This window comes from Nicotiana tabacum, chromosome 13 (assembly GCF_000715075.1).
Source record: "Nicotiana tabacum cultivar K326 chromosome 13, ASM71507v2, whole genome shotgun sequence".
NCBI classification, from domain to species: Eukaryota; Viridiplantae; Streptophyta; class Magnoliopsida; order Solanales; family Solanaceae; genus Nicotiana; species Nicotiana tabacum.
In genome coordinates, this window is record NC_134092.1 from 132,164,786 (window position 1) to 132,236,874 (window position 72,089).

Here is a 72,089-nt window from a genome sequence, read left to right on the forward strand (position 1 = left end):
AGAAATATTCAACAACCCCTTTATGTCCCAAGATGCGAGTGCAGAAAAAAATGTATGATGTATGATTGTTGGGAAGAAGTTGGACGCCGGCGTGTATGAACAAGGTTTATAGGCAACCCGACGAGCCTACATGCAATTTTGAGGTACGGATTGATGAAACCTGTCAGCAGGAATACTACAAAGGTCGGTTATATTTTCTTCATAATTTGTGTGCAAGGTACCGGGAAAGAGAGCGTCAATCCAAGCAAGAAGTTGAGAAGTTGAAGGCGAAACTCAAGAAGGTGATAGAAGAAAAAAAAAAGCTGGAAGACCAGCTCAAGTGGTTGGAGCAGAGAATACTAGGCGGTCATGACTAAATAATGGCATGCACGTGTTGAGCGCCGTAGTGTATCTTTATGTTTTCCTTGTCAAGCATTTTCATTAGTTGTACTGTTTGTGTTGTGTTAGGTTTGCTATGTTTGTGTTTGTGTTGTACTGTTAAAATAAAATTGTTGTTCAAATGCAGTTAAAATAAAATTGTTGTTAAAACAGAATTGTTGCCATTATTTACATAATGTAGTATTTACACAAAATACAAACAAAAGTAAATCAATGAGTCCCGCATCCTGTGTGCTTCAATGCTGCCACTGGCCTGAGTCACATCCATTGTCGCCCGTGTACACTATCAGGATCATCATCATCAAGTCGCCTCTTTATGTGAGGATGCGCAGCAGTATCGACAGTACAGCTGGCAGGATCGGTAGAAGGGGCCGTCTGGCTGTCAGCAACCTACAAAATAATTACTAAGCTTAGCATGTGAAAATGTATATTAATATTGTACGTGTTAAGACAAAAACATTTTCTCACCATGGTCTCTCGTTGGCCTCCTGAGTATACGCATCTGTGGTGTCATCATCGCATACAGTGGCCTCCGTGATGGGCTGCGACGAAGCTTTAATAAGAAAATTGAAAATTAATTTATGGCAAAACATTAAAGAAAAGAAAACCAATTGAAATTTTACAGTAATACAAATATACCTGCGCCTGTGGTAGATCCGCATCAACCGCCGGGGAAGAGGCATAACTCAACTTGCGCCCGCCATCCACGTCTCGAGTCGGCCGATCCTCAACTGTGGTCGATGGGCCTGAAAAAGAACTGGTCTACATCTCCGTCAAATGTACCCGTGATCAACAATGTATCTGACGCGGTGACTTGCGATGCTGGTAGGGACAACAGAAGGCTGTACAACGGCATGCTGCTGGAAGGCTCATCTAACTGAGGGAAATAACCCGGCTGATCATCTCCAAGATCCTCATCATGTGCCTCCACATGTGGGTCGACAGGTGCCTCAACGCCCCCTTGCTGGGGACCACCTCCTCGCCGTCCACCGCGACCCTGTAGGGCAACCCTGCCTCGTGGGACAGCCCTGCCTCGTGGGGCAGTCCTAGCTCGTGCCCTACTCCTGCCTCGTGGGACAGGCCTACCCTGATGGTACTCCTCTGGAGCCGCATACTCAGCCTCGTGATCCAACCTCGTGCCATCTCTGGCTCGCTGCAGGGTCTGGAGAGCCAACTCTTCCACCTGCTGGCCATACTCAACGACTGCAGCATTGTCGCCATGCTGCTGCATCTCCTGTCCCAACCGGTAGAACATGTGATGTCCAATAGCTTGCGCAACATTTATAATATTGATTAAATAACGCTATATCACAATTATAAGATATTAATAAGCCACAAAAAGATACCAGTGTCTCGTGCTTCCCGGCGTATGGTCTGTACCGATTGCCAAGTACATGAATGGGGTTCCCAATCATCAGCCGAGTGTGACAGCGGTACCATGACATATACAACTCAATAATCGCCTCGTGGATCTGTGAAGGTGGTGGCGGAATCAAGTCCTCTCGCTGGTCCCAAATATGGACCTGCGCCTCTAGCCATCTTACAAATTTATCGTCCACCCTGGTACGATCATCCCGCTGATAATGCATAGGCACCCATGCAGGCTCCCCCGGTATCCCCTGGGGATGGTGAAACTGGCGAAGTACACGCTTTGTGGCATGATGCTCCCCCACATCAAAGTACATCATCGGGACAGAAGTGCTCCAAAGCAGTCGGTTGACTGAGCAATAATCGGGCAGATGAGCTAGCAACTCGTCGTTGTATGGCCATGCTCGCCCAGCACATACTCTTGTACATGTATGCTAGAACAGCAGCACTCCAGCTGTACTGGGGTAACTCATCTAGCTGCTGCAGATGATGCAGAAAACGCATACTCACTAGATTTCCCGAAGTGTTCGGGAACAAGACACCCCCAAAAAGAAGGAACAACGCCAATCTCGTGTACCAGTCAATATGGATATCCTCTGTCTCGCCGGTAATATCGGGGTGCAATATCTCCATATGCTCTCTGATAGCAATCACAGAAATGCGACTGTCCCCTCTAAGTGTAGCCTCACCCTTTGGTCTGAAACCAGTATACTGCCCCAGCAAATCCAAATACTGGGGATGCGTCATAGCTCTCATATACTGGGACAGTGCAATGACCAGTCCATCTACACGTAACCCATACAAAACCTGAACATCCTGAATCGTGATGGTAGCCTCTCTAGTGGGTAGGTGAAAAGTGTGCGTCTCCGGTCACCATCGCTCTATCAACGCCGTGATGAGAGACCAGTCGAGCTGCAGCTGCCCAATCTCAAAAATCCTAAGGAAGCTCGTAACACGTAGGCGATGGACTACGCGGGCATGGAAAACTCTCCCCCTTAAAAAGTCCCACAAGTAGTCCGGTCTCCTGGCGCGGAGAGTCTGATCTAATAGATGTCCCTCCCATACATAGGAGGACCTATGCTCGCCCTGTAACACTAATACCTGATCCGCAGTTGGTCCAAGATGCATAGGCGGCAAGTCCATGTCGTCTACTGTAATTCAAATAACATTAATTGTGTGTTTGTGTTATAATAAATTAAATAATTAATTTTATAATTGGATAGAGTAATTATCTATGGGTTCCAGGCTCGATATTTGAGGCCCATAGCACCAAGCTATCCTTAATTATTATGTATGTAAATTTCAATAAGTTTAAAATTTTGTTAGTTTAATAAATAAAATAATTAATTTTATAATTGGACAGAGTAATTATCTATGGGTTTCATGCTCGATATTTGAGGCCCATTAGCACCAAGCTATCCTTAATTATTATGTGTGTGAATTTCAAGATTTTTAGAATTTTGTTAGTTTTATATATAAAATAATTAATTTTATAATTGGACAGAATAATTATTTATGGGTTCCAGGCTCGATATTTGAGGCCCATTAGCACCAAGCTATCCTTAATTATTATGTGTCAATTTCTAAATTTTTTAGAATTTTGTGTGTTATAATAAATTAAATAATTAATTTTATAATTGGATAGAGTAATTATTTATGGGTTCCACGCTCGATATTTGAGGCCCAGTAGCACCAAGATATCCTTAATTATTATGTGTGTCAATTTCAATAAGTTTAAAATTTTGTTAGTTTAATGAATTAAATAATTAATTTTATAATTAGACAGAGTAATTATCTATGGGTTCCAGGTTCAATATTTGAGGCCCAATAGCACCAAGCTATCCTTAATTATTATGTGTGTCAGTTTCAATAAGTTTAAAATTTTGTTAGTTTAATAAATTAAATAATTAATTATTTAATTGGACAGTGTAATTATCTATGGGTCCAAGCTCGATATTTGAGTTAATTTGATAACATATATTAATTTGTTAGTTTTGTAAGTTTATTTTATAAATTAAATAATTAATTTTGTAAAGTGTAATTGGATAGAGTTTGTAGTTAGTACATACTTAAACTACAGAGACTCTACGCTAAAAGGCTCTATATTTTACTACGCTAAAAGACTCTATATTTTATTACGCTATAAGGCTCTATATTTTACTATGCTAAAAGGCCACTATTCTTTAAGCAAATACATAATCTAAACTAAATAAAAACAATAAACATATGAACATAACATTCACAAAATTACATATAAAAAAGTAAAAGATATTTGTGAACAATTTCATTAACAATAAAAATTATTTATCAAGTTTTAACTATTTTTTGTCCCAAGGCTAATAATTCAATCCGGAAAAAAATAACATACAAATTTAATCGCAAACATAACACAAATCAACGTGGTAACACATTCAACATAAACTAAATCGAAATACCTCGATTTATATTTTTTGAAATATTGGAAATTTGAAATTTTGACCCCGAAAGAAGGAATCCAAAGCTTGGGTTGTATGCGGGACCTACGCTCTTCACTTTTTGTGTGACGGGTGGGGCCCAAGAATTGTTTTTTTAATTGCGGGGAGGGGGTTTTTTAATCGCAGGGGGGGGACCAGCAGTGGTGGGGTGCGTTTTTTTAAAAAATGGAACGAGACAGATCGTGGGGAAGAAGAAGGAGGGGTTATATTTTATTATAGGGAAACGCAGTATAATACTGCATTTTACTTTAACGACTAACTTTCCGTTAAAGTAAAACACAGTATTATACTGCATTTTATGTAGAAATGTAACTTTTTTAACTATATAAACGTATTTTAAGTACAAAAATACGTCATTTCAGTTTCGGTCTCCTCCTCAAAATACCTTGTTCCCATTTGAACTGCAAAAATAGTCCAAAAGCAAAAGTGTAAACCACTTATATCGTTCTAGTCTATGTGAATATCTATTTCTAAACCACTAATATCTATTTCCTTTTTGGTCTGTTCCAAAAAGAATTACCCATTTCTAAATTTAGAATCAATTTAGCTTAAGCTTACAATTTTATCCTTAATGAGAAGTTTTTATAACCACACAAATACTCTGGCCCCTTTTGACTTGTTTAGAACCACAAATTTCAAAAGTATTCTTTTTTTCTTAAACTTTGTGTTTAGTCAAACAAGTTCACATAAATTAGAACGGAGGGAGTAGAAATATAGATGTTACTCTCTCCGTTCCACTTTATGTGAACATATTTTCTTTTTGGTCCGTTCCAAAAAGAATGACCCCTTTTTAAATTTAGAAATAATTTAGCTTAAACTTCCAATTATAACCTTAATGAGAAGCTTTTATAACCACACAAATACTTTGGACCCCTCTTTGAGTTATTTAGGACCACAAATTCCAAAAATCTTTATTTTCTTTAAACTTCATGTTCAGTCAAATAGGTTCACATAAATTGGAACAGAGGGAGTATTACTTTATCAAGGTCCAATTTAGCAAGTAACAACAGACATTAAGATTGCATATTCCTAATTTGAAATGATCATATTAGATGAATTAGAGCACACAGTCTTGAAAGGAAAGGGCTTCTAAGTAACATTTGGTATAATAAATTTGGTATTAACACTCAATATTTTGCAAGAAATTTGAAAGCTCGTGAGCCTTTAACTCTACCACAAAGCCGTAGTTGTAAATATTAATCAAAGAACATTTACTTGTGTTAAATATACTATCCTCGATAATTTTCACCTTTTCCTTAAAAACCCATAAAAGAACGGAGAGATCATAAGGGAAAACGAACCTCAACTTCATCTCGTACTCAGCTTTTTCCACAGTCTCACGCTGTGCTGCGTCATTTGTTTCGACCTCCCTACCATAACAAGAGAGATATTTGTATTTAAAAGTTAAAACAGAGATTTTCCCCTAATATAACAATCAGAGTAAAGCAAAAATCTCCCCAAATGTAACAATCAGAGAGCCAAAGAAGTTTAGGTACATGTCCTTATTAAAGACTCCGATTAATTACCAGTGTGAACAGAGCAAATAAGAATTAAACTATTCATCTTCTCAAACGAAACATGATATATCAACCAGTTTTATCAAATGCGAAAAGCGTAAAAGAGCTCTAATAATAAGGTCTGTTGGGCTTACACGCAAATAAAGCGGGGGCTTTATAATGAAGAAAGGCACAAATGGAGAAAAGAACACAAATATGTATGTGTAGTCCAAGATTAATAATTATACGCATGAATAACAAATATATGGATAAAGAAATTGAAAAAAAGAATTACGATAATATCAATTATTTGGTGTAGCCTCTTCAGGGTTACGCTCATTAGCAAGGAAAAGTATACCTTACAGCCTTGATAACGATACTGAAGCGCCCTCTAAGCAAGGCGAAGTGCTCGACATGTTTTGCACTGCACTTCGGGGCTTAAGCTAGCTTTAAGCGTGCCTTTGCTGATATCAACTGAAAAGGATGAGCAACTAATTAAAGATACAAAATAGTTTATTTCATAGAACACATTGAGAGCCAATATCGTAAAAAGAAGCATCATAAATGAACAAGTCGAAAATACAAATTTGAATTTAGCATAGAAAGCTAGCATTCAAGACTTGAAATTTCTGATTTCTGCTCTTTTCATGGTATATAAAGTACGATTAATTTTTTACTTCTGTGATTGATGTTCCAAATGAAACAGATTTTTCCTTTTCAGGAACCTTTTATGAAGAAATAAAAACAATATTTAAGATGTTGTTTTACTCCCTCTATAATAAACTGAACCTCCACATTTAACTTGGTACAGATATGAAAATGGCCCAGTAAAAGTGTATTGCTAAAGTTAGAGCATGATCATTACTACAAACAATGTTTAAAGTTATGTAGCGCGTAAGAAACTTCTGTTTTTTTTAAGATGAAAATTATTTTGCAAGTGAAAAGTGAACATCAGTTTCTGATGGAGAGAATACAAGACTAGTTGAGCTCTACATCGATGAATAGTTCCAAGGCTGTTTTCATCCATCCATTTTGGCACAGCTTTCTTGCTTGGCGAACATTCATCTGCAATTGGTTTTTACCTGTCAGCAAACACGAAGATGTGATTTCATTTCACAAGACTACTATTCTGGTCTAAGAGAGGAGTCACGTCACCTTTACTAATAAGACCAGTATATAGTATAGATATATGTAGATTTAAAAAGAATGGATTATTGCATACCCAAGTAAGTTCTCTTGCGCATCTCTTTCTCAGGCCAAGAGTCCAGTTGTTCTACTACAAACAAAGGAAACATATGCTCTTCATAAGCAATGCCACCGGCTTTAGAGCAAAGGGCTTCCATACTTGCAACTTACTTTCATTAGAATGTGACCTTTGTTTCTAATGTTATTAGAGTATGCGACAGCGACAACAACTGGATTCATCGGTCATGGAGTCATTGTTATTTTCCCTCATTTGTGGCAAGGCCTCAACCTCAGCTTCTTCTTTATACAACAAACGAAGTCCATACTCCTTCGTTTCTCCAGAAAAAGATAGCCTAATAATCCCATAGTCATTTTTGTTTTTCCATTTGCTTTAGATGTATCCCATAAGCCATCAACCAAGAAAAAATTAATGTCATCTTCTGCCTCCCACCATTCTGAATTGTCGGATGATTCTATATCACATTCTGAATGGTTGGAAAATGCAAGTTTCTGGGTCATGCACGACATATCGTCATCACATACGGGAATCAATTGAGCTGTGGTGTCAATTAAGCTGCCACAGTAACATACAGCAAATCCCAAGAATTTATCAGGTATATACCAATTTTCAGGCAAATTGACTGATACACTACTATCCCTTCCCTTATGGTGGAACCAACTTGGGATCTTCCCCTGAGGATGAGGATGCCAAATGGTAAACACATTTTCGGACAAGGAATCTGAAGCAGAGATGTCATGCCTCAAGGAAGATATATTCTGAAACAGAGCATGTGCAAACAAATTATATATAGAATCATTGTGTGCACTAAGTTTCACCCTCTGCAGTTTCTTTCTTTTTGTTACTAAATTATGGATACTTTTCATAGCCACATGACAATCTACACGCAATTCATTTAATTCAGGGGGAAGTTCTGGTAGCTGTGTAAGCCTCTCGCAATATGATAAGCCCAAGTATCGAAGAGCACCAAGTTGGGCTATGCTTCCAGGCAAATGCTCAAAATTATTTCCACGAAGCTCCAATTTTTTCAAAGAGGATAAGGATCCAATATCTTCCGGAAGTCCTCCATCTATTAGATTGCAACAAGTGAGATCCAGATGTTCCAATGACCGTAATCCTTCAGCCACCGGAGGGAACTCAAAGTGTACTCCATCTTTGAAGCCTCCAAACATCAAGATTTTAAGTTTGTTCAAGCGTACGATGGATGACGGAGGTCGTGAAATTAGAGTATCAGTGGCACGAAGCTTCTCCAAGTAGTCTAAATCCCCTATCTCTTCTGGCAAGCTTTCCAGTTTTGAGCACTTCGACACATTTAGAGAAACCAAACTTTTCAACTTATAGATGCTGCTTGGAAGAGCTACAAGGCTTCTCATACCGCTCAAATCTAGCTTGGTAATATGTGTTTGGTACTGAGTAATAGATGATGGTCGTTCCCTTATCTCCGACTTCATTCTCCCGTGAATTTCTGGAAATTTCTCTAACATATAGCAAAATTCGAAATCCAGATATTTAAGAGATTCCACGTTAACACATGGAAACCTCTTAAGGCTTTCACAATGTCTCAAATTTAACCGAATGAGTTTTCTACAACATCCCAGGGAATGGTGAACCTCTTCAAGATTACTACATCGCTCCAGATTCAAATACTTCAAATTTGGCATCCCTGTGAAATCTGGTGTTCGCATCAGGTTAATCATATTACTCAAATCTAGCTCGGTGATATGATTTTGATACTGAAAAATAGAGGATGGTAGTTCCCTTATCCTAGAGCTTTGTATGTTAATATGTATCTCCGGCTTCATTCTCCCATGTATTTCTGGAAATTTCTCTAACCTATAGCAATGTTCTAAATCCAGATATTCAAGAGATTCCACGTTAACACATGGAAACCTCTTAAGGCTTTCACAACAACTCAAATCTAACTGAATGAGTTTGCTGCAACATCCCAGGGAATGATGAACCTTTTCAAGATTACCACAACCATACAGATCCAAATACTCCAAATTTGGCATCCCCGTGAAATCTGGTGTTTGCATCAGGCTTCTACACTTCCTGAGATCTATCCTCCGTAGAGATGGCAAATGCTGTTCAGAACACAGATAGAATGAGAACCTATTTTTGTTTTGTTTTTTCATTTGTATGTGTGGGCATCAAATGACCTTTGTTGCTACCGTACTTCCTAAAAACTACTCCATTTATTAATCCCTAGAAAATAGTTGTACAGAATGAACTCTTTTTGTTTTACTAATAAGAATTCCTTCCATCACACTATATACAATCGAGGATGAAATTCAAATGAATCTAATCTTACTATGAGAAATAATTGAATAATACGTGACAAAAGCAATAATATTTGTTCATTATCACTAAATTAAAGGACAAAGATAGTTAGAGAGAAATAGATGGCAATAAAATAGAACTCAACTATTGTACCTTTGTTTTCATCCATAAATAACGCAGTGAACTGTCCGAGAGTGCAAGGTAAACAAGCATTTTGGGTTCAAATGTAGATGGCAATGACTTCCAAGGATAGCCTTCCCACACAAAATAACGCAAGTTGTTGGGCAAATACTCAATGGCATAACGGGGCGACGACCTCTCATCAAATATATTTTCACTAATGTTAAGTATCCTAAGCCTTTTCATATTTTTCATGACTTTTTTGCTAAAGCGTAATCTACCAGAATTGAAATTAGTAAGAAAGATTGCTTCCATTGCGGTCCCCTGGTAAGAAGAAGATCATTAGTCTACAAAGTACAATTTCCAATGTCGTATAAAATCCACTCACTCCTAGTAATGCCAAAGTTTCGAGATACAATATTGAATAGATATTTTTTAAGAAATATTGATGTTACTTCAGAAAAATACTTTGTGTAACTAATTCTATAGTTCTATTTTCTAATATTAGAGTTTTTTTAGAAGTTCATTAGAGTCAAGTTTATAAGCTTTTCATGTTGGAATAGAAAGAAACTGCAATTGAAACAATAGTAATAAATTGTAGTAGTAACTTTTTAAATTTTAAAAAGAAAATAAGCAATGGTAAAGTGAATCTCTAATTGAGTTATTATGTAATAACTTGTCATAAAATTTTCAAGTTAATCCGAAGAATGAAACTGGATTAAACAGATTAAGTGGCTACTAGACTAATTCATCACTAAAAAATATAAGAAAAACGAATTAGGCAACATAAATTAAAGAGGCTACTAAACAAATTAGGCAATTAATGTCTTTTTACTAATTAGGCAATTAATATTACTTTTGCTTCTTCTACTAACTAAAGCAAACAACTAAAATGACGTACCTGCAAGACTATGAAGCAAGAGGAACAAATAATTGGAATTGAATAGCCTATGTATCTTTGGAATATAAAAATTAGAAATTAAATATTATTGCATTGTTTAGCCTACTTACTGTATTGTTGATCATCACTTCTTCGAAATCCTCGGCGAGCCATAGTCTGCTACGTTCTCCTGGATTCTTTTACAAGTTCACTATATATTTACCCATATCTTGAATTAGGTCATGCATTTGAATCTCATCATATTCAGAGATGGACACAAGAGATTTTTCAATTAAAATACGCAATCCGTATTCTGCTCCAATATGACAACTCTCAAGAACTTGCATGACGTAATCTTTTTTTTCTCCTCGCAAGATGCATGCAATATCTAGAAACATCTCTTGTTGGATGGGCTCCAATCCATCATAACTGATTTTGAGCTTTTCAACAATTTCCGAATTTGAATTAATTTTCATGTGCTCTATCGCACTTTTCCATTCAGTTAAGCCTAGGTTACGCAGCAAAGAACCCCACACTTTGAGGGCTAAAGGAAGGCCTTTAGCATAATTTACAACCTCCAATGAAAGCTCCTTAAAATGCTCATCTGGACATTCTTTTCCAAAAGCATACTGATTGAACAATTGCATGGATTCATAATCAAGTAGTGCAGTCATTTCATATATTACATTACATTTCCCTATCAAATGCTTGTCTCTAGTTGTTACAACAACCCTACTGCCATTACCAAACCAACCAATATCACCTACTAAATACTCTAAATGATCTTCATGATTTATATCATCAAGCACAATTAGCACCTTCTTACAGAAAAGTCTGTCCGGAATCATCCGCTTCCCGTCATGCTTATTATTGACGTAATCATCTTTTCTTCTTAACAATTCAGAGAGAAGGGTGTTTTGCAAAGAATGCAATTTTTCATTTTCTTTAATATCCGCAAGGAAACAAGAAGCTTCAAATTGATGAGATAAATTGTCAAAAATGGCTCTTGCTATTGTCGTCTTCCCTACACCGCCCATGCCCCAGATCCCCAATATGATCCGAACATTATTGATTCCTACCTTAAGTAAGGACTTTAATTTCTCCAGATGCGTATCTATTCCGACAATATCTCGCAAAGAAGACAAAGTAGCTCTATTACACAATTTGGAAATTTGGTCAACAATCTGCTGAATATTCTCTGCTTCAATCCTACGAAAATAAAAAAAATCAATTGTAGATAAATATAAGAAAGTCAAGTATTAGTACGCATTTCATAATTAATTTTTTTGTTTACATAGGGGTAGGGGAAAGGGAGAGAAACTAAATATTGAACTAAGCTACTAAATATTGAGCTACTAGAGTCAAGGAATCAAACTCTCATCAACTAGGCAAATAGCCAACAAACAGGGGCGGCTCAATGGTGAAGCCACTCAAGCAATTGCTTGAGGCCCCATATTTATGGGGGCCCAAAATTTTCTTATACTATTAAATATTTGTATTTGTATTTGATAATTTTTTTTTTTAAAAATATTTAATATATAAAAAAATATATTTCATAAATAAAGAAACTATGAGACCAATATAGATAATTTGAGAATGGGAATTGCGAACTCTATCAAATATGATAGCATAAAACAATTGCAAACTCTTTTTTTGTCAAGCTTTCCCGGCATTGCACTAGAAGTATTGAAATAACAAAAGTAATATCAAGTTATCTATGACTATTTGTTAAACCAAGTTCAATTGTTCTATACTTTTCTTATTACTTTGCATCTAAAATTTATTATTTTTTGATATATTTTGTTAGTAAGTATATGTATTATCTTTTTTAATTTATTAGAATTTTAATATGTCAACAAGAAAATACGAATATTAAAAATGCCAAAAAAAAGATAGAAGAATTGAAACTTTAATATAATTCCCAAAAAAGGAAGAATTTGTGGTAGATAAATAAATTACTAATATATTTCTACTTTCTAGGATTATTATTCAATTATATTAGGATTTTCTGATTTTCTAAAAGATCTAAGTTACACAATCTAATTTCATTGATTGTCATTTACACGTTAAAAAATATTTTATCTTTATTTTCTTGAAAAAAAAAGGAATGATGGTTGTTATATATGTCTCTATCAATAAGAAGATATTGTTCCTATCAATATAATTAGAGAGAATAAATTAAAAACATCTTAAGCTATTCACGTTTTGCTATTACCCCAGAAGTCACTATAGTTCCTATCACTACAATTCCTCAATAACATTCTTGCACATATAATATTTTGATTGCTCCTTCAAGCGTTTGTTTTATGTGCGTAGTCTTTTAATCATCTCTATGTAAATTAACAATATTCAGCAGCTCAGTTTCTTGGCAGGGGCGGCTCAACAGTATTCGGGGCGTAAAAACCTTAAGTTTTTCCTTATTTAAAAACTCATTTAATAAAATTTTATTTTGAAATTTATATTTCTAGCTTTTTGAGATGTAAATTTTTTAATAATTTATTTATAATCAATTTCTTAACTAGGATTATATATATTTCTACTTTCTAGGATTATTATTCAATTATATTAGGATTTCCTGATTTTCTAACAATGAAATTAGATTGTGTAAGCAGTATTCTTAACAAAATAAATTGATTAAGCTTCCACCTTTTAATTTTTATTTTGTACATATGATAAATTTATTTAGTGTCTCACATAAGCAACCACAGTTGAAAGAAAATTATTCCTTCTGAGCTCCTCACTTTGCTCCTGTAGTAACTTGAACCCGCAACTTCTCTTTTTAATATTCCATTTTTTTCATTGTAAGAAATTACTATGTGTTCTTAACTCACCCGTCACGGACATCATATCCTTTTAGATTTGCGGCAGCAGTTAGAGCATTCCTCCATCTTTGGAGCTTCTCCATTCCTTCATCATCATCCTTATATCTTGTTTCATGTTTGTCAAAGGCTTCAGCAAAGCTCTCCCTCTGGTATCGAACGTGTGATGGTTCCACATCATAGAAGACTGGTATGACAGTTTGTCCACATAGATCCTTGCATTCCATGATCTTTACTAACTCATCTAAGCACCACCTCGATGTTGCATACTTCTTTGAGAAAACGACAAGCGCAACTTGAGACTGTTCGATAGCTTTCAAGAGTTCATCTGATATTGATGCGCCATGCTCTAGCCTTTTATCATCTTGAAACGTAAATATTCCACTGTTTTCCAAGCATTTGAAGAGGTGACCTGTAAAGGTTCTTCGAGTATCTTCACCTCTAAAACTTAGAAAGACATGGTAATTCCACCGTGGAAACTGTGAAGTACTTGTAGACGAAGTAGAAGATGATGAACTTAGAAAGACTTCGTGTGGAAACTGTGAAGTACTTGTAGAAGCAAAAGATGATGCCATTGATTCAGTTAATTATCTGAAAAGAAAATAACTTGTATGTGGATAAGTTGTAGTTGTGGTAAGAGATCAACAAGTAGCTACTGACACTTCAAATAAGAAATAGCTATGGCTCTACTCTATAGAATTATTGGTACTGGGTTTTCTTTGAACTTTAATACAAGGAAGATCACTGTATAGTACACACAATGGTCAGCTAAAAGTACAAGTGGGTGTATTGAATTGAATTATTGCTCTAAAGCACAAACACAAACGTCCCTGTCTCTCTTTTTGCCAAAGAAAAAGGACCCCATTGATTGAATTTCTTTTTCTATTTTAATCAAAATTGAATGACTTTTTTATAATGAATATGAAATTTAATGATCTTTACATAACCAAAAAAAAAATAACTTTTGGATAATGAATACTTATTCCGTTCCAATTTATGTGAACCTATTTTCTTTTTAATCCGTGCCAAAACAAAAATCTCTTTCCCTATTTAGAAACAATTTACCTTTATGCAATGATTTATAGCCACACAAAATATATGTGCCTCATTTTACACCACAAGATCAAAAGTCTTCTATCTTTTCTTAAATTCCGTGTCCAGTCAAATGGGTTCACATAAATTGAAACGGAGGGAGTACAAATTAAATGACCACCTATATAAAAATTTAATCGCAGATTTGCTTCCAATTTATTAAGGTTAAGAAAGTTACAATAAAGTTTCGACAAAATTGTACAATATACTGTGGAACATATCATTCTGCAAAAAAGGGAAAATAAAAGGAATTATCTGGTCGACTATTCAATCCTTTTTCCTCTTGATTCCACCTTTAACTGGTAGGTTTGTAAAAGAAAATGAGTGACAATCATAGACACGTCCCCAAAAAAGAGACTTTTATTGTTAACTAAGGGTGTGTTTGGTATGAAGAAAATGTTTTCTATGAAAAATATTTTCTTAGAAAATGTTTTCATGGAAATGAGTGATTTTATCATCTTTGTTTGGTTGGTGAGTGGAAAATATTTTTCGAAAAATATTTTCTATTTTATGGTTAGAAAGTAGAAAATATTTTTTTTAGTAAAATATTTTTTATCCAACTGATTGAAAAATAAAAATCTTTTTGGAGAGAGGGGTGAGGTGGGGTTGGGTGGGTGGGTGTGGGGTAGGGGAATAGGGTGGGGAAGATTGATAAGGAGTTTTCGAAAATATTTTCCCTTCTCGTAATAAGGAAAACATTTTCCTCCAATTGGAGCTAACCAAACATTTAAGCGAACCAAACATGAGAAAATTAAAAAATATTTTCCTTTACACCAAACATACCCTAAGTGAAGGTAAATTTTTTAAATATAATATAATTGCCGAGATGGAAGATGTAGATTAGGATATGTAAATAAGTGATGCTAACTTTTAAAATAAGATATGTAGCACAGAGCGTAAAATCTTTCTTATGCTTGTAGTAAGACTTGAGTTATTTATTGTGGTCGTTTGCAGTAATACACTTGATGATATTTCTAATTAAGTTATACTCCCTCCATTCACTTTTATTTGGTATGTTTTGACTTTTCACGCTCCTTAAGAAATACATATTTTATTGAATTTGAGAAAATAATTTGAAATGAGTAAAAAATACTGTGGGTACGTATAACTTGAATTTTTTTTGCCTTCTCTTGATATGCGTAAAGTGACAAGTAAAAGTGAACATTGTTCTCAACACCTTGGATCCAGTCCCCTTCCTCATTCTTAATTTTGTGGATGTAGAGTTTCCTTCTTCTTCCTCTGATCAGGGCCTGCTGCACTAGAGGTGATGAGAACATTGGAAAGGCTGCCTGTGAGTACTTTCATGAACTATTCTCTGACCATGGCTCAATCGTCAGGGAAGATCTACTCTCCATCATTCCAACCATGATTACCAATGATGACAATGACAATCTTACCAAAGATCCTTCAATGACAGAATTTAAAGAAATTGTCTTTTCCATGAATCCCTCTAGTGCAGCAGGCCCTGATGGCATGAATGGGAAATTCATTCAAGCATGCTGGGAAGTGATTAAGGAAGACCTCCTTAATGTTGTTTTGTCTTTCTTCAGGGGCAGCCCAATGCCCACATACATGAAAAATGCTTGCCTTGTCTTACTACCTAAAGTGGAATTCCCCAACAGTCTCACAGAATTTAGGCCAATCAATCTCTGCAACTTTATCAACAAAATCATTTCCAAGGTTATATGCTCAAGGTTCAGTCCTATTCTTCTAAGAATAATTTCTGCAGATCAATCTGGATTTGTAAAAGGAAGGAACATCTCAGAGAATACTATGCTTGCACAAGAAATTGTCCATGGAATCAAGAAGCCAAATGTGGGGTCAAATATGGTCATCAAGCTGGACATGGCCAAGGCCTATGACAGAGTTTCCTGGAGTTTCACTTGCCTTACGCTCAGGAGAATGGGTTTTAGTGAAATGATCATTGACATGATCTGGAGAACCTTGTCTAACAACTGACATTCAGTCATTGTCAATGGCACTAGGTGTGGATTCTTCCACTCTACTAGAGGTCTCAAACAGGGTGATCCCTTAGCACCCTCCCTTTTCATCATAAGAGCTGAACTCTTGTCAAGGATGCTCAACACTTTGAACCATAATGAGCTTTTCCATGGCTTCTATATGGAGAAGAGGTCCTCAGATCAACTACCTAAGCTTTGCAGATGACATTATCATTTTCACTTCTGGTAGAAGATCCTCCCTAAGGAAAATCATGTGGATCCTCACCAATTATGAAAAAACATCTGACCAACTCATAAACAGACAAAAAAGCCATTTCATGACTGCTAACTCTGCTTTACCAAGTGTTGTCAGAAGAATCCAGAAAGCGACAGGTTTTAACAAAAAGGATTCTCCACTCACATACCTGGGTTGCCCTCTGTATACTGGAAGGAGTAAAATTATGCATTTCAATATTCTTATTTCCAATGTGGTGGGCAGAATTAAAGGGTGGCAAGGCAAGATGCTATCCTATGGTGGCAGAGCAACATTAATCAAGTATGTACTTCAATCATTACCAATTCATCTCCTTTCAGCAGTCTCTCTTCCAAAGACTGTCATGAAGCAAATTGAAAAGCCGACAGCTAATTTTTTCTGGGGAATGGATAAGGACAAACAAAAATACCACTGCGCTTCATGGACTAAGCTATCCTACCCCACTAGTGAAGGTGGGGTAGGCTTCAGAACCATCCAAGACTCATGTAAAGCCATGGAGCTCAAGCAATGGTGGCCTTTCAGAACAACAAACTCTCTCTGGAGTTCATTTTGAAGTCAAAATATTGTCAAAGATCCAATCCCATATCCAAGAAATGGCACCCAAGACAATCTCAAGCATGGAAAAGACTGATGCTAAATAAGAAGGAAGTAGAAACAGTAATTCATTGGAGACTTCACAGTGGGAAATGCAGTTTCTGATGGGACAATTGGCTTGGTTCTGGGCCTTTGGCACACAGTAGAACAGAAGGGGGCAAACCTGGCAACATCTCAGTGTCCAACTTCTGGATTGAAGGCCATGGGGATCTCTGAAAGCTCAGTGAGCATGCCCCAGCTCACAAAATCATAGAAATCATGCAAACAACCATTCACTTCAACCCTGATTTGCCTGATAAGCCTATCTGGACTCCTATTGCAAAGGTAAATTTACATGTGCCTCTGCATGGGACTTTGTCAGGAAAAAAAAATACCCAATTTCACTAACAGGAAGATATGGCATAGTAAAGTTCCATTTAAGTGGTCTTTTTGCTTGTGGAGAGCAATTAGAAACAAACTCCCAACCGATGATAGGGTGCAAATTTTCAGCAATCCAACAGCCACCAGGTGTGTCTGTTGCTCCATGCATGCTTTGGAAACAATGAACCACCTTTTCGACTCTGGGAATTTTACAAGAATTATATGGAAGAAATATGGTGGGTATGTAGGCATCCAAACCTAGAACATGCCTCTGAGGTTGCTTCTTATGAAATGGTGGATGTTGAAAGCTAATAATACTATGCATAAACTCATCCTAGATACTCTTTCCATCATCATTTGCTGGAATCTTTGGAAGAACAGATGCAACCTCAAGTATGGGGCCAAAAAGTCTTCCCTTACCAGGGTCCTCTACTTAGTCAATTCAGATGTCAACCTACTCCTAAGATCCAACTACCCAGACATCCAATGGCCTTTTAATTGGGGGGAAATTTACCCACTCATTGAAAACCTCCAGCACCACATCATCATAACTCAAGTTACATGGAACAAGCCAGACAATGGATTTGTCAAGATCAATTCAGATGAAAGTGCAATGACAAATCCTGGTAAGATTGGAGGGGCTGTCATCATCAGGAACCAAAATGGTTATTTCATTCATGCAATGGTCATTCCATTGGGAGAGGGTACCAACAATTATGCTGAAACCGAAGCAGCTAGAATAGGAGTTTAGTGGTGCTTGGATAATAGATTTCCCAGAATCCAGTTGGAAGCAGATTATGCACTCCTAGTTAATTGGTTGACAGAGGAAAATGACCCTCCATGGGCTTTAAGTGAGAATATCTCTTAACTCAGGCTCCTATGCTCTCTCTTTGAGGATTTCAAGATTACTCATGTCTATAGAGAAGCAAATTGCTCGGCTGATTCTCTTTCAAAACTCAGTCATGAACTCACTCTACCAGCTCACTTCACCAATGTTGCCTCACTATCATCCCACATCAGAGGTCAAATAATCCAAGGCCAATGGAGCATCCCAGCCTTCAGATACAAAACTACCAAGAAAATCAAAGTTCCTTCACACATGGCATTTACTTCTTCTCATGGCTATGGATGATAAAAGAAAATCTAGGGGAGTTGAACTAATTGTCCAAATGATTCTAGCCATTCACTCAACCAAAAAGTTCACCAAACAAAGGCACTGGCTAGACAGAATCCTACCACTAACCTTGTTCTCTTTTTTGCAGGTCCTTCTCATTCATGAACTTCCCATCCCATTGTTGTTATTTCAGAATGTGGTATCAGCACTTGTGCTCATTCTCCTGAAATTACAACAATGGTTTGATGAAGGTCATAAAGAGAAACAGGTCATTCAAGGCTCAGAAGCCACTCTCTAGTATGCTATTTGCATAATATCCATGATAAGCATACTGGGGAATGTCTCTTGGTTCAACACAAACCACACCACACATGCCTTTCACCATAGTAGCACACCTTTTTTCTATATTATTCACTACAACAGACCTCCAGATACTCACCATATGCAGGAGAATCTTCTCCAAAAAGAAAGGAAATACCTGAAAATCACAGTCCTCGGATGGCTTAAAAACCAGTTTTTCTTTCTCTTTTCTTTTCATACTCCTAAACCCCGCAAGAACCTAGGAGATCCCCTCCTCTTTTGGCATCTCAACTCTGTACACCCCATTGAACTTTCCAAACAAAACAGTCCCAAAAAACTGGGCAGAACTGCCTATTTTTTCACTGACTTTGTTTCTTGTTTTGCAGGTACATTCTCTTCCTCCTTAATCATTCAACTAATATGGTTTTTGAGAGTAGTAACAACTTCCCCTTTGTTCATTCTCCTAAATCCAACCCAGCTGACATTCATCCATCATCCCCACAGAAAAAACACAACACAATTGCAATCAAAAGTGCTGAATGCAGTACTCGCACCTGTAGGTTGTGCAGATTTTGCAGCACCGCTTTTACCAGTTCCTGAAATCAGTTACAGCTCACCCTTCTCATATAAATCTCATTTCCAATCCAAAGAACTCCACCACCCAAATTGTTCTCACCACTACTGCAGCCCCCCTTATACATGCAGTCATGGCTCTTTCAGCCAAGTTCCTTCTTTCAGCATGAGCATCTATTCAGCTGATTGCAGTCACAAGAACCTGCAATCAGCTGTTAGACCAAGGATCCCAATTTCTCCCCTTCCCCCAGACTCATCTCCAGAATCTACAAGAACCTGGAGATTGAGCTCTCTTTCACTAACTGTTTTTCATTTTGCAGGTTCAGAGAATTCACTTGATCAACTGGTACTGTCTCAGCCAGTGGTATCAACATTTCTAATGCTCATTCTGCTGAGAAAGTATCTTTTGATCCAAGTCTCTCCCTTCATCCAACCACACACACACATATTTACATGGTTCATTACAGGCATATCACCCACAGCAACAAACCATCAACCAGACATCCCAGCATGAACAAGTGTGCATTCAACAGGTTCAACCATACTGGAACAAATGTGCCCCTTTCAGTTACTCTATGGCAACCGCACTCACAGCCTGGATCACTCTACCAGGAAATGAATCACTTTTTGGCTCACTCTTTTCTGTCAGAATTTCTAGGCAGCAGCATCACATTTCAACCTCACTAGGACTATTTTTGTCAACTATCTTCCATTTGGCTTTCCTTGACCTCAATGTCAAAGCTAAATGGTAGATAGTCCAGCTCTTTGAATTGGATTATGTATCATTCTTCATTAATATTTCCTACATGTACATGGAAGAAAACCTTACATCTCTTTTGCTTAGCATTCATAGGTTTACTAGTACTTTTTGTATAGTTGACCTAGGCTTAACAAAATTGTTTTTTGTATCACCAATTGACTATCTTTTTTGGATAGACAATTGGTCCATCCTTATAGGTCTAACCTACCATAGTGTTAGAGTGCATCTTGGCTACCATATGTGGTTGACCAAATGTATTTTCATCTTTATTGTGGAGGTAAGGTTCAGGTTCCCCTCCACCTTTCTTGTAATATATGTTTTATCTATGAAAATCAGCACTAGGCACAATGCCTAGTGAATTCAAAAAAAAAGTGAACATTTATTTTTAGTATACATTCCAAGTAAAAGTAAACGGAGTGAGTAAATAGGAGACAAAATAAGCTATTATCACAAAAAAAATGAAAAGTTTCTAAAAATGATGGGCTCCACTCCATACAAGTATTGTTATTGGATAATGTACCATTATATATGGTAGGGTCTCATTGAGTATTACTTCTGGGGCGGAAACATATGCTCTCCTCCCTAGATCATATATATAATATTGGTGCATCACTGTAAGTGAGATTCTGAGTTTAAATATTATGTCAATCTTATTGTTTTTTTCCTCCAAAACTAGGCATCACATGGTGCGTGTTAATTAAGTACAATTCTTTTTCTTTCTTTCTTTGGGATTTATTCTTTCAAAATTTTCACATATTAAAATTCTCATTTTTTGTTTGCACCGAAAAATCTTATATGATTAAATAAAATGTGCATGTTAAACTAGTGGATAATGCAGTTCAAACAGTCTTAATGACTAGTAATTTGAAGCCTTAAGAAAGCGGTTTTTTCGGCACTCGCTTCCTTCGTCTTAAGTCAATTTCAGTTTAATTTTTCGATGCGGAACTCTTAGTCGAGCTGATGGCAAGATCGATTTTTTTGTTCGGACTGAGCATATCCAAGAAAGACACAAGTGGTTGCCTTGGGGACAATTTTGATTTTAACTGCGCAGGAATATGAACAAAACATGTGTTGATCCCAATATTTTCAGCGCAAATTATGGATACAGATGTAAGAAAATTACTATTACAAAATAATAATTTTGAACTTATAATTGCAAAAGTGTAATGAGTGCAATAGTAAGGACCAAACGCTGAACCTGTACAATTTATATCCTGGATTCAGTACCTCTTCATAACAGTGCACCCAAGGGCGAAGCTATGCTCTTTTAAGGGTGGTCAATTGACCACCCTTTGTCAACAATTTGCACTGTATATATAGGTAAAATATTAGGTTTTAGAGGCATATAACATATATTGAACACCCTTTGTCAGAATTAAACGTTGAACCCGTAAAATTTATATCCTGGATTCACTACCTATTCATAATAGTGCACCCATATTTCCAAAATCCGGGATTCGCCTTCGATTACTCCTAATAGAAAGTAAATAGTAGGATTTTTTTGTGAAGCTCCTTCTTAATTTTACTCCAGTTGATTAGATTATTATTGTTACTACTGAATTTTCTTTGAACTTTAATAGAAGGAAGTAGGAAATCCCCTATATCTATGGACAACGAAAACTACAAGTGGATATATGAAGCTACAAAAAAAGCTCCAGTTGATTAGTATTTTTATTGTTATAGAGGTTTCTTTGAATTTGTGACGACCCAAAGGGGTCATCACCTATTTTCTCTTTCTTTTTGTGCTTCCGAGGCCTTGAAACATCATTTTTAGTCACCTCGGTTGCGTGCGCAGTCCGGGCGCATAGCCAGAAAGCTTAAATATGAGTTCTGTGTGAAAAATGATGAATTTTGATATTAATATGATTAAAGTTGACTTTGGTCAACATTTTGGGTAAACGGACCTGGACCCATGATTTGACTGTCCCGAGGATCCGTAGAAAAATATGGAACTCGGTTGCATGCCCAAAATTGAAATCCGAGGTCCCGAGTCCGAGAAATAATTTTTTAAAAGAAATTATTTTTTTGAAATTAATATGGAAATTTGTAATGAAAACGGATTAGAAAGTGTTGGTATCGGGCCCGTATTTTGGTTCTGGCACCCGGTACAGGTCTTATATGTGGTTTAAGTGCTTTCTGTAGAGTTTGGTTGAATTCGGATGTCGTTTGACGTGTTTCGGACTCAAAGTTCTAAATTTGAAAGTTTATGAAGTTTGATGAAAAATTGATGATTTTGAGGTTGATTCCTCGTTTTTGATGTTATTTTGGCGATTTGATCGCACGGTTAAGTTCGTACGAGGTTGTTGAGTTAGTGTGTGTATTTGTTTAGGAGCTCCGAGGGCTCGGGAGTGTTTCAGAAGAGTGTCGGAATTGCTTTTGAACTTAGAGTTGCAGAAAATCTGCTGTCTGCTGTAGCCAGTTCCTTGTGCTATGCGATCGCATTGCTTGACCACGATCGCATAGTTCAAGTTTCAGAGGTTCAAATTTACTCTATGCGATTGCATAGCTCCCCCGCGATCGCATTGTTTTACTTTGAGAATCCTGTTTTTGTTCTATGCGAACGCATTACCTCTACGCGATCACAATGCTTTAGCCCAGTTTCATTACAAATTACTTTATGCGATCGCACTCTCCTTATGCGATCGCAGAGCACTGTCCCCCTCTACTCTATGCGATCGCACTCCTTGTCCGTGATCGCATAAGACAATTTTGCCCAGTGATTTTTAAGTTTTAAAACAGAACAGTGACGGGATTTTTCACCCAAAAACACACGAACTCTTCTTCTCCACAGCCCCTAGGCGATTTTTAGAGCACTTCTTTACCAAAGATTCTTGGGTAAGTATTGTTTAACTTGTTTCCTTCATTTTCCTTCATCATTTATCAAATTCCTAGGCTCAAATCATGTAATCTAGGGTTGAAATTGGGGGAATTGGGTAGAGTTAGGGCTTTTCAATTTTCTTTGATTTAAACCTCATTTTGGGGTCGAATTTGAAAACAAATTGTATATTCGAGCTCGTGGGGGAATGGGTGATATGAATTTAGTCCGAACCTCGTATTTCGACCAAGCGAGCCCGAGGTCGATTTTTGGAATTTTTGGAAGAAAGGTTGGGAATCTATAATCATGCATTGGGTTTGATTTGTTTAGCTATTATTAATATTATAAAGTCGTTATTTCATAGATTTGATTGAGTTGGAGCCAAATTCGAGAGGGAAAGCGATCGTTGTGTATTGATTTAGCAGTGGAAGTTGAGGTAAGTGTTCGGTCTAACTTTGGCTTGAGGGAATAGGAGTAGAGTCTTGTTTTCTAATTGCTAATTGTCGAGTATGGTTTATAGGCATGGTGACGAGTATCTATACACTGATGTCTAGCATGACCGTGAGTCTTAAATTGCTAAATTGTTGTATTTTTAATTGAAACCTATGAGAACTGGGTTAGAAATCTTTAGAACTGAACAAGTAATTATTATGAACATGCATCGGTACTAATGGTTTTAAGTAAAAATTGAATGAGTTTGGTTATAGCTGGATCTCCCTTGCCGGGATAGTTGATTTGACATTTTGTTCCCTTGCCGGGAGATCACTATATTATTTGTACCCTTGCCGGGTAAATTGTTGTGTTATTTTGTTCCCTTATTGGGATTTTCTCTCGAAAGATTGTATTGGAAATGAAATGGGAGCGTGTGGTACGCCTACCACGTGATGTTATGAAATGGAAGCGTGTTGTACGCCTACCACGTGATATTATAAAATGGGAGCGAGTGGTACGCCTTCCATGTGAGATGAGGAAATGGGATCGTGTTGCACTCCTGCAACAAGAGGAAATTGAAACAAGTGAAAGTAGTTTGTTTACCCATATTCCATGTTAGAAGAAATCAGACGTAGTTTCTTTTATTATTCCTGATATTCTGTTTTTTCGTCTGCCATCCCCATTAGCATGTTTCCCCCTCCCAGCTTTAATTGTTTACTTTCCGTTGTTATTTCGTTGTACTTGCATATATATATCTGCACAGGTTTGTTTGGTAGTCTGGTCTAGCCTCGTCACTACTTTGCCGGGGTTAGACCAGACACTTACCAACACATAGGGTCAGTTGTGTTAATGCTACACTTCTGTGCTCTTTTGCACAGATCACAGTAATGGAGCAGCCTTTGGACATCAGCAGTAGATCGGGAGCAGGCCTTCAGTCCAGAGTGAGATACCGAGGTAGCCTTGCAGGCGTCCGCGGTCCCGGTGTCTCTCTTATCCTGTTTTAGTTGTTATCCCTTGTATTTCGGGACAAGCTCTTGTCATTTCTTTCTAAACATTGTATTTAGTAAACTCTTAGAAGATCGTGAGCTATGTGACACCAGGTTTTGGGGTAGCGTATTGTGTTAACTTCCATAGTTTTTATTCAGTTTCTTTAATGTTAAGTCTTCCGCTTTAATATTTTAAATGCAAGGTTTTATGTTATTATTATGAACTGTGAAAAAGGGGAATTAAGTTGGCTTGCCTAAATCCTATCAGTAGGCGCCATCACGACTCCCGAGGGTGGAAAATACGGGTTGTGACAAGTTGGTATCAGAGCACTAGGTTACATGGGTCTCACAACTCACGGACGAAATTGGTAGAGTCTGAGGGATCGATACGGAGACGTCTGTATTTATCCCCCATAGGCTACAGAGTTAGGAAAACTTCACTTTTGTTCTTTTTTGTCGTGCGATTCAGTTTCTGAAATACTGATTGTCTTTCTACTCTGTTCTTTCGTAGATGGAGAGAATACGTGCTTCCTCTTCTACCGCGCAGCAGCCCGAGCCCCCAGCAGCAGCTCCTATGAGGGGCAGAGGGCGAGGCCGAGGCCGTGCTAAAGGCCGAGGCAGGGGCAGAGCTCAGCCCCGAGCAGCAGCCCCAAATGTGGATCCTTAGATTGATTATGACGGGTAGGTTCCAGCTCCAGCAGCTCAGGTGGGCCCAGCTCAGGTCCCAGAGGGGTTTATAGCCACCCCAGTACTTTAGGACACTTTGGTCAGATTGGTAGGCCTTATGGACAGCATCACTCCAGCGGGTTTGCTTCCAGTAGCACCAGCCACCTCTCAGGCTGGAGGAGGGGTTCAGACTCTTGCTATACGTACTCCGGAGCAGGTAGCTGCTCAGGCTCAGGTTCCAGTGGTTCAGCCAGCTGTGTCAGTTCAGTCGGGTATTGTGACTCAGACCGGCGATGGAGCGTCTATGTCCGTAGATGCTTTGTGGAGGCTGGATAGGTTAACCAAGCTCTTCACTACCACATTCAGCGAAGCTTCTTCAGAGGACCCCCAAGATTTCTTATACAACTACCATGAGGTTCTTTGGACTATGGGTATTGTGGAGACCAATGGGGTCGACTTTGCCACCTTTCATCTAGCAGGATCTGCCAAGACTTGGTGGAGGGACTATTGTTTAGCCAGACCAGCGGGGTCGCCATCTCTGACTTGGGACCAGTTTGCAGAGTTGTTCTTGGAGAAGTTTCTCCTCGTTACTCACCGAGAGGCTCTTCGCAGGCAATTTAAGCGCCTTCAGAAGGGCTCTATGACAGTCACTCAGTATGAGAACCGGTTCATTGATTTAGCTCGCCAAGCTATTGTCATACTCCCCACCGAGAGAGAGAGAGGGTGCAGAGGTTTATTGATAGGTTGATTCAGCCGATTCGTCTCCAGATGGCCATGGGTGCCGGGAGTGAGATTAGTTTTCAGGAGGCGGCCAATGCGGGCTGTCGAGTTGAGATGGCTCTGTCATAGGGAGGTGGTCATGGGTAGGATAAGAGGCCCCGTCACTCAAGCAGATTTACTGATACCTTGTCTGGAGGTAGAGAATCTTATGGTAGAGGACATCCTCCTATGCCCTTTCAGTTAGCTCTACCGGTCTCTCATGGTACTTTATATGGTAGCGGTTCTCAGCCGTATTATCCTGATCAACAGTCTTTTAGTGCACCATCAGCACCTATCAGTGCACCACCACTTCGTTATTCCCAGCGGCCGAGGGCTTGTTCACGTGTGGCGATATGAGGCACATTGTCAAGTATTGCCCTCGAGCTTCTGGCAGCTCTCAGCATCAGAGTTCTCGTGCTATGATTCAGGCACCGAAGGTTCCACAGCCTGCCCAGCCAGCTAGAGGTGGAGGTAGAGGTCATAGAGGTGGAGGTAGAGGTCATAGAGGTGGAGCTCAGACCGCTAGAGGTAGAGGCCAGCCAGTAGCCAACCGTCCCAGAGATGTGGTTCAAAGAGGTGGGGCCCAGCCCCGGTGTTATGCTCTTCCAGCCAGGCCAGAGGTTGAGTCTTCAGATGCAGTTATTACAGGTACTATTCTGGTCTGTGATAGGGATGCTTCAGTGCTATTTGACCTTGGGTCTACGTATTTGTATGTGTCGTCCTATTTTGCACCGTACTTGATCATGCCTAGTGATGCTTTGAGTATTCTTGTTTATGTATCTATACCGGTGGGTGATTCCATAGTGGTCAACCGAGTTCATCGTTCCTGTGTGGTAGTGTTTGAGGGTCTTGAGACCCGTGCTGACTTGTTGTTCTTAGATATGGTGGATTTCGACATCATATTAGGGATGGATTGGTTGTCCCCATATCATGCTATCTTGGATTGCCACGCTAAGACTGTGACCTTAACTTTACCAGATTTGCCCCGTTTAGAGTGGAGAGGTACCCCAAGTCATGCCACCCGCAGTGTTATATCATATGTGAAGGCTCGACGCATGGTCGAGAAGGGGTGTTTAGCTTATTTGGCATATGTTCGCGACTCCAGCGCAGAGGTCCCTTCTATTGATTCTGTTCCTATTGTTCGGGAGTTCCCCGAGGTTTTCCCCTCAGACTTGTCGGGTTTGCCGCCCGACAGGGATATTGATTTCGGTATTGACCTGGCTCCAGGCACGCAGCCTATTTTCATTTCGCCGTATCGCATGGCCCCGCCAGAGTTGAAAGAGTTAAAGGATCAGTTGTAGGATTTGCTTGAGAAGGGTTACATTAGACCCAGTGTATCGCCTTGGGGTGCGCCGGTGTTATTTGTGAAGAAAAAGGATGGGTCGATGAGGATGTGCATTGATTACCGGCAATTGAACAAAGTTACGATAAAGAACAAGTATCCACTGCTGAGAATTGACGATTTGTTCGACCAACTTCAAGGTGCAAAGGTGTTTTCAAAGATAGACTTGAGATCTAGCTACCATCAGTTGAGGATTAGGGCATCCGATGTCCCTAAGACAGCATTCCGCACTCGGTATGGGCATTATGAGTTTTTGGTCATGTTATTTGGGTTGACCAATGCCCCAACGACGTTTATAGAGTTGATGAATCGAGTGTTCAGGCCCTATTTGGACTTGTTCGTGATAGTCTTTATTGATGATATTCTGATATACTCCCGCGGCCAGGAGGAGCACAAGCAACACCTTAGAGTGGTTCGTCAGACTTTGAAGGATAGTCAGTTATATGCTAAGTTCTCGAAGTGTGAGTTTTGGTTGGGTTTGATTGCATTTCTGGGTCACGTTGTATCTGTAGAGGGTATTCAGGTGGACCCAAAGAAGATTGAGGCAGTCAAGAACTGGCCTCGACCAGCATAAACTATAGAGGTTCGGAGTTTCTTGGGGTTAGCAGGCTACTATCGTCGATTCGTGGAGGGGTTCTCGTCTATTGCTGCCCCGATGACCAGATTGACCCAAAAGGGTGCCAAGTTCATATGGTCAGATGAGTGTGAGGCGAACTTTCAGAAGCTCAAGACAGCTCTGACTACGATACTGGTATTGGTTTTGCCCACAGGTTCAGGGCCTTATACAGTCTATTGTGATGCTTCCCGTATTGGGCTTGGTGTAGTATTGATGCAGGTTGGCAGAGTTATTGCCTATGCTTCGAGGCAGTTGAAGATCTATGAGAAGAATTATCCGGTTCATGATCTAGAGTTGGAAGCCATTGTTCATGCTTTGAAGATTTGGAGGTATTAATATGGTGTGACGTGTGAGGGGTACACTGATCACAAGAGTCTTCAGTACTTGTTCAAGCAAAAAGAGTTGAATTTGAGGCAGAGGGGGTGGTTGGAGTTGTTGAAATATTATGATGTTACTATCTTGTACCACCCGGGGAAGGCCAATGTGGTGGCCGATGCATTGAGTAGAAAGTCCGCCAACATGGGTAGTCTTGCTTATATTCCGGTCAGCCAGAGACCGCTTGCTTTGGATGTTCAGGCCTTGGCCAATCGATTTGTGAGGTTGGATATTTCTGAGCCTAGCCGAGTGTTAGCTTGCACGGTCGCTCATTCTTCGTTATTAGAGCGTATCCATGATCGGCAGTTTGATGATCCCCATTTGTGTGTCCTGAGAGACACGGTACAGTGTGGAGGTGCCAAGAAAGTGACCTTAGATGATGATGTCTTCTTGAGATTGCAGGGGCGGGTTTGTGTGCCCAATGTTGATGGGATTTGAGAGTTTATCTTAGCGGAGGCCCATAGTTCTCGGTATTCTATTCACCCGGGCACCGCGGAGATGTATCAGGATCTGAGGCAGCACTATTGGTGGAGGAGGATGAAGAAGGATATTGTTGCATATGTGGCTCGATGTTTGAACTGTCAGCAGGTTAAGTACGAGCATCAGAGGCCCGGTGGACTAATTCAGAGGATCGAGCTTCCCGAGTGGAAGTGGGAGAGGATTACTATAAATTTTGTTACTAGACTCCCATTGACCCGGAAGAAGTTTGATGCGATTTGGGCCATTGTTGATAGGCTGACCAAGTCAGCGCATTTTGTTCCTGTTGCAGCCACTTATTCATCCGAGAGGTTAGCTGAGATCTACATTAGAGAGATTGTTCGCCTTCATGGGGTGCCGATATCTATTATTTCGGACCGAGGTACGCAGTTTACCTCGCGCTTTTGGACAACAGTTCAGCGAGAGTTGGGCACCCAGGTTGATTTGAGCACAACATTTCATCCTCAGATGGACGGACAGTCCGAGCGGACTATTCAGATATTGGAGGGTATGCTCCGAGCTTGTGTTATTGACCTTGGAGGTTCGTGGGATCAGTTCTTGCTTTTAGCGTAGTTTGCCTACAACAACAGCTACCAATCCAGCATTAAGATGGCTCCTTATGAGGCATTGTATGGTAGGCAATGTCGGTCTCCAGTTGGATGGTTTGAGCCGGGAGAGGCTCGATTTTTGGGCACAAATTTAGTTCAGGAAGCCTCGGACAAGGTCAAGATCATTCAGGATAGGCTTCAGACAGCTCGGTCCAGGCAGAAGAGTTATGCAAATCGTAAGGTTCGAGATGTGGCTTTCATGGTTGGTGAGCGAGTATTTCTCCGAGTGTCGCCTATGAAGGGCGTGATGAGATTTGATAAGAAGGGCAAGCTTAGCTCTAGGTTCATTGGCCCATTTGAGATTCTTGATCGTGTGAGAGAGGTGACTTATAGACTTGCCTTGCTGCCTAGCTTGTCAGCCGTGCATTCAATTTTTCATGTGTCCATGCTTCGAAGGTATCACGGCGATCCAGCCCACGTTTTAGATTTTAGCACTGTCCAATTGGACAAGGATCTGTCTTATGAGGAGGAGCCGGTGGTTATTCTAGACCGGCAGGTTCGACATTTGAGGTCGAAGAGTTTTCCTTTAGTGTGTGTTCAGTGGAGAGGTCAGCCTCATGAGGCATCGACCTGGGAGTCCGAGTTTGATACGCGGAGCCGTTATCCTTATCTATTTCCCGACTCAGGTACTTCTTTCTTTTGTCCGTTCTAGGACGAACAATTATTTTAAAGGTGGAGAATGTGACGACCCAAAGGGGTCATCACATGTTTTCTCTCTCTTTCCGTGTTTCCGAAGCCTTGAAAACCTCATTTTTAGTTGCCTCGATTTGCATGCACTACCGGGCGCGTAGCCAGAAAGCTTAAATATGAGTTCTGTGTGAAAAATGATAAATTTTGATATTAATATGATTAAAGTTGACTTTGGTCAACATTTTGGGTAAACAGACCCGGGCCCATAATTTGACGGTCCTGGAAGGTCTGTAGAAAAATATGAAACTCGAGCGTATGCCCGGAATCGAAATCCGAGGCCCCGAGTCCGAGAAATGAATTTTTAAAAGAAATTGTTTTTCTGAAATTAATATGGAAATTTGAAATGAAAACGGATTAGAAAGTGTTGGTATCAGGCCCGTATTTTGGTTCTGGCACCTGGTACAGGTCTTATATGTGGTTTAAGCGCTTTCTATGGAGTTTGGTTGAATTCGGATGTCGTTTGACGTGTTTCAGACTCAAAGTTCTAAATTTAAAAGTTTATGAAGTTTGATGAAAAAGTGATGATTTTGAGGTTGATTCCTCGTTTTTGATGTTATTTTGGCGATTTGATCGCACGGTTAAGTTCGTACGAGGTTGTTGAGTTAGTGTGTATTTGTTTAGGAGCCCCGAGGGCTCGGGAGTGTTTCAGAAGAGTGTCGGAGTGGTTTTTGAACTTAGAGTTGCAGAAAATCTGCTGTCTGCTGTAGCCAGTTCCTTGTGCTATGCGATCGCATTGCTTGACCACGATCGCATAGTGCAAGTTTCAGAGGTTCAAATTTACTCTATGCGATCGCATAGCTCCCCCGCGATCACATTGTTTTACTTTGAGAATCCTGTTTTTGTTCTATGCGAACGCATTACCTCTACGCGATCGCAATGCTTTAGCCCAGTTTCATTACAAATTACTTTATGCGATCGCACTCTCCTTATGCGATCGCAGAGCACTGTCCCCCTCTACTCTATGCGATCGCACTCCTTGTCCGTGATCGCATAAGACAATTTTGCCCAGTGATTTTTAAGTTTTAAAACAGAATAGTGACGGGATTTTTCACCCAAAAACACACGAACTCTTCTTCTCCACAGCCCCTAGGCGATTTTTAGAGCACTTCTTTACCAAAGCTTCTTAGGTAAGTATTGTTTAACTTGTTTCCTTCATTTTCCTTCATCATTTATCAAATTCCTAGGCTCAAATCATGTAATCTAGGGTTGAAATTGGGGGAATTGGGTAGGGTTAGGGTTTTTCAATTTTCTTTGATTTAGACCTTGTTTTGGGGTCGAATTTGAAAATAAATTCTATATTCGGGCTCGTGGGGGAATGAGTGATATGAATTTGTCCGAACCCCGTATTTTGACAAAGCGGGCCCGGGGTCGATTTTTGGAATTTTTGGAAGAAAGGTTGGGAATCTATATTCAGGCATTGGGTTTGACTTGTTTAGCTATTATTGATATTATAAAGTCGTTATTTCATAGATTTGATTGAGTTGAAGCCGAATTCGAGAGGGAAAGCGATCGTTGTGGATTGATTTAGCCGTGGAAGTTGAGGTAAGTGTTCGGTCTAACTTTGGCTTGAGGAAATATGAGTAGAGTCTTGTTTGCTAATTGCTAATTATCGAGTACGGTGTATAGGCATGGTGACGAGTATCTATACACTAATGTCTAGCATGACCGTGAGTCCTAAATTGTTAAATTGTTGTATTCTTAATTGATGCCTATGAGAACTGGGTTAGAAATCTTTAGAACTGAACAAGTAATTATTATGAACGCGCATTGGTATTAATGGTGTTAAGTAGAAATTGAATGAGTTTGGTTATAGCTGGATCTCCCTTGCCGGGATAGTTGATTTGACATTTTGTTCCCTTGCCAGGAGATCATTATATTATTTGTACCCTTGACGGGTAAATCGTTATGTTATTTTGTTCCCTTATTGGGATTTTCTCTTCGAAAGATTGTATTGGAAATGAAATGGGAGCGTGTGGTACGCCTACGACGTGATGTTATGAAATGGGAATGTGTGGTACGCCTACCATGTGATATTATGAAATGCGAGCGTGTGGTATGCCTACCACGTGATATTATGAAATGGGAGCGTGTGGTATGCCTACCACGTGATATTATGAAATGGGAGCGTGTGGTACGCCTACCACGTGAGATGAGGAAATAGGATCATATTGCACGTCTGCAACAAGAGGAAAATGAAAAAAGTGAAAGTAGTTTGTTTACCCATATTCCGTGTTAGAAGAAATCAGACGTAGTTTCTTTTATTATTCCTGATATTCTGTTTTTTCGACTGTCATCCCCATAAGCATGTTTCCCCCTCCCAGCTTTAATTATTTACTTTCCGTCGTTATTTTGTTGTACTTGTATATATATCTGCACGGGTTTGTTTGGTAGTCTGATCTAGCCTCGTCACTACTTCGCTGGGGTTAGGTCAGGCACTTACCAGCACATGGGGTCGGTTGTGCTGATGCTACACTTCTGTGCTCTTTTGCACAGATCACGATGTTGGAGCAGCCTTTGGACAACAACAGTAGATCGGGAGCAGGCCTTCAGTCCAGAGTGACATACCGAGGTAGCCTTGTAGGCGTCCGCGGGCCCGGCGTCTCCCTTATCCTGTTTTAGCTGTTATCCCTTGTATTTCGGGACAAACTCTTGTCATTTCTTTCTAAACATTGTATTAGTAAACTCTTAGAAGTTCGTGAGCTATGTGACACCGGGTTTTGGGGTAGTGTATTGTGTTAACTTCCGCAGTTTTTATTTAGTTTCTTTAATGTTAAGTCTTCCGCTTTAATATTTTAAATGCAAGGTTTTATGTTATTATTATGAACTGTGAAAAGGGGAATTAAGTTGGCTTGCCTAGCTCCTATCAGTAGGCGCCATCACGATTCCCGAGGGTGGAAAATCCGGATCGTGACAGAATTATAATAGAAGGAAATAGGAAATTCCTAAAAAAACCACCCACCCTCACACGTGGATGTAGTGTAATGATTATGGATCAATGTGAATCTAATAACTTTTGCCTAAACTCTATATTTTTATTAAAAATTTAACTTGAAACTCAATCCGTATCGATTATTATTATATATTAATTTGAGATTGATATAGAAACTCATAAACATATATAATATCCTTCGTCTGTCTCTAAACCTCCCTGCACTAAAATCCCACTGTAATATGTACACAATGGACAACTAAAAGTACAAGCTGATATATGAAGCTACAAAGGACAACTAAAAGTACAAGCTGATATATGAAGCTACAAAGAAAAGGAAGGGTAATATCCCAGCATTTCTTTTGTCTCACCGACAATAGTTGTACTAACCAAAAGCAGTATTATGGTCTTATTTTTCTTTGTGCAAATAGGAAGTGACAACAAATATAAGTCCATAAATGTGAAGGAATATTACTTTTCTCAAAAACTTTACATAGAAGAATCAACTATTGTAATTAATTAAAACAAAAATTACCTTTGTAACGTCCATGTTGATGACTTGAAATCTATATCGTCACTTTTTCCTTTTGGGAATAAGAAGCAATTTTGATATATGCATTATGTCCTTTGTACCAATTTTCCGAAACCCCAATAAATTCTTACTGTTAAATACAATTGAATCCTGCAATTAAATTCATTAAGAAAATATTACTCCCTCCGGTCCACTTTAATTGATTTTTAACCTTTTTTTAATTAACCTAAGCTAAATTCTCAATTCTAGTTCTTAATCTTGTTACACAGTGAAAGGAACTCAAATTCATAAATTTTGAGGTTAGAAATTGTCCAAGCCAAAGCTAAATTTGGCATACAACAAATTCAACTTTACCCATATTACCATTTGGATATACAATTTGATGGACCAAAATTTAGTAATTTGGTCAAATTAGACCTCAATGAGTTATAATTCAATGTGTTTCTATCAAAAGACTAAGCGAAAATTGAGATAGGTTGACCAATTTAGTAAATATAAAAGAACGATTAGACTAGTGGCGTATACATGATTTTGCATAAGTTGTATAGACACGTTAAAAAATAGAGAACCAACATATACTTGTAAGTTAAAACTCGATGAGTAGGGCGACAAGCCCCTAACAAAGGCAGTGGTCACATCGAGTATGTCCCCCCAATAGTCCGGCGTGTTCCTCGCTTATTTACACATTTCTTTCAGCACTTAAAGTCCATTTACTTGTTTGATAGAAAGAAATAAGAATGAAAAACAGCAGGCTATAAAGCAGACTAAATATCTAAAAGCTGAAAAACTGTAAGACTGTGAAACAATAAGAGCTGTCTATGTCATAAATTTTACATGGGAAATGTTCCATCCAAAAGTTCTTGTGGTTCTGAACTATACAATGAACTCTACAATCTCCTCTTTCTCATCTCTGGTCCTACTTCTTTACAAAATTTCATAGGCAAAAGAATTTGCACCACAGTCCTACTCATGGTCTCCCCAAGCGGGAAGTGAGATCAACGAACACATCCTCTTTGATAGGTATTGTGAGACCGCCCATTGGATGATCAAATCCAAACTCTTCTTCAGCTTGAGCTAACAAGTCTTGAAATAAAGGCTGGCTCAAGTATGATATTGGCACGACGAATCTCTTCTTCTGGCTCTCTCCTACATATACTGCGCAATGTCCTTTTGGAACACCTCCAGATATTGAAGACCTTCTTAGGATTCGATTAGCCTGAATAAATGGAGTCATTTTGATACCCATTGTCTCAAGGAGTATTTGGTAATTCTAAATAGTGAAGGAAAAAAAGAACAAGAATTTGAGAATTGTACAGAAAATGGAAGTTTTCTTTTGTAATCTGGATACTTGTGTTTTGCTCAAATCTTTTGTTGTCTGAGTATATATAAGTTAATGGCAAGTTTCATACTCAACTAGTGATAGACAACGGCACATGAAGTTTCACATGGTTTTGCATACTCTGTTATTGTCAAAGAACTTAGATCATAAATTTGTTGAACAACAACATTAGGCCCCACTGCTTCTCATGATTTGGAACAGAAGACACCCTTAAAATTCACAAGAGTGGATGAAGTTTATGACTAAGTATCACATGGTATTGCCTTCTAACTCCTTGACAAGCACTTAGAATTTTGGGCTAACATGGTTTCTCATAATCCCATTAACCTAAACTATTCCTACAGAGTCCCTCCTCTAAAACTCAGCTTTAATGCATTTGTTTTTACAGCACAAATAGACAAGATGACAATTCAGAGGTCCCCTATCTACATGACCAAGAAGGGAGAAGCACATGGTTTTGCTTCTAACGTGCAATTGCTCATCTAATGGTTTCAAATTATTGGCATTAGTGAGAAGTAACCAAGTATGAGCTGATATCATTACTAATAGGCCCCGGTTGTCGATCAAAGTAAAGAATAGAAGAAACTTAGCTTCATCCACAAATTTAAGGCCCCATATCAACATAGCCAACAGGCATCAGCACATGGCTTTGCCTTTGGTTGTTAGTAGCAAAACTTCAGCTCCAACTCAAAGCTTGTTTACAACCTCTTGTTATATAACCCCCTTTTCTATGGACCTTTTTCATCCTCAAGTAAAAGCATTATCTATTCAGCCATCAAAAGTTTCTAAATTGCTTGTTTACTTTCTTGCTTCCTAAATTTCAAGAAAAAGAAAAATGGAAAGAAAGACAATGCTCAGTACTAAGAAGCTCATCAAAATGGCAAGGAAATGGCAAAAGTTCGCGATCAAGCAGAGGAAGAGGATTTCACTTCCAAGAAATGGTAGTGATGCAGACAGTGGTAGTACATCTTCATCCTCTATTGCCGGAAAAGGCCATTTTGTAGTCTATACAATTGATCAAAGGCGCTTCGTTATTCCTTTGGCTTATCTTGAAAACGAGGTCATTATGCAACTTTTAAGCATGTCCGAAGAAGAGTTTGGACTACCAAGTGGTGGTCCTATTACATTACCCTGTGATTCGGCGTTTATGGACTACATCATTTCACTAATCAAGAAAGGCATAGCCGTTGGAGATCTTCTCAAAACATTGCTCCTCTCAATTCCATCATGTTGCTGTTCAACTTCTTCTATTCACCAAGAAAGTGGAAATCAACATATTCTTGTTTATTGAGTCATGAGAGACTCTTTTTGTAAATGACAGCTCAAAATTGATTGTATAGCAGTAAAAAATAGGCAACTGAGAGCTTGTATTATTACAGATGGAATAGAGCTTTACCTTGAAATTAACCAGATCTATAACTCCTTTGCAATTTGACAATTGAGAAGCTTTAACATTCTCATCTTGGAGTAGCACTATTATTTTATTGCAGGCAATCAACTTTGTCCATTGAAACTTACATTTACAGACATATGATCCCACCAACGCAAGGGATTATCTATATGGGATAACTAATACCACCATTTTGGTATAAAATTTATACCAGTATTAGCTAATACCCCCAACCAAACATGGGATTAATAATCTTATCCCGGTAACCAAACGACCATGGAGTGTTCCTCTTGCGGGCTTTCTTTCCGGTTAATTTCATACTGGATCAATCTATATTGAAAAGGAAGCTGCAAATTACAGCAACCATTTTAGAGTGTAATGATAAAGCTCAGTGATTCCTCCTATAGGGCACTAACCGGGCTACCACTTCAGTTCTTATTTCTAGTAACAGGTCATTCATGATTCATATCTAAATATACAAATGGATCCTACAAGTTTTCCTAAGGCCACAATAACAGAGACCAACTCTTACGAGATGGTGACATGGTCACAAATATATCAAAGATATTTACATGTGTATTTTAAATTAGCTTAAAGCATCAAATTCTGCACTTCCCCTAGCTTCCAGATATTCAAGTCAAGAAACTAAGCTGAACATGCCCTTTTCTCACACTGCACTCACAATCATGTGATTTAATACCTCGTTTTCGCTACCACTAGACAAGATGTGGAGTTCATCTGCTCAGAAGCATGTTCAGTTTTATTATATATCTGGAGATCTGGAGAATGTAAATTTAAGAATTTTATCATACAACCACACAAAGTAGGTCGGAGAGCTGTAAATAGTGATAGTAGTACTTAATTGCTGGTGTCAATAGAGTCAGCAGCATAATTGTGCAAAATGTCAGGCACATCAGTCTACTGAATTAGGAAACATGAACATATAAAAGTATTGAGTCTTCTAATCAAGTGACTTGAAAAAATTTGCTTATATAAAAACTGGCTATATCCATTTGACAGAAGGTTAGTCATTTTAACTAACTTTACAAGCAGAAAATCCTTGTTTTCTAGTACTACTATACAAAATGGTTAAGAAAAAACAAGGAATTTTTTCCCTCATTGTCAAGTCCCACTTAAATGGAAGTGACATCTCTACTCTCTCTCATCTTTCTCATTTGTAAAACTATTTATTTACAAAATTTCATGGGCAGAAGAATTTGCACCATGGTTCTACTCATAATCTCCTCAAGCGGGAGGTGAGATCAATGAACACATCCTCTTTGCAAGGTATTGTGAGACCGCCCATTGAATGATCAAATCCAAACTCTTCCTCAGCTTGAGCTAACATGTCTTGAAATAAAGGCTGGCTCAGGTATGATATTGGCACGACGAATCTCTTCTTTTGGCTCTCTCCTACATATACTGCACAATGTCCTTTTGGAACACCTCCAGTTGTTGAAGTCCTCCTTAGGATTCGACTAGCCTGAATAAATGGAGTCATTTTGATACCCATAGTTTCAATGAATATGATGTAACTGTAAATAATGAAGGAAAATAAAGAACAAGAACTTTGATAATTGCACAAAAATGAAAGTTTTTTGAATGTCAGGGTACTTGTGTTTTGCTCAAATGCTTTGTCTGATTATATATAAGTTTATGACTAGTTTCATATCCAAATGTTTAGTGGTTAAGAGAAATTGGTGGCTACTGGTGAGAGACAATGTCACATGGTTTTGCCAACTCTGTTATTGTCAAATGACTTAGACCATAAATTTTGTTGAACACCACCACTAGGCCCTACTGCTTCTTATGATTTGGAGCAGAAAAAGACACCCTTAAAATAACACCCATAAGTTTAGAGGTAAGGTGACAAAGAATGCCAGAAGAGAAAGAAAGATAACATGACATGAAATATCACATGCCACCGCCTTCTAACTATTAGACAAGCACATAGAATTTTATACCATATTCCAATTAAATGAAAATAAGAAAGAAAAATTATATGACTCATTCTTTTCTAGTCCCTTTCGATATGTCTGCGATGTTTTTTTAAGCAACAGAAATACCACAAGAGAAAGAAAGATAACATGACATGAAATATCACATGCCATTGCCTTCTAACTCTTTGACAAGCACTTAGAAAAAAATGCCATATTTGTGGAATAACAACAAAATTCTCATAATCCAATGAAATGAACTTGTCTGCTATTTTCATCAATTCAATAACAAAGAAAAACTATATGACTCACTCTTTTCTAGTCCCTTTCAATATGTCTGCGATATTTTTATTTTTAAATTCTACTTTAGCTTAGCCCATATGTTGTTATTATGCACATAAAAAGGGAAGAAATGCATTAACTTCTTTTCTTCAATTGCAGAACTAGACAACCAGCCATATCCACAATTCATTAGGTCCCATATTCAACAGCAGCACATGATTCTGCCTTGCCTACCTAACTCAGGTTGACAACTTTAGCTACAATTCAAATGCAATCTCTAGCCTCAACTATAAATGAACTGCTTCCATGAGCCAATTTGATCATCAAGCAGATAGCAATTACTCAAACCTTTTATAAAGGAACCAACTTTTTTTTCTTTCCTATCTTCCAAAGAAATCAATATGGTCAGTGTTAAGAAACTGATAAAAATGGCAAGGAGATGGCAGAAGTTTGCAGCTAAGCAAAGGAAGAGGATTTCTTTACCAAGATCAAGTTACAATGATGCAGAAAGCTGTAGCACATCATCTTCTATAGTTGGCAAAGGGCATTTTGTGGTCTATACAACTGATCAGAAGCGATTTGTAGTTCCGTTGGCTTATCTGCAACACGAGATAATCGGAGAGCTATTGCACATGTCTGAAGAAGAGTTTGGACTTCCAAGTGATGGCCCTATCGCATTACCATGTGATGCACTATTCATGAACTACATTATATCACTCATCAGAAGAGGTGTATCTGCCGATCTTCAGAAAGCGTTGCTTGTATCAGTTGCTTCGAGCCGATGCTCATCAGCTTCATTTCTTCAAGAACAAAGAAATCCTCAAGTGCTAGTTTATTGACCTATGATAAGTTTTGTAGTAGCCTAGTAGATACAAACTACTCCACGAGTGTACAGCATATTAAAATCTCAATTATTCATCAGAAATCTATATTCTTGTCTCCAAACTCTTTAATTATCTGATCATTTAGGAGAATCTGATTCTTTTATTTGCATTCTAGTAGTCCTATAATTCGAACTGAAATCCACTAACAATGACAGCACTTAGTGACAATGAATGAACAGAGAATATACAATATGAATCATAAATTTTATGTGGTCAATTTTGGGACCAGCCTAGAAAATTTTCACAAAACAAGCAGTGAACAACAATAAAGTAGGTATCAAATCTTTTTGATTTTAGAATATTACAACATCACAGAACTTTAATATTCTAACCAATAGGGTTATAGATTTCTGTAGGCCGCGCACCCTTAATATCCAGATCGTGGCATAATCAAATGGATAAGGTGGTAGTCGCAGTTCGAAAGAAAGTTGTGTCAAAAACCATCTTTTCAAATTAGATAGAGCGCAAACTTCTATACTTAAGTAAAAGTCAAGAACCATTCTTATATCTGTGTTGCAGTAGTTTTTATCACATTTATTTTTCTCAAGGAAACAATATCCCTAAAATGAAACTAATACTTAGCTATGCTGAAATTTTAAGAAAAGGCCGATGTAATATAATAGATGAACCACCAAAATACAAAAGCAGGAGTAGTCAACCCATGTCTGTGGTAGCCTCTTTATGTTTTTCTTTTTTGATCAGTAGTCTGTGGTAGATTGTCATCAAAGGTTAAGCCTAATCAAGAACGACTTTTTGGGGGTAAGATAAGGCAGTTTTGTTATAATTAATACCAAGAAAGTACTGAAAAAGTACAATAGAGGATTACAAGTTCCCCATTACAGCTTTAGCCACAGAGGATGCAAAAGTTCGAAAAGGTGCCACATTTTCGAGCATACTCTCTTTACACCCGAAGTATAAATTCTGCAAACATCGATTCTTTACAAAAGAAATGGGTTGTTACTTTCCTTCAAAACATCTCTTATTCCTCTCCCCCAAAGAAAAGAGTAGGAACAAGAAAAAGACTTATTGAATTAATTGATAAAAACTGAACTCTTTGGTTGCTACCCCCTCATTTGCTTCGACACTATCAAACAAAGATTGAGTTCTCTTACTGTTAATGTGTCTTTTAAGTAAAATTTTTGAGTGTTAACTCACAATATTTTCAATTTATGTGTTTTATGTGGCAGAGAATTGGAAACCTTCACTGCCCTATTACTAATCAACTGTGGCAATTGTTCCTTAACATTGTTGGGCTAAGATGGTCTATGCCAGCTACTATTGTTGAGTTACTAAAATCTTGGAACAACACTGGAGACTCAACGAGTCAAAAGACATGGTGGAGACTGATACCTGCATGCATATGGTGGACAATATAGAAGGAGAGAAAGTCATGAGTTTTTGAAGACAGATACAAATCCGTTCAGGATGTCAAGATGGACCTGTATTCTTCTATTTCACTCTTGGTGTAAAGAAAGTCTTGTAGAGGATACAGAAACTCTGGTAGACATGTTAGGCCTTTTGTAATTAGGTAGATCAAGATTGATCTACTATTCCCTGTACATATGGTTATGCACTGCCTTGGTGCACTTTTATTAATACAAATGTTACATTCTCAGAAAATATCCTTGTGTCCTTATCTAACAACTTTAATGGAGTGGTTTTCCTAGCACAACTCCAAAGATAACTTTATAGAAAAAGAGGATAATTTTTTAATATTTGAAATAATCAAATAGTGTGGATCATAAAAAAAGACATAAAATTCAATTAAAGTAGTGACATGCCTATGTATTTACTAGATTGATATAAACCTAGGGGCTAGTATGCAGAAAAGGTAAAAGTTGCCCCTCATATTGAAAATAGAGCGATTGTATATTTGTATCCTCTGTTTTGATTTTGGTATAAAAAATCAAAACAAATGGAAGGTTAAGTTTTAATTTTTCTGAAATCTTGGGATTTTTTCCACGTGGCCTTTTAAAAAATAAAAAATACCCCTCCCATTGATTTTGGGCAGCCATGTCAGCAAAGAAATTTTAATGGGTTAAAAACACATTTGGACATCGGTTAATTCAGACTTCAGAGGGGCATACTTACATCCCGTTTGGATATAAGAAAATTTTTCCTTTTTTCTAAAAAATTTTCACTTTTTTTCCAAAATGAGCGCTTGTTCATAACATTTTCAATTTTCAGTTAAAAATACATTTTGAAAAACTCCAAAAAACAGTTTTTCAAAATTTTCACTCAAATCGCTCACAAAACTTCAAAAAACAATCCAAAATTATATTCATGTCCGAACACAATTCTAAATTTCAAATACCATTTTCACATGAAAAAAAAATTTCACCCTATTTTGCAATTTTACAATTCTTATGTCCAAACGCCCACTTAAGTCAAAATATTAGCGGCGAGGACTTTTTGATACCAAAATTAAATGGAGGGTATAATTGTTCTATTTTCACTAGTTGAGGGGCAATTTTTACCCTTTTCCCAAAAAAGGGTGTTTGTGCTCTTATTTTGGTTGCTACTCCCTTCATTTCAAATTAGAAGAGGTATTTTCCTTTTTAATTTGTTCCAAAATATATTTTTAAATTTGGAAATAATTCAATTTTAAACTCTTCATTTTATCCATTTTACCCTTAATGAGAAGTTTTTATAACCACACAAATGTCATGGCCCACAAAGCTTTTACCCCTTAATCTTTTATGACCACAAGTTTCAAAAGCCTTTTTTTCTTCTTAAATTCCGAGCCGAATCAAGCTATATCATCTAAATTGAAACGGAGAGAGTATAAATATTTGCCCGGAGGGGACAAAGGGTCTTATTCCTCATAAGTTGTTGGCATGTGACCAGGAATCATGGATTCAAGCCGTGAAAACAGCCTCTTGCAGAAATGTAGGGTAAGGTTGCATACAATAAACCTTTGTAGTGCAGTCCTTTCCCAGATCCCACATAGAGCTTAGTGCACCGGGCTGCCCTTTTTATATCCTGAAACAAAAGTCAAGAACCATGACTCTTCAAATAGAAGACTCTAGCCTGTATTTTCCATTTAACAAAACTAAAGGTCAGAAGTACCAGTTCAGCACTACTATTTATATTGGATCAGGTTCTTCTAAATCCTGCATTCCAATAGCTAGCAGTGAGTGATCAAATATGTTGCACTGGTTTTAATCACATTTAATGCAGTGGTTTTTATATAAAGAAAAACCAGTCAAGATGACAATTTAAAGATCTCTTAGCACATGGTTTGTTCTTCTACCAGCAATTCTTCATTCATTAAGGGGCCGTTTGATTTGAGGTATAAGAAGGTATAGAGGTAGTATGAAAATTTAATACCACTTTAATATTCTGTTTGGCTAGCAAATTAGGTATAAGTTATTCCGGTATTAATTTTAACACTGGGATAACTTATACCATATAGAGGGTGGGGTAATTAGCACCGGTATAACTTATACCTTCTTCTTAGAAATTATGCAATTATCATTCTTAATACAACATGCCAAACAGTGAATAAACAACAATTCCAACATAACTAATTCTAGCATAACTTATCCCAACATAAGTTATATCGGCATAACTTATACCGGCATAAGCCGTATTCCAACCAAATGACCCCTACTGGCATTAAAATTACTGGCATTTTTATGACAAGTCCCATGTTTAAGCTGATAGCCTAACTAATAGGTCCAAGTTGTTGTCTACCAAAGTGAAGAAGGGAATTTTTCACCAATTTAAGGCCCCATATATACATGACCAATAGGCATCAGCACATGGCTTTGCCTTCATAAAACTTTAGTTTCAAAACTAAAGCCTGTCTACAGCCTCTCTTGTGTATATATATATCCCCTTTTCCATGAGCCTTTTCATCATAAAAACAAGCAATATCAATTAAGTCATCAAAGGTGTCTGTCACACCTCCTTTTTCCGTCCCCGCAAGGGGTGAAAGAGTTTTTCAATTAAAGGACAATCGAAACAGGATTTATTTATTTATTCAGAGTCGTCACTTGGGAGATTTAAGGCGTCCCAAGTCACCAATTTAATCCCGTATCGAGGAAAAGAATGACTCTGTATTACAGTTTGCGAACCAGAAATCCGGATAAGGAATTCTGTTAACCCGGGAGAAGGTGTTAGGCATTCCCGAGTTCCGTGGTTCTAGCACGGTCACTCAACTGTCATATTCGGCTTGTTTATCTGATTTTATACAATTATGAGCTCATGTGCAAATTTTATCACTTAGCCGCTTTCATTATTTTAATTTATTGTTATTATTTTACGGAGAATTGCAACATTGTGAAAACGTATTTCAAACCACGTCGCAATCAATGCACCCGTGGTTATCGACACATTTCGACTCCGTTGAGATTTGGATTTGGGTTACATAAATGCACACCCATATTTAAGAAAATAATTTGTTAAAGACGCGCCTAGAGCGACTAGCGTATTGTTGTTTTGGGAAAGACCGTAAAATTTCACTAGACGGCCAACTCCGATGTTCTAAATAATTAATGCCTACATTTGTGAGAGCCCCTCAATCTATACATTTTACTAGGCGAGGCTCATCTCATTTTATTTTAAATGGACAAATCTTAAAGCGACTACATTTTTCTATTAAAATTAGTCTCTAAAATAAAGAAAGAAAATCCTAATTAATTACGAGCTTTTTTATTTAAGAAAGCATGACATACTAATTTCTAGATTAATACAAATATTGATGAAAAGGAATTTTACTAAAAAATTTGAAATTATAAATAAAAATAAAAATTCGACAACTAATATTCAAAAGAATCAAATATAGCTAGATTAAAACTCGCATTGTTAAAAAAAACTATTGAGATTAGTTATTCACAATCATTTGAAACTAGATTTAACCATAATTACTAAAGCTTATTAGAAAGTTTATTAAACTTAAACGTTCTTCTAATCTTGTTTGAACTCAAATCATGCTTTAATGCCTAATTTACGAAATTTAATTTAAATTCATGCCTTAGCTAAATTTAGCTACTTGTTCATGATTAACCAATTGTTGATAATCTTGAAACCTTCATAACTAGTGAATTAACCCGTTTTGCCAAACCGATTCATTAAAGACTAACTTATGTTATCTTCTCTTATTCCAATTATTATTCAGTAATACATGAAATAGCCTAAATACAATCAATAAAAGGAACAAAGAAAAAGCGAAATTAAAACATCAAAATTCCATTCTTCATATGTATTCATGCTTCCACATTATTAGCTTGCAATAGCTAGTATTACAGTCGTGTACCTGGTATTGGAAGCAAAAGAAAAGGGAGATCAGCAGAAATTTAGTAGCATACAACAACAGCAATACCCAGCAACCAGTAACAACCATCAACGAGAAACCCGTGACAGATTTTGAAATCAAGATAAAAATCCAGAAACACCGACAACAATCAACGGACAGAAGCCAAGAGAATCATTTCAGATTTGAGAGACTAATTAATGTTCAACCCTTAATTTCTGAATCCGTATATCAGAATATTTAAATTGTATATCAGGTGTATACTACTCTCTCTTTTAATTTCCAGAATGTTTTTATTTGTATGTTTGGAAGTTTTAATATTTTCGGAATTTTTCTCTCTCTTCAATATTCAGTTCTCTTTTTTCTCTCCCTTCTCCTTTTAAATCTGTCCAAGTCCCCCTATTTATTACCATCTTTCAGCATTTTTTTAAAAATTAAAACCCACTATCTTCCACTCATCCCCTTTTTAATTCCACTACCTAATATTTTGTCCCCCATTATATTAAACAAATACATTATCCTCCCCCATTATATCTTCTTCCCCACGCTTATATTAAACAATTGCATTATTCCCCACCATTATATCTTGTTCCCCATGCTTATACTAAATAAGTATATTCAAATCATGAGCTCAAATTATATGATTAACAACAAAGAAATAACTGGAATTATTTTGATTGAACAATCTTTAAACAACAAATCTACTTTCAGATTTAACAACAATAACAAACAAGTATATTCAAATCATGAGCTCAAATTCAAATTAAACTTAAACAAAATAAATAAATAGATTCAAATCACTAAACTCAAATAATCAATTGATCTTCAAATTAAATCCAACAAAATTACAACAAAGATACATGATTCAACTAAATCAAAAAATTAAAAACCAAAACATAAACTCACATTAAATCACGGGATTAAAACGAACTTCATAAAAAAAAGAACACGAATTAAATCTAAATTAAACAACAAAGAACGGATTCAAGCGATTTAAACTAACACTCTTCTATATTAAAATTAAATCCTTTTAAATTAATAAAACAAACTGAAAAATAATTAATTGAATCTTCAACTTAAATCTAACAACATTATAATTAAACTAATCAATTTCTTCCTAAAAATAAACAAGAAAAATGAATGAAAGAAACTGAAGAAAGATAAAAAAAACGATGAACATGAAATTAATATCAAACATATTTGATTTCAAATCCGAAAAATATCAAACAAACTACGGACAGAAACGAAACTTAAACCAACTAACCGGATCGGAACGACGAAGAACTTGAATGAAAACAAATCCGTCCGGAAGCGATTATCGCACCAAAACATTTCGACGCCGAAGACGACCCCGAACGGACCATCGAAGAACTTGAAGAAGGAAGCAGTAGACAGTAGCAGTGACGGAGCAGCAGTAGCGACGAGGTGGAGCTGGGTTTCGACGAAGAAGAAGCAGCGGCGTCCATGGCGACGTGAAGCTGGCAGTAGCAGCACGATGGAGCAGCAGCGACGCAGCAATGAAGGATGAAGAATGCATCAACAACAGTGAAGGATGAAGAAGACGCAGCAGTAGCACGATGGAGCAGCAGTAGCGACGAAGAAGAAGACGCAACGCATGAGCTCGTCGAGGCAGCTGGGCTGTCATTGTTGACGTTCAGCCATGGCGGACTGGGGACGATGCAGTGATGAAGCAGCAGGGATGGCTATGGAGCTCGACGGTGCGATGAAAAAGAAGAAGAGGCAGCAACCATTAAAGCTCTAGCTCGAGCTCGAAGAAAATGGCGACGACGAACTCGACTGGGCAGCCATGGGCGAAAAGAAGTGTTGTCGGATGATGGTGGAGCTTGACATGTCTGTGTAGATATGCGAAGAAGAAGAAGCAGCTATGGTTGTGTGTGTGTGTGTGTGGTCGTGAGGGGGAAGAAGAAGGTGAAGGTAAGGGGAGGTGGCGGATGGTATTTTCAACACTGAAAGAGAAAATACAATTTTAGGGTTTTTTTTTTTTGAAAGATAGGGAAATAGGGGTGTTGGGTTATGGACTGGGTCGACCCGGTTTGAAATGGACCGGGTCGTAGGGAAAGGTGGGTATATTTGGGCCTGTGGTTCAAAATTGAAGAAGAGGCCTAATTCCGATTTTCTTTTATATTCTTGCTCTCTTTTCTTTTACTTCCTAATTAATAAAACTAAAATTCTAAATTAACTTATAAACTAAATTAACTTATAAAAAATACTAATTAATTCCAAATAACTATTATCGCACATTTAAATAGCAATTAACGATAAAATCGCACAATTTAGACGTTAAATGCTAAAAATGCAACGTACATTTTTTTTATGATTTTCTCATTTTTGTAAAACAAACTTAAATAAATACTAAATGAAAATGCGACATATTTTATATTTTTATTAATTTAAACGAATAAACATGCACAGACAAAAATACAAATAATTATACAAAAATACCACAAAAATAAAAACATTGCACATAAAGGAAAATTGTTTTATTTTGAATTTTTGGGAGTGATTCTCATATAGGGCGAAAATCATGTGCTCACAGCTGCCCCTCTTTGTCTGAAAACACGAAAGATTTTCGTGCAAAGATAAAGTGAGTGGATACGAGCGATTTTTGCCCGTTCGAGTACTCCGTGTGAAGCATTTTTTGAAAGATTTGACCGAACCTTTGCTTCAGAGGTTTCCTACATATCCTGGGCTAAACAGGAATCAGGTCAATGTAGTTCGGGAAGTTTTGGTAGCGGGGACTACCATGAGACTGCAATGTTACTGTTGTTGCATGCTACTTTTACTGCTTGCTGACCTCCTTATTACACTATGCTTAAAAGAAAAATCAAGAAGTTAGGCTAGACTATGGATTACAATATCTCTTCATTTGTTCTTGATGCCTTGCTTTCTTGTCGGCTTGCGTCGATTTCGGTGCTTCTTTCTTCCGAGAACTGACGGGGATGACACCAGCCTCTTGCTTTCCTGAATCACCAGTTTGCATCATTTTGTTGGGTCCACTGGGGATATGGCTTCCTTCATTAAGCTTTGTTATGCTGGGCATAATTTAATGTTCATAGGCTGCTTCTTTCAAGACGCGTCTTTTCTTCCTTTTGACTCATGCGCTTGAATTTGTGCTGGGACCTCTTGTTGCATCCTTCTGCTTTCTGGTACTGGGGATTTTTATTGTTTCCTACTGGGGATTCCTGTTGTAACCTTCTGCCTTCCGGTGGGTTACTGATTTCAAGATCTGCAGTATAAGACTGAAAAGTATTCCTCTCGTTATACAGGTGGGCGCCTGAATGCAAAAATATGAAATGTATTCCCTCGTTATACTGTTGGGCGACCTAGGACATGAAATGAAAATCAGAAATGTATGCCCGCATTATACTGGTGGGCGACCTAGAAAATGAAAGAACAGAAATGTATGCCCGCATTATACTGGCATGCGGCCTAGAACATGAAATGAAAACGGAAGTGTATGCCCGCATTATACTGGTGGGCGGCCTAGAAATGAAAAAACAAAAATGCATTCCCGCATTATACTGGTGGGCGACCTAGGACATGAAATGAAAAAACAGAAATGTATGCCCACATTATACTGGTGGGCGACCTAGAAAATGAAAGAACAGAAATGTATGCCCGCATTATACTGGTGGGCGGCCTAGAACATGAAATGAAAACGGAAATGTATGCCCGCATTATAATGGTGGGCGGCCTAGAAATGAAAAAACAGAAATGTATTCCCGCATTATACTGGTGGGCGACCTAGGACATGAAATGAAAAAACAGAAACGTATTCCCGCATTATACTGGTGGGCGCCTAGGACATGAAATGAAAAACAGAAATGTATGCCCACATTATACTGGTGGGCGACCTAGGACATGAAATGAAAAACAGAAATGTATTCCCGCATTATACTGGTGGGCGCCTAGGACATGAAATGAAAACAGAAATGTATTCCCGCATTATACTGGTGGGCGACCTATGACATGAAATGAAAAAAATTAGAAATGTATTCCCGCATTATACTAGTGGGAGCCTAGGACATGAAATGAAAACAGAAATGTATTCCCGCATTATACTGGTGGGCGACCTAGGACATGAAATGAAAAATAGAAATGTATTCCCGCATTATACTGGTGAGCGACCTAGGACATGAAATGAAAAAACAGAAATGTATTCCCGCATTATACTGGTGGGCGCCTAGTGGTAAAGACATGAAATGTATTCCCTTGTTATACAGGTGGGCGCCTAATGGTAAAGAATAACTTGAATTTGTTTCCTCGATTCTCCGAGAAAATTTTCACTTGTGGCAGAAAATTTTCTGCCCCAGTTCTGGCGATCTTTCTTATGGCGTGTCTTTTGGCCATCATCAACACTTTATTTTCTTGTTCAAATCAAAGAAAATTTAGTTTTTTTTTAAAAAAATATGGCGAGTGGTCATGTCACTCCTGATGGGGATGATTGTTCCCTTCCCCTTATTCCGGTTTGGCGTTCCCAAAACTTGTTGTTGATGATGTTATTCGCTGGGGATAACATTCTGCTGGGGAGGTTTTTTCCATTTATCCCTTCCCCGTTCTGTATCTCAAAACTTGCTGGGGGTTATTTTGCTGAAGATGGATTTTCCTTTCTTCCTTTCCCACTCTGTGTTGTCCTGACCACCTCGGAACTTGGTCGATATTCGGTCGGAGTCCTGCTGGGGATCCTCTTGGAAATTGGCCCACAATTTCCTCAACATGTTTTTTCCGGTTCTTCTCCGTACTTTCCTTTTCATTTTAGACCAATATTATTTGGCCTGGCAACCAACGTCTTTTGTCTTATTGCCTTGTCTCTGGCCTGCCCTCTTCACATTTTACGTTGTACCATTTTACCAACTGGTAGTAAGCTCTGAAAGACCTTTCTAAAAAATAAATTTCTGGAAAAAGTCTTTAAACAAAGAAATGAAAAGATAGAAAAAGATAAAATCTTTCTGAGCAAATGATGGGGAAAGAAAAGAAATGAACTTATCTGGGTGGTATAACCGATTCCAACGATCATGTTATGCATTTCGGATTAATCAACCCAGTCTATTTGTGTCGATCAATCTTTCTGATGTCTTCACTTACTGGGGATAAATAGGTGCCCACCTCTTTGCGAAATGCGGATCCTTTCCGCCAATCTATCTTGTCGCCTATAGTGCCCTTCGCGGGGTTTTCACTAATAAGACTCTCTCATTTCTCTCAGTTACCGTCGCCTTATGGTGCCTGTGAAGGTTTTCACCGATAAGACTCTCTCATTTTGCTTCTCTCAGCTTACGTCGTCTTATGGCGCCTGTGAAAGTTTTCACCGATAAGACTCTCTCATTTTGCTTCTCTCAGCTTACGTCACCTTATGGTACCTGTGAAGGTTTTCACCGATAAGAGTCCCTCATTTTGCTTTTCAGCTGGGGATTGGAGTGTTGCCGGTAAGATTCTCTCTGCGGGGAATTCTTATGGCTATGAATTCTTTCAGATCATGATCCTCATTCAGTCGGGGACCGGCGTGTTATTTTCGGCTTTCATTTGCCTGTCTTGGCACCCCTCAGATACTGATCGGGAGGTCTTTTTGGATATCAATATGGGTTTTAGAAGAAAAGGATGTAAAATTCAAAATAACTTTGATAGGTAAAACATTACAACTCTTGGAATCAAACTCTTTTTTTTTTCAAAATTTAAAAACATAACTTCTGCCCCAGTTTTCTTGCTTGGGGTTTTTTTTTCGATTTTTTGTTACATTATGACCGAGCCGTGAGGCGCCTACGTATCCTCTTTGAGGAATCAGGTCGAACGTATTTCACTTGACTCCTTTGTTTTTCTTGCGACCTTCACCTTTTTTCTTGTTTTTGTTATTATTTTCCTTCTTTTTTTTTCTTTTTTCTTTTTTCATTAATGATTCCAAGAGAGGGGTATAAAAGGATAAGTAAGTCCCAAAGGGGTAAGGCAAAGGTTAAAAGTATTTGGATAAAAGAAAGAATTGTCTCTGTCATTTCATTATCCGATAAGCACTAAGTACAAACAAACAAATAAACAACAAAAGAAATTACACATAATATCTTTTGACTGCATCAGAATTGATAGCCATGTCGATGCATCTTCCTTCGACATCTGTCAGACGTAAAGCGCCGTTGGATAATACTCTGGTCACAGTATACGGCCCTTGCCAATTCGGGGCGAACTTGCCTTTTGCCTCGATCTGATGTGGGAGGATCCATTTCAATACTTGCTGCCCTACTTCAAATTTCCTAGGGCGCACCTTCTTATTGTATGCTCTTGCCATTCTCTTCTGATATAACTGGCCATGGCATACTGCTGCCAATCTTTTTTCATCAATTAAACTCAACTGCTCCAATCGGGCTTTGACCCATTCATCATCATCAATCCCGGCCTCAGCGACAATCCGAAGGGATGGAATCTCAACTTCTGCTGGTATCACTGCTTCAGTTCCGTATACCAACGAATAAGGAGTTGCACCTACTGATGTACGAACAGTAGTGCGATAACCCAACAATGCAAATGGTAGCTTTTCATGCCACTGTCTGGACCCTTCTATCATCTTCCTCAAAATCTTTTTATGTTTTTGTTGGCTGCCGCAACTGCACCATTCGCCTTGGGACGATACGGGGTGGAATTACGATGTGTAATCTTGAACTGTTGACATACTTCTTTCATTAAATTGCTGTTAAGATTAGCACCGTTGTCCGTGATGATCACTTTCGGGATCCCAAATCTGCAGATGATATGGGAATGAACAAAATCCACCACCGCCTTTTTGGTCACTGACTTGAAAGTCTTAGCCTCCACCCATTTGGTAAAATAATCGATGGTTACCAGAATGAACCTGTGCCCGTTTGAAGTTGCCGTCTCAATGGGTCCAATGACATCCATGCCCCACGCAACAAATGGCCATGGCGCTGACATTGTATGCAATTCTGTCGGCGGAGAATGAATCAAATCTCCGTGTATCTGACACTGATGGCATTTTCGCACGAAACTGATACAATCATGCTCCATGGTGAGCCAATAATACCCCGCCCGCAGAATCTTCTTTGCCAATACATACCCGCTCATATAGGCCCCACAGACTCCAGCATGTACCTCTGTCATCACTGTCGTGGCTTGACTAGCATCTATACATCTCAGCAATCGCAAATCCGGGGTTCTTTTGTACAACACTCCTCCACTGAGGAAGAATCCATTTGACAATCGCCGAATCGCTCTTTTTTGATCTCCAGTGGCCTGCTCCGGGTATATTCCCATTCTGAGTTATTCCTTGAAGTCATAAAACCATGGCTCACCATCCACTTCTTCCTCTACCCTATTGCAATAAGCATGTTGATCACGAACCTGGATGTGCAACGGGTCAACATGAATTTTATCTGGGTGGTGTAACATTGATACTAAAGTGGCCAAAGCATCAGCAACCTCATTGTGAATTCTCGGGATGTGTCTGAACTCCACTGATCAAAATCGCTTGCTCAGATCGTGCAAACATTGTCGATATGGTATGAGCTTCAAATCCCTTGTTTCCCATTCACCCTGGATCTGATGTACCAGAAGGTCCGAGTCTCCCAAGACCAAGACGTCCTGGACATCCATGTCTGCAGCTAAACGTAAGCCCAAAATGCATGCCTCATATTCAGCCATGTTGTTGGTACAATAGAAACGTAGCTGAGCTGTAACAGGATAGTGATGTCCTGTTTCTGAAATAAGTACTGCTCCTATTCCAACTCCTTTTGCATTCGCAGCCCCACCGAAGAAAAGCTTCCACCCTGGTTCCTCATTCAGTTCTAACTCCTCTATATGCATCACTTCTTCATCTGGAAAATACGTCCTCAAAGGCTCGTATTCTTCATCAATAGGATTCTCAGCCAAGTGATCGGCCAATGCTTGAGCTTTCATGGCCGTCCTCGTCAAATAGACAATGTCGAACTCTGTGAGTAATATCTGCCATTTTGCCAATCTTCCTGTGGGCATAGGCTTCTGGAAAATATACTTCAATGGATCCAGGCGTGAAATAAGGTAAGTAGTATGTGACGACAGATAATGCTTAAACTTCTGTGCTACCTAAGTTAGAGCGCAACATGTCTTCTCAAGTTGAGTGTACTTATTCTCATAGACTGTAAACTTTTTGCTGAGATAATAGATGGCTTGCTCTTTTCTTCCTGTGAAGTCGTGTTGCCCCAACACGTAGCCAAATGAATTCTCCAAGACCATTAGATAAAGGATTAATGGTCTCCCCGGCTCAGGTGGAACCAAGACAGGTGGATTTGATAAATATCCTTTGATCTGGTCAAATGCCTCCTGACATTCTGTTGTCCATTATATCGCAACATCTTTCTTCAGTAATCGAAAGATGGGTTCACAAGTTGCTATGAGTTGAGGAATAAATCTGCTGATGTAGTTCAACCTTCCCAACAGACTCATTACTTCTGTCTTGTTCTTCGGCGGTGGCAAATCTTGGATAGATTTGATCTTTGACGGGTAAAGTTCAATACATCACCGACTGACGATGAATCCCAACATCTTTCCATATGGAACACCAAAGGCACATTTAGTCGGGTTAAGCTTAATATCATACCTTCTAAGTCTTTGAAAGAACTTCCTTAGGTCTGCTACATGGTCTTCTTGATGCTTAGACTTTATGATCACATCGTCCACGTACACCTCGATTTCTTTATGGATCATGTCATGAAACACAGTAGTCATTGCTCTCATGTATGTTTCCCCAGCATTCTTCAGACCAAATGGCATCACCCGGTAGCAATAAGTTCCCCACGGCGTAATGAATGCCGTCTTTTTCGCATCTTCTTCATCCATCAGAATCTGATGATACCCAGCATAGCAATCTACAAAAAATCCGAGCTCACGTCCGGCACAATTGTCGATCAAGATATGGATGTTGGGTAAAGGAAAGTTATCCTTTGGGCTTGCCCTGTTCAGATTGCGGTAATCGACACACACCCTGATCTTCCCATCTTTCTTTGGCACCGGCACCACATTAGCCAACCAATCAGGATATCGAGTGACACAAATAACCTTTGTTTGCAGCTGTTTGGTTACTTCTTCTTTAATCTTCACACTCATATCCGTTTTGAACTTCCTCAATTTCTGCTTGACGGGAGGACATGCCGGGTCAGTGGGCAATTTATGAACCACTAAATCTGTGCTTAACCCCGTCATGTCATCATATGACCATGCAAAAACATCTTTGAACTCAATAAGTGTTTTGATCAATTCTTCCCTGATATTTGGTGCAATGTGGATGCTTATTTTAGTTTCTCTGATATCGCCGACATCCCCTAAATTGATGGCTTCTGTGTCATTTAAGTTGGGCTTGGATTTTTCTTCAAACTGACTTAACTCCCTGTTTATCTCCTCGAAGGCTTCATCCTCATCATATTCCGATTCATTATCATAATCGACCTCTTGTATAGTTAGTTCGGAACCAAATTGATCTTTTAGACTAGGTTGAAGATCCATTGTGCATGCCATGTCATTAGAACCAGTATGAAAAGAACTGTTCAGAAAAAGAAACGAGGGAAACAAAATTAAAAATAACATATAAAATAAGGAATAAAGAAGAAACTTTTTCGTTTTATTGAATTATGGGATAACAAGGTTTCACACTTTGTTGAGCAGTAAAAAATAAAAGGAATCTGGATTACAACCCTGGAATAATCCAGAAAACAAAAAGGAAAATCAGAGCCAACTACTAGGACTCCCTCCGAGTAGGAAAAGGAGTAGCTGTCCAATTGTTCACACTGGCCCTAGGTCCTACAAACTGTATGTCTGCCTTACTGGGACCCTCTCCAGCTTCTATTGTGTTGACATCTGCGAACATCCTTTCTAAGCCCTCATCCAAATCTCCATCTGACCCAATCAACGGTCCACGAATTTTCGGGACTGACGACCTTGTGACACCTGCTCTAACAAAAGATCTAGAGAGACGCGGGACTGGCTTGGGAAGAACCCAAACTTTCTTCTTCATTTTCCGAGCTCGCTTTATATCTGCTGCAGTTGGTTTGAATCCTAATCCGAAAGTCTCTAAATTCTTGGGCAAAGAGACATATTGAACAATTCCCTGGAGTTCATCCCCCAGACCTTTTCCTGGCACGAACCCATTACTTAGCATCTCCGAAACTATCATGACGTTTGCGGAAGCTATCCTGGGGTGCAGAATGCTTTTACCCTCGGGAATCTTGTTTGCTGACACTGCATCAAAAATCTGGTAAAACCAAGGACCTTTGTCATCGTTGATTTCTATGAATGGAACAATGGCACCTCCCATGGTACACGCAATGTCTTCCCCATGCAGCACGACATCTTGTCTGTCCCATTCAAACTTGACCATTTGATGCAATGTGGATGGCACTGCTTTGGCCGCGTGGATCCACATCGTCCCAACAAAAGGTTATAAGATACTGCGGCATCCAATACCTGGAACTCCATAGTAAACTCGACCGGGTCGATGGTCAACTCGAGTATAATATCCCCCATGGTGTCTGTTCCACTTCCATCAAATCCTCGGACGCAAACGCTGTTCTTGTGGATTCTATCATGGTCAATCTTCAACTGGTTCAATGTGGATAATGGACAAATATTGGCACTTGAACCGTTATCCACCAACGCCCGAGTAACTGCCGAATCTTCACATTTGACAGTCAAGTAGAGAGCTTTATTATGTTCTGTGCCCTCCACTGGCAAATCGTCATCAGAGAACGTTACCCTGTTTACCTCAAAAATTTTGTTGGCAATTGTTTCAAGGTGATTCACTGAAATTTCATTGGGAACATGAGCTTCATTTAGTATCTTCATCAGGGCCCGGCGATGCTCGTTCGAATGGATAAATAGTGATAACAACGAGATCTGAGCCGGTGTTTTCTTCAATTGTTCGACAATGGAGTAATCCTGTACTTTCATCTTTTTCAGGAATTCCTCCGCCTCTTCTTCTGACATGGGTTTCTTTGTTACTGCTGGATTGGACCTTCTCAACTCCACGGGAGCAAAACTCCGTCCCGATCGAGTTAGTCCTTGCGCCTCACAACTATCCTCCTCCACTTGCTTTCCCTTGTACATTACCACTGCCTTTTCATACTTCCAAGGCACGGCCTTGCTATCAATCACTGTTAATTAGACTACTGGCTTTATGATGACCGGTTCCCTGCAGACCCCCTTCACAACAACCGCGGGTGCAGATGATGCTCCCGCTATTACCAATTTGGCTGGTTCTGGTTTCCTTGCAGCGGCAGATGGATTCTTCCCTAATATCACTACTGGCTTGACATCCTCCCCTTTCACCTGTACCCCTGCTTCCCCACCGGTTGATTCTTCTTTCGGAGTGGCACGGATCATCATTACTGTCTGTGAGGGTTTCTTTGGCTCCCCTCCTTTGTGCACAAGCTCGATCATGTGGGTGTCGTGATGTGTCGGCAATGGGTTCTGGTTAATATTGGGTGCCTCCGGTGTTTGTACCTAGATCTTGTTGGCATCAATAAGATCTTGTATCGCATGTTTCAGCCTCCAACATTTCTCGGTATCATGTCCAGGAGCTCCCGAACAATATTCACATCTTACCGAGTGATCCATATTTTGTGGTAAGGGATTGGGCAACCTAGGCTCAATAGGATTCAATAAACCCAACTGCCTTATCTTGTGGAACAGGGCAGTATAGGTTTCTCCCAACTCAGTAAAGGTTCTTTGCCTTTGCAGTCTTTCATTTCTGGAAACCGGATTTCCCCTAAAACCTGTCCCTGGAGGGTTTCTGTAGGCTCTTGGTGGTGGATAGGTATTTTGTGGTGGTGGGTAGGTATTATGTGGAGGTGGGTATGTATTGTGGGGAGCTGGCGCGCGCCATTGTGGGCGAACCGGAGGTTGGGTATATGTCTGGGCTTGATGGACGGTGAAATGTTGTTCTTGTGGTGGGTAGTAGGGTTGTGGAGGGTAATTTGGAATGTGTGGGTAGTTTAGATGATGGGGTCTGGGTTGGTAATGAGGGGAAGGACCTCTAGATCTGGACCAATTGCCGGCCTCTATTGTCGTGACCTCTTCTCTCCTTTTCTTTTCGAGCGCACCTCCCGTGCAGCTCTGAATGGCCTGAGTCGTTGCCTTAATTGCTGAGTAACTTAGGATCTTATTAGACTTAAGTCCCTCTTCTATCATGCTTCCCATTTTCACCACTTCGTTGAAGGATTTGCCAACTGACGTCACCAAGTGACCGAAACCTATCCATAGGCTTGGGGATCATAGGCCTCTCTTCTTTGATAGTAGTGATGGCTTGGGAAACTCGTTGAAGGACCGGGAGAGAAGTATTCTGACGTATGTCCTGGTTGGAGAGTAGGAGTAACAGGTAATTCATGCCCCTTTTGGGCTCTAGCTAAGGCTATCTGCATTTTATTCATTTCCAGCCTCATCTTTTCCATTTTTTCCATGGCTTCCTTCAGTATCTGATTTGCCGTCTTTTCTGACTCAACACTGTTGTCTGAACCAGTCATGCTTTCTGGTATGGGCCCTTTTGATCTTGTTTGATAATGGTATGGTGCCAGTACGCTTTAACAAACTAACTGATATAGATTGGAAAAACAACAAACTTGTCAGTGTTAGAATCTTAACAAATATTGTAATTGCACGTTGGGGGATGCCATGTTCTTAGGCAGTTAACCATTTCTAACATGCTTTTGCTCTGACCGCATGCATCATCCCAGCTTATTTTATTTGTACCTCTTTCGAGTGTTTCAGGGACCTTTCTTTTCTTCTTCTCTCTCTTTTTTTCCTTTTTTTTAATTACGATCGAATCCTATAGAGATTGCCTACGTATCGTGACCCCGCACGAATCAGACCAGGCGTAGTTCGTGCATCAGTAAAATAAAGACCCAATTTTACATTCTATTACCCAAATATGCTATTACAAACTGTTATTTGAAAGAAAACAAACGAAATACAGACTCCACACTATTAACAATGTTTGAAGAGAACATAGGGGTAGACAACAGACTCTGAAAAACAAACAAGTGCAGACTTGAACTAGAGATACATTAAAGCCTTGAATTTTGGTGCTCGCGAGGTATTGTTCGGCCTTTCCGCGGGCTTTGGTGTAAGACCCCTTTGTAAGCTTTTCAACTCATTCATGATCCGGTGGACATAGCCCATGATGGAAGCAAGAAGGGTATCATGAGGTATTTGCTCACATGCTAGGCATCTCATGTAGATGTAGTGCCCAATCTCATCAATCCTACCTCGAATGTTATCCCTTTCCCCTAACAGTTGCTCTATTCATCGATTCTTTAGTCCCAGTACTTGAGCATTGTCAGCGAGTCGATCCTGAAACCTATCCATTTGTTCTTCCATTTTGGCCATCACATCATAACAGTGCCTTCTGTCTGCTTGGGCATCTCGGACTTGTTTAAAGATCCGCTTCTGAAGAGTGGAGTTTGTTTCTCTTAATAGTCCAATGCTTATTTCAGAATCCCTTATGACTTGTTGTAGATGTTTTCTCTGTGCCATTGTACCTTTTGCCCATATGACCTGCATTCTTGCTATGCAAGCCTCGGATCTCTCCAAGTCTTCTCGGCTTTTGCTGACTTGATTTCTCAACTCTGCTATCAACCTTTCATCGGAGAGACGTTTCTGTCGGTCGTTGTTACTCTTACTGACTTGGCGAATTCGGGCTTTTAGTGCCTAGTTTTCTTTGGTTAATTTGTTCTTTTCACCCTGCTCCAAGGTAATTTGCACGTTGTTCTCAAATTTAAGCCTTTCAACTTGTTGCTTCAGCTTCCCGATTTCAGCCCGGTAACCTTCCTCTCTCGCCAACCAACCCCACTATTCCTGCGAATCATCCATAAATTGTTGGACATGAGCTCTTTTAGCAGGCTTCTGATGAATCTGGAACCTTTTCCCGAACCAAACATCGTACTTTGGTTCTACCTCACCCTTAGCCAGTTCTCGAACCATAGTCTTGGGCTCAAGGAATCTACATTCGTGCCACAATTTTCTAATTTTTCCTTCGGGGAACACGACTCCTGGACTCAATTCAATGGCGTGCTTGCTTAGATCCTCATCAGTGGGAATTACCTGAAATCTTCCTAGTTGGTGCAATACCCGATGAGGAGCATATGGTTGGATACTGCGAACTCCCATCAAAAGAATATGACATTCCTCGGCCGCCATGTATATTACCTCAGTATCAGGCAACCACCCAAATGCCCATTCAATTTGGTCGGCTGTTGTTGTCCTTAATCGTGCAAGCCACGCTTTGACACCTTCAGGGAATACAACGCCTATCATCCGTTTCTCAAAACCACTGATACAATTTTGTTCAGTCAACCCGTGATTCATGTATCCTACTCGGTGACATAGATGTTCTTGCATCCACAGCTGGAGTAACAGATTGCATCCTTGGAAGAAACTGCCTCCTTCTCGGCATATAGTTAAAGCTCGGTAGATTTCGGACAAAACCAAAGGGACCACAGTACTGTTAGTTTTCTTGATTGCAACATCAACCATCCCTACAAGGCCTATCTCTATTTTCTTATCTTTGCGGGGACAAACCACGATTCCCAGGAATGCTGTTATGAATGCCAAAGTACGTCTCGCCTCCCACTTGTTCCTGTTCCCAGCATGAGTTAGTCCGAGGTTCAGCTCTTCAAAACCCTGAGGAGTACCATACCGTTGATACAAGAATTGGAGAGCGCAACATTCTCTCGACAAATCATCATTTTGCACTTTCTGACTAATGTTTAGCAAATCCAAAAACCCGTGCGGAGATACCGGTCTTGGTGAAAGCAAATATTGTCCCCTTAATTTCCCATTCAATCCCGTATATCCGGCGATTTCCTCTAGTGTAGGTGAAAGTTCAAAGTCAATAAAATGGATTACATTGCGGGTTGGGTCCCAGAACGGTATTAGAGCCTCGAGGATATCTGTCCTCGGCTTGATATTCAACAGATTGACAAAACCTCCTAAAATTCTTCCCACTATCTCTTTACTATCGTCTTTCAGATCATTCCACCACATGTGGAGTTGTAGAGGGGCCTCGCTAAAGACTGAGAATGGTTCATTTTGATTTGTGCTCATCCTGCACATTTATTAATGTGATTAAACAAAAGAAAATTTATTTGACTAAAATGATTTGATCATTTATCCTAAAAAAAAGACCTTTCAGCACTTCAGGGACGAAGATTTTAAAGTTGTGCGAGTTAACCAATAAATAATAATAATAAAAATGACAGAAGTGACCTATTATACAAAGTCAGCCTTCCGGCGTTCCTTTTGGGAACATTCGGCTATTTTTGATAAAAACGGCATCACCCGACTCTATGATGAAAAATTAAAATTTTGACACATTTTTCTTTGTGCTATTTTTACAAAAATGAGAGGTTGGACCCGACGAGGGTTGCCTACGTATCTCACGCCCCGTGAGAATCAAACCGGCGTAGTTCGCCCAGAAACTGAACTTTGTAAACAATATTCCTTTCTTTCCAAATAAATCAAACTTAAAAAAAAAATTCAAAATTTTGGCAGGGTTTTGACACTACTTGCCATTGTTTTATTTTTTGTTTAAAATAAGTAGTTATCTCCATATACTGCTATATACTCTTTTTTCGTTTTTTTTTCAAAAAATGTTTTTTCAAAAATTCCCTATTTCAGAAGCCGGTCATCATGCAGATGAGGCAAATAAATGTGCAAAACAAACAAGATGCAGCAGGATGGTCTTTTTTCATTTCATGTTGCTTGTCCTAGACGGACTCAACCCCTGTGTTGAGTCCCCTAAGCCAAATGCAAAATGATGCAAATAAACGTTCCTACTAGGGATCCGGCATGAAGTCAAGTTATTCTTGGTTTAGAACCTGGGTGTTTGTTCTAGACCTGGCTTACCCGAGCGGACAGCTCGAGCCGAGGGGGAGGCAGCAATCCGGGAATACAGAAGCTTCGCCGGCTTTGCAACTTATCCAAATCTCGTTCTAAATTGGGATTTGACACTATACAGAAAAGAAGTCGTACGAAGTACACCCTTCTTCATGATTTAGAAGACTCAGAGAGGAGATGGGTTTCGGCACAGTTTATATACAGTTCACAAAATATCAAAGCGGTTAAAGCAGTTAGTTAGCACATTATACACAGATCATGTAACAAAATCAGATAAAACCAAATATAACAATTTATCTAAGTTCGAATTTCTAACCCTGAACCAGTTATTCTGGGTCTCTTCCCCAGCAGAGTCGCCAGAGCTGTCACACCTCCTTTTTCCGTCCCCGCAAGGGGTGAAGGAGTTTTTCCAATTAAAGGACAATCGAAATGGGATTTATTTATTTATTCAGAGTCGCCACTTGGGAGATTTAAGGTGTCCCAAGTCACCAATTTAATCCTGTATCGAGGAAAAGAATGACTCTGTATTACAGTTTGCGAACCAGAAATTCGGATAAGGAATTCTGTTAACCCGGGAGAAGGTGTTAGGCATTCCCGAGTTCCGTGGTTCTAGCACGGTCGCTCAACTGTAATATTCGGCTTGTTTATCTGATTTTATACAATTATGAGCTCATGTGCAAATTTTATCCCTTAGCCGCTTTTATTATTTTTATTTATTGTTATTATTTTACGGAGAATTGCAACATTGTGAAAACGTATTTCAAACCACGTCGCAATCAATGCACCCGTGGTTATCGACACATTTCGACTCCGTTGAGATTTGTATTTGGGTTACATAAACGCACACTCATATTTAAGAAAATAATTTGTTAAAGACGCGCCTAGAGCGACTAGCGTATTGTTGTTTTGGGAAAGGCCGTAAAATTTCACTAGACGGCCAACTCCGATATTCTAAATAATTAATGCCTACATTTGTGAGGGCCCCGCAATCTATACATTTTACTAGGCTCATCTCATCTCATTTTATTTTAAATGGACAAATCTTAAAGCGACTACATTTTTCTATTAAAATTAGTCTCTAAAATAAAGAAAGAAAATCCTAATTAATTACGAGCTTTTTTATTTAAGAAAGCATGACATACTAATTGCTAGATTAATACAAATATTGATGAAAAGGAATTTTACTAAAAAATTCGAAATTATAAATAAAAATAAAAATTCGACAACTAATATTCAAAAGAATCAAATATAGCTAGATTAAAACTCACATTGTTAAAAAAAACTATTGAGATTAATTATTCACAACCATTTGAAACTAGATTTAACCATAATTACTAAAGCTTATTAGAAAGTTTATTAAACTTAAACGTTCTTCTAATCTTGTTTGAACTCAAATCATGCCTTAATGCCTAATTTACGAAATTTAATTTAAATTCATGCCTTAGCTAAATTTAGCTACTTGTTCATGATTAACCTACTGTTGATAATCTTGAAACCTTCATAACTAGTGAATTAACCCGTTTTGCCAAAACGATTCATTAAAGACTAACTTATATTATTTTCTCTTATTCCAATTATTATTTAGTAATACATGAAATAGCCTAAATACAATCAATAAAAGGAACAAGAAAAAGCGAAATTAAAACTTCAAAATTTCATTCTTCATATGTATTCATGCTTCCACATTATTAACTTGCAATAGCTAGTATTACAGTCGTGTACCTAGTATTGGAAGCAAAAGAAAAGAGAGATCAGCAGAAATTCAGTAGCATACAACAACAACAATACCCAGCAACCAGTAACAACCAGCAACGAGAAACCCGTGACAAATTTTGAAATCAAGATAAAAATCCAGAAACACCGACAACAATCAACGGACAGAAGCCAAGGGAATCTTTTCAGATTTGAAAGACTAATTAATGTTCAACCCTTAATTTCTGAATCCGTATATCAGAATATTTAAATTGTATATCAGGTGTATACTACTCTCTCTTTTAATTTCCAGAATGTTTTTATTTGTATGTTTGGAAGTTTTAATATTTTCGGAATTTTTCTCTCTCTTCAATATTCAGTTCTCTTTTTTCTCTCCCTTCTCCTTTTAAATCTGTCCAAGTCCCCCTATTTATTACCATCTTTCAGCATTTTTTTAAAAATTAAAACCCACTATCTTCCACTCATCCCCTTTTTAATTCCACTACCTAATATTTTGTCCCCCATTATATTAAACAAATACATTATCCTCCCCCATTATACCTTCTTCCCCATGCTTATATTAAACAATTGCATTATTCCCCACCATTATATCTTGTTCCCCATGCTTATACTAAACAAGTGCATTATTCCCCACCATTATGTCTTGTCCCCCACCATGTACTATTTTAATATTATAAAAAATTATTTAATCTTAATGGACAAAACACTCAAAATAAATAATTGTTCAGATTTTTAATTCCAAAAATACCCCTCTGACCTTACTGAAATTACCATTTTGACCCTGAAAACACTGTAATTTACCAATCTACCCCGTCAGCTATAACAAATTCAACTAATCAATTCTAACCAAAATATAGCAGCTATAACCAATTCCTAATCAGATTTTATGAACAAACTCAAACTACATGATGAACAACAAAGAAACAACTGGAATTATTTTGATTGAACAATCTTTAAACAACAAATCTACTTTCAGATTCAACAACAATAACAAACAAGTATATTCAAATCATGAGCTCAAATTCAAATTAAACTTAAACAAAATAAATAAAAAGATTCAAATCACTAAACTCAAATAATCAATTGATCTTCAAATTAAATCCAACAAAATTACAACAAAGATACATGATTCAACTAAATCAAAAAATTAAAAACCAAAACATAAACTCACATTAAATCACGGGATTAAAACGAACTTCATAAAAAAATGAACACGAATTAAATCTAAATTAAACAACAAAGAACGGATTCAATCGATTTAAACTAACACTCTTCTATATTAAAATTAAATCCTTTTAAATTAATAAAATAAACTGAAAAATAATTAATTGAATCTTCAACTTAAATCTAACAACATTATAATTAAACTAATCAATTTCTTCCTAAAAATAAACAGGAAAAATGAATGAAACAAACTGAAGAAAGATAAAAAAAATGCTGAACATGAAATTAATATCAAACATATTTGATTTCAAATCCGAAAAATATCAAACAAATTACGGACAGAAACAAAACTTAAACCAACTAACCGGATCGGAACGACGAAGAACTTGAATGAAAACAAATCCGTCCGGAAGCGATTATCACACCAAAACAATTCGACGCCGAAGACGACCCCGAACGGACCATCGAAGAACTTGAAGAAGGAAGCAGCGGACAGCAGCAGTGACGGAGCAGCAGTAGCGACGAGGTGGAGCTGGGTGTCGACGAAGAAGAAGCAGCGACGTCCATGGCGACGTGAAGCTGGCAGTAGCAGCACGATGGAGCAGCAGCGGCACAACAATGAAGGATGAAGAACGCAGCAGCAGCAGTGAAGGATGAAGAAAACGCAGCAGCAGCACGATGGAGCAGCAGTAGCGACGAAGAAGAAGACGCAACGCAAGAGCTCGTCGAGGCAGCTGGGCTGTCATGGTGGACATTCAGCCATGGCGGACTGGGGACGATGCAGTGATGAAGCAGCAGGGATGGCTATGGAGCTCGAGGGTACGATGAAAAAGAAGAAGAGGCAGCAGCCATTAAAGCTCTAGCTCGAGCTCGAAGAAAATGGCGACGACGAACTCGACTGGGCAGCCATGGGCAAAAAGAAGTGTTGTCGGATGATGGTGGAGCTTCACATGGCTGTGTAGCTATGCGAAGAAGAAGAAGAAGCCATGGTTGTGTGTGTGTGTGGTCGTGAGGGGGAAGAAGAAGGTGAAGGTAAGGGGAGGTGGCGGATGGTATTTTCAACAGTGAAAGAGAAAATACAAATTTAGGTTTTTTTTTTGAAAGATAGGGAAATAGGGGTGTTGGGTTATGGACTGGGTCGACCCGGTTTGAAATGGACTGGGTCGTAGGGAAATGTTGGGTATATTTGGGCTTGTGGTTCAAAATTGAAGAAGAAGCCTAATTCCGATTTTCTTTTATATTCTTGCTCTCTTTTCTTTTACTTCCTAATTAATAAAACTAAAATTCTAAATTAACTTATAAACTAAATTAACTTATAAAAAATACTAATTAATTCCAAATAACTATTATCGCACATTTAAATAGCAATTAACGATAAAATCACACAATTTAGACGTTACATGCTAAAAATACAACGTACATTATTTTTTATGATTTTCTCATTTTTGTAAAACAAACTTATATAAATACTAAATGAAAATGCGACATATTTTATATTTTTATTAATTTAAACAAATAAACATGCACAGACAAAAATACAAATAATTATACAAAAATACCACAAAAATACAAACATTGCACACAAAGGAAAATTGTTTTATTTTGAATTTTTGGGAGTGATTCTCATATAGGGCGAAAATCACGTGCTCACAGTGTCTATAGAGTTTGCTTGTTTCCTACCTTCCAAAGAAATGACGATGATCAGTGCTAAGAAACTCATCAAGATGGCCAGGAGAAGGCAAAAGTTTGCGGCCAAGCAGAGGCCCGCTTTGTCATTCCATTAGCTTACCTTGAAAATGAGGTCACTAAGAAACTTTTAAACTTGTCTGAAGAAGAGTTCGGGCTACCAAGTGGTGGCCCTATTAAATTACCCTGTGATTCAGACTTCATGAACTATATCATTTCACTAATCAAGAAAGACGTAGCTCTTCAATTACTTCATGTTGTTGTACTTCAACTTCTAATTTGCACAAAGAAAGTGGAAACCAGCAACTTCTGGTTCATTGAGTCATGATATCATGTTCTGTAAATAATAGCTCAAAATAGATTGTATAGGCAACTGAAAGCTTGTATTATTGCAGATGGAATAGAGCTTTATCTTGAAGTAGTCCTAAATTATGAGTTTTAGTTCTATGCACTAAAAGCGTAAAACTTAAAAGGTAGTTGCAAGTAACTCTATTTAATAACATTGATTGGTAATCTAGAATAGATCGTAAGTAATTTGCTTCAACATGTTAAACTATTCAGATCCTGTAAAAAATTTATTACACGGGCAGTTTACATAACTTTACACATTGCACTGTATAATAACACTAACAGAAAAAAGTCAAAACAAAATATTTCACTTTCTTAACATTTAAATAGGAGACATAACACTTGAAAATAACCACACAAAAAAAAAGAGATCATAAATCAACGAAAATTACCTAAAACTGAGCTTAACGGTAGTAATTTTCTAAACGTGCAACCAAACAGAGCATAATAAAACACTTACTACTTAAATCTTCCCAAAATAATGAAAATGATTGAAAAATCCTCCTTTTTTTGTCACTGTACGCAGTTCCAGGTGGGTAAAAATCTTATGCATAATCGCAATAGACAAAAACGATTTATAAGTTATAGGTTTTTATATTCTCATCCTACAAATTTGATTTTCCTTTCGCACATTAATTTTAAACTATTAGTATTAACTTTATTTTGTAAATTTTAAACACGACTTATATAAGTCGCAATTATCGAATGCGATGTATAAGTCGCAATTTGTAAATACGATTTATAAGTCCAATTGACAAATGCGATTAATAAGTTGCAATTTACAACTCCTATTAATAAGTCTCAATTTAAAAATGTGATTTATAAGTCGCATTTCAATCCGATCTATGCAAGTTATAAGTCTCATCTGCATCCGTCATACACTAATTTTAAACTATTAGTGTTAACTTTATTTTGTATTCATGTAAATTTATCATAAATCTATGTTAATTTACATGTCTAAATGGCATGAAAATTAATTGTAAAGAGTTTAATTGAGGTGAAATTATAAAGTGTTCCTCTTCCAAACATTTTTGCATTTAAAGTTTCATACTTTATAAATTTAGATTGAAAAGACGCTGCAAATCTCACTTGTTTTTTTTTTTTGGGGACTAATTTTTCTGAATGTATAGAATTTAATACTATGGAACACAAAAATTGGGTATCTGGTATGATCAAATATATGCACTAGAAAGCTTTAGATATTCCTTTCCGAATTCAAAGTCCATTTACTTGTTTGATGGAAAGATTTGATGACCTTTTTAGGGAAAATGTATAAGTACCTCCGACCTATACCCGAATTTTCAACTACACACTTTTTCTTTGCGGGAATTCTATTACCCCCTAAATTTATTTTAAATGGAATTATTTGCACCCTTAACGCTGACGTGGCAGAGTGTGAATATTTCACTCTCCCAAAGGAGAGTGAGAAACAAGAAAAAATGATTTTCAGATTATTTTTTATTCTTTTACCATTCTTTCTTACTTTTTTTCCTTTTCCTTTTCCTTTTCCTTTTCCTTTTTTTTTTTTTCGTTTCTTCTCTAATTCCGGCGGATATTCATTCACCGGCGACTTTGTCTAACCGTTTTTCTTCTATTTTTTCTTTCCACACACAAATTAAACTCTCAAAAAAATCTATTCATAAGCAAAACAAAATACACTCAGATTTGGGAGAAAAAAATTCATCAAGAAAAATTTATATATATATATATATATAAAACAAAACCCACTGAGATAGGGATAAAAATCTGTCGCTAGAAAAAAAATTCGCCGAAAAAATGGTGTTTGTGAAATTCCTACGACCACCATTTTATGCCGCCGGTGACCAAAACAAAAAGAAAGAGAATGAAATAATAATAAAAGAAGAGAATAATAAGAAATAAGAAAAAAGGATAAGAAAAAAAATAAAAAATAAAAAAAGTACTAAAAATACATGTGGGGGTGCATGTAGCTCACCACTTGCTAAGAGTTTGGTTGTCAACGTTAAGGGTAAAAATAATTACATTTAAAATAAGTTTAGGAAGTAATAAGATTCCCGCAAAGAAAAAGTGTGTAGTTGAGAATCCGGGTATAGGTCAGGGGGTTACTTATGCATTTTTCCACCTTTTTAGGTCATCACTTGTTTTAGAAATAAATTCTATGTTCCGAGGCCTTAAAAACCTCTTTCAGCATCACCTCAATTTGCGTGCGCATAGCCGGAAAGCCATTATGTGAAAATCTGTGGAAAATAATAAATTTTGGTTTTAAAATGAATTTAAGTTGACTTCGGTCAATATCTTGGGTAAACAAACCCGGACCCATGATTTGTCCGTAGGAAAATATGGGACTTGGGCATATGCCCGGAATTGAATTCCGAGGTCCCAAGCCCGAGAAATAAATTTTTAAAGAAAATTATTTTCTGGAATTATTTATGAGTTTTGGAAATGAAATTTGTTTAAAATTTTATAGTATCGGGCCCGTATTTTGGTTTCGGAGACCGATTACAGCTCTTATATGTGGTTTAAGTTGAGTCTGTGAAATTTAGTAAGAAACGAACTTGAAAGGACGTGAATCGGACCGTATTTGAGAAAATAGGAAAATTTGAAGTTCTTAAGTGATTTCATGATTTTGATGTTAAATTCATAGTTGTTGATGTTATTTTGGCACTTTGATCACACGAGTAAGTCCGTAGGGTGCTTTTGAGGTAGTGTACATGTTTGGTTTGGAGCCCCGAGGACTCGAGTGAGTTTCGGATAGGCCTCGGAAGGTTTTCGAACTTATGAAAAATTGCAGAACTGCTGTTCTGATGCACAGGCCTTATGTGCTTCGCGATCGCGAAGCCTATCACGCGATCGCGAAAGGGAAAATTGGGCAGGGGTGGATTTGTTCTATGGAAACGCGAAGTAAGGGACGCGAACGCGAAGCACTGGGGGGTTGCTCTACGCGAACGTGACCCATTTCCCGTGAATGCATAGTGTAGATGGGGGGCTGGTCTGGGAGGTAATCGTTCTTCTACGCGAACGTGTGCACAGGCCCGCGAACGCGAAGGTCAGGGGGGCCAACCCTTCGCGAACGCGTAGGAGGACTCGTGATCGCGTAAGTCCATGATTTGGCAGATCTTCGCGATCGCGACAGTATTCTTGCGAACGCGATGAACACTGTCGCCTAGCTCTTTTAAACATTAACAGAACATACGGGATTTAACCCAAAATTCATAACTTCTTCCTCCAAACTCCAAATTGGGCGATTTTTGAAAGAAAACTTCACCACAAATTCATAAGTATGTAATCTTAGACTCATTTTCTTCAATTTTCATTAACACTCATTAGATTTTTAGGCCTAAATCATGTTCTTAAGGGTAGAAAATTAGGGATTTTGGTAGAGTTAGGGATTTTTGTATAATTGAAATTTAGACCTCGTTTTGGGGTCGGATTTTGAAACTAATTATATATTCGGGCTCGTGGGTGAATGAGTGATCGGGTTTTGGTCCGAACCTCATGTTTTGACCAAGCGGGCCCGGTGTTTTAGGGAAGAATGATAGAAAATCTATAATTAAGCATTGGAATTGAATTGTTTAGCGTTTATTGATGTTATTAAGTCGATTATGTCTAGATACAATTGATTTGGAGCCAAATTCAAAAGGAAAAGCGGTGTTTAAGGCTTCAGTTGGCTGTGAAAGTTCGAGGTAAGTGTTTGGTCTAACCTAGCTTGAGGGATTAGGTGTTGTGTCCTATTTTCTTCGTGTTACATGTTGAGTACGACGTATAGGCATGGTGACGAGTATATATACGTTGGTGTCAAGCATAACCGTGAGTCCTAAAATGAAATTGTTGTGTTCTTAACAAATACTATAAATGCCTAAGTTGTTGATTCTCTATGTTGAGCAAGGATTATGATTATCTTGTGGTAATTACTTATGAATAAGTATTGGTGCTAGTTGAGGAAGTTAGATGTTGGAACAAGTTTGGTTATAGCTGATTTTCCCTTGCCGGGACGTATTTACTTATACTGTCGATTCCCTTACTGGGATAGTGTTGTTTCTTTATTGATCCCTTGCCGGGACTCTCTTTATGATTGGTGTTAAACTGTATATGTGGATCTGATTGCACGCCGCAACAATATTATGTTTGGATCAGGTTGTACCCCGCAAAAATAATATAATTAGATCGAGTTGCACGCCGCAACAGTGATAAATGATATGGATCGGGTTGCACGCTGCAATAATGTTTTTATGATTTCGATTGTGTTGCGCGCCGCAACAATAGATAATAAAAGTGTTTATTGGTTGGTTATGATTTCCTTATTCTTTTTCTGTAAATTCTACACTATCTTTATGCTTTTCTTGTGAACTACTATTGATAAATGATATTATCCTGCAGCATGTCCCCCTCCCATCTTTAATTATTTATTTCTATTTTATATTCTATTGTATATAATATAATTGTACAAGTTTAGTTGGTAGTCTGGTCCTAGCCTCGTCACTACTTCACCGGGGTTAGGCCAGGCACTTACCAGCACATAGGGTCCGTTGTGCTGATAATTCACTCTGCATTGTGTGCAGATCCCAGAGCAGCAACATTCAGACCTTAGTTTGGGTGGCTGCCTTCAGTCTAGTTGGAGATTCTGAGGTAGTCCTGCAGGCGTCCACAGGCCCTGGCGTCTCCCCCTATCCCTTCATTCTGTTTGATATACTTATTTCAGAAACAGTGTATTAGCTATCTTTCAAACCTTATTTGTAGTAATTCTACACTGTCTGTGAAGCGTGACACCGGTTCTGGGTAGATTTTGCATAAGATGTTGTATTGGATAATTATTCAAATATTTTTATCGTTTTCTTCCGCTTGCTTTAAATTTCCACTGTTTATAACTGTTGATTCACACTTGTTAAAGATTTCAAATGGGAAAAAGTAATTTGTGCAAATGGTCGGCTTGCCTAGCTTTCACGAGTAGGCGCCATCACGACTCCCGAAGGTAGGAAATTCGGGTCATGACAAGTTGGTATCAGAGCTCTAGGTTACATGGGTCTCACAATTCAACAACAAGCTTAGTAGAGTTTGAGGGATTGGTACGGAGACTTCTGTATTTATCCCCCCAGAGGCTATAGAGTTAGGAAAAACTTCACATTTATTCTTTCCTGTCGTGCAGTTTGGTTTCTCAATGCTGATTGAATTTTTACTATATTCTTTCACAGATGGCGAAAACACACGCTTCCTCATTCGCCGATCAGCAGCCCGAGCCTCCAGCAGCAGCTCCCATGAGGGGTAGAGGCCGAGGCCGTGCTAGAGGTCATGCTAGAGGCCGAGGTAGGGGCAGAGCTCAGCCTAGAGCAGCAGCACCATCAGCGGAGCCTCAGGTTGACTTTGATGATAAGGTTCCAGCTCAGACAGTTCTGGTGGGCCCAGCTCAAGTCCCAGAGGGGTTCATCCGGGCAGGCCTGCTTCCTGTAGCACCAGCCGTCTCTCAGGCTGGAGGAGGAGCCTAGACTCCTGCGACTCGCACTTCGGAGCAGATGGCTCCCTAGTTCCAGACTCCAGCAGCTCAGCCAGTTGGAGCAGTTCAGCCGGGGGTGGTAGCTTAGACCGGTGATGGAGCAACTATATATGCCGATGCTTTGTAGAGATTGGACAGGTTCACCAAGCTCTTCACTACTACTTTCAGCGGTGCATCTTCTGAGGATCCCCATGATTATCTAGACAGTTGTCATGAGGTTATCAGGAACACGAGGATAGTGGATACCAATGGGGTCGACTTTGCTACCTTCCGCTTGTCTGGATCCGCCAAGACTTGGTGGAGAGATTATTATTGGCTAGACCATCCGGATCACCAGCTTTGACTTGGGAGTAGTTTACTCAGCTATTTCTGGAGAAGTTTTTCCCTATTCTCAGGAACACGGGGATAGTGGAGACCAATGGGGTCGACTTTGCTACCTTCCGCTTGTCTGGATCCGCCAAGACTTGGTGGAGAGATTATTATTGGCTAGACCATCCGGATCACCAGCTTTGACTTGGGAGTAGTTTACTCAGCTATTTCTGGAGAAGTTTTTCCCTATCACTTAGAGAGAGATCTATCGGAGGTAGTTTGAGCGTCTCCAATAGGGTTCTATGACCGTTACTCAGTATGCGACCAGATTCATTGACTTGGCCCGTCATGCTCTTATCATACTTCCTACCGAGAGAGAAAGAGAGAGAGAGAGTGAGAGAGGGGGAGAGAGAGGGTGAAGAGGTTCATTGAGGGACTTATTCAGCCTATTTGACTTCAGATGGCTAAAGAGACAGGGAGTGAGATTTTTTTTCAGGAGGTGGCCAATGTGGTCAAGAGAGTTGAGATAGTTCTGTCGCAGGGGGGTGGTCAGGGGTCTAACAAAAGGCTTCGTCATTCAGGCAGATTCAGTGGTGCCTCGTTTGGAGGTAGGGATTCATATGGTAGAGGCCATCCTCCTAGGCCTTTTCAGTCAGCAATTCAGGTTTCTCACGGCGCTTCAGGTGTCCGTGTGAGCACGTGATTTTTGCCATATATGAATCACTCCCATAAATTCAAAACAAAATAACTTATTTTCATTATTTGAAATTTTTAAGGATTTTGTGGCATTTTCTGATAATTGTTTGCACTTGTCTGTGCATTTTTATTTTTGTTTAATTAATGAAAAATAGCAAAAATATCATGCACTGCATTTAGGATTTAATTTTACATTTTCGATTAATTGGTAAATTAATTTGTTTTATAAGATATAAAAATCAAAATAGCCCATTTTTGCATTTTAACTCTTTAATTTTGAATCTTATATTTTTCTTTGAATTTAGGATTTAATTAATTATTGTAAATACTAGGGTGATTGATTAATCAAATTGGGTAGGTTAATTTAGTTCAAAATTTAATTTAGGTTTTATTTTTAATTTAAAAAAGAAAAGGATTTGAAATTGGAAAAGAAAAAGAAAGAAAATAAGAGAAAAATCAGATTTTGGGCTTTTGCATCGAATTTT

The 72,089-nt window shown here is 38.4% G+C and overlaps 5 protein-coding genes and 2 pseudogenes across 5 annotated transcripts; 2 read left to right on the forward strand and 5 right to left on the reverse strand.

Moving 5' to 3' along the window:
* Nucleotides 1–490: 490 nt before the first annotated feature.
* Nucleotides 491–2,882, reverse strand: LOC107831874 (uncharacterized). Its single transcript, XM_016659674.2, has 4 exons — nucleotides 1,725–2,882; nucleotides 1,018–1,612; nucleotides 847–920; nucleotides 491–768 (listed from the first exon to the last, which is right to left on the reverse strand). Exons 1-2 carry the CDS (start codon nucleotides 2,064–2,066, stop codon nucleotides 1,106–1,108), a joined length of 849 nt encoding a protein of 282 aa, XP_016515160.1. The 5' UTR covers nucleotides 2,067–2,882; the 3' UTR covers nucleotides 491–768; nucleotides 847–920; nucleotides 1,018–1,105.
* A 2,410-nt stretch (nucleotides 2,883–5,292) lies between these two features.
* On the reverse strand, nucleotides 5,293–7,075 carry LOC142167947 (nudix hydrolase 17, mitochondrial-like). Its single transcript, XM_075228555.1, has 4 exons — nucleotides 6,939–7,075; nucleotides 6,710–6,798; nucleotides 6,075–6,190; nucleotides 5,293–5,590 (listed from the first exon to the last, which is right to left on the reverse strand). Exons 1-3 carry the CDS (start codon nucleotides 7,057–7,059, stop codon nucleotides 6,155–6,157), a joined length of 246 nt encoding a protein of 81 aa, XP_075084656.1. The 5' UTR covers nucleotides 7,060–7,075; the 3' UTR covers nucleotides 5,293–5,590; nucleotides 6,075–6,154.
* LOC107831873 (TMV resistance protein N-like) lies at nucleotides 6,936–13,729 on the reverse strand (annotated as a pseudogene).
* A 20,491-nt stretch (nucleotides 13,730–34,220) lies between these two features.
* Nucleotides 34,221–34,499, reverse strand: LOC142168365 (auxin-responsive protein SAUR21-like). Its single transcript, XM_075229045.1, has one exon. It carries the CDS (start codon nucleotides 34,497–34,499, stop codon nucleotides 34,221–34,223), a length of 279 nt encoding a protein of 92 aa, XP_075085146.1.
* Nucleotides 34,500–34,764: 265 nt separating this feature from the next.
* On the forward strand, nucleotides 34,765–35,999 carry LOC107831875 (auxin-responsive protein SAUR66-like; annotated as a pseudogene).
* A 1,217-nt stretch (nucleotides 36,000–37,216) lies between these two features.
* On the reverse strand, nucleotides 37,217–37,495 carry LOC142168366 (auxin-responsive protein SAUR21-like). The gene has a single exon (XM_075229046.1). It carries the CDS (start codon nucleotides 37,493–37,495, stop codon nucleotides 37,217–37,219), a length of 279 nt encoding a protein of 92 aa, XP_075085147.1.
* Nucleotides 37,496–38,629: 1,134 nt separating this feature from the next.
* On the forward strand, nucleotides 38,630–39,040 carry LOC107831872 (auxin-responsive protein SAUR64-like). Its single transcript, XM_016659672.1, has one exon. The coding sequence runs from the start codon at nucleotides 38,630–38,632 to the stop codon at nucleotides 39,038–39,040; it is 411 nt and encodes a 136-aa protein (XP_016515158.1).
* Nucleotides 39,041–72,089: the final 33,049 nt, after the last annotated feature.

Excerpts from the sequence above, each read along its gene's own strand:
- LOC142168366 (XM_075229046.1), bottom strand. The coding sequence starts at position 37,495 with ATGGGTATCAAAATGACTCCATTTATTCAGGCTAGTCGAATCCTAAGG.
- LOC142167947 (XM_075228555.1), bottom strand. The coding sequence starts at position 7,059 with ATGGAAGCCCTTTGCTCTAAAGCCGGTGGCATTGCTTATGAAGAGCAT. Across the intron at positions 6,799-6,938 it reads GCGCAAGAGAACTTACTTGG|GTAAAAACCAATTGCAGATG; the intron begins GTATGCAATAAT and ends GTTTGCTGACAG. Across the intron at positions 6,191-6,709 it reads CCTTGGAACTATTCATCGAT|TTGATATCAGCAAAGGCACG; the intron begins GTAGAGCTCAAC and ends CATCCTTTTCAG.
- LOC107831874 (XM_016659674.2), bottom strand. The coding sequence starts at position 2,066 with ATGATGTACTTTGATGTGGGGGAGCATCATGCCACAAAGCGTGTACTT. Across the intron at positions 1,613-1,724 it reads CCGGGAAGCACGAGACACTG|GAGATGCAGCAGCATGGCGA; the intron begins GTATCTTTTTGT and ends CGGTTGGGACAG.
- LOC107831872 (XM_016659672.1), top strand. The coding sequence starts at position 38,630 with ATGGCAAGGAGATGGCAGAAGTTTGCAGCTAAGCAAAGGAAGAGGATT.
- LOC142168365 (XM_075229045.1), bottom strand. The coding sequence starts at position 34,499 with ATGGGTATCAAAATGACTCCATTTATTCAGGCTAATCGAATCCTAAGA.